The sequence below is a fragment of the Panthera tigris genome, chromosome E1, assembly GCF_018350195.1.
Source record: "Panthera tigris isolate Pti1 chromosome E1, P.tigris_Pti1_mat1.1, whole genome shotgun sequence".
In the NCBI taxonomy this organism is placed as follows: Eukaryota; Metazoa; Chordata; class Mammalia; order Carnivora; family Felidae; genus Panthera; species Panthera tigris.
This window is the reverse complement of record NC_056673.1, coordinates 8,778,178-8,849,684: the sequence shown is the minus strand read 5'-3', so window position 1 is coordinate 8,849,684 and position 71,507 is coordinate 8,778,178. Positions and strand designations below refer to the sequence as shown.

Sequence of the window (71,507 nt, the reverse complement as noted above, 5' to 3'; positions counted from 1 at the left end):
GAGGAGAGGGGCAGAGGGAGAGAGAGCGCGCGTGCGCGCGAGAATCTCAAGACAGAATCTCACACTTAGTGTGGAGCCTGACGTGGGCCTTGATCCCATGACCCTGGGATCATGACCCGAGCCGAAATCAAGAGTCGGATGCTCAACCAACTGAGCCACCCCGGTGCCCTTGGAACCACGGATGATCTTAACATAAGTTAAAATATGTTTAGCATAGTATTTTCAACATAGGTTTAAAAAAAAGGCCCACGCTTTCATGGCGTTTCAGCTTTCTAGGTGCTATGACCAGGAACTGCGATATTCAAATGTATTGCCTCCCAGCTAGAGAATTTTGACCAACGAGACACCCTGATGACACCCAAGGACCCTCATTAGTCAACGATATCTTGCGCAAGCTTCTTCACCAACAAAATGGCGATATTAACGGGGCTCGTTGTGAGGAACCCATGAACTCCCGCACAAAAGGCACCTATCCTGGTGCCCGGTCGGAGTAGTATCTGCAGACGATTTGTTCCGGCACCGTTACCCACCGAGCTCTATCGGCAGAACCCCTCCCAGCAGGGATCCAAGGGAGCACCCCAAGAAACCAGGGCCCTTCCTTGAGCTCTCTGTGCTATCACTTCCTAGATGTTCTGATGATATCAAACAACGAAAACGCAAACTCTGGTTGCTTGTGGTCCTTTCACATTCCTCATTCTCAGCTGCTGTCTGCCCATACATTTCAGAGTTACAATTGTTTTCCCCCCCTGCCCCGGGGATGCGTGACGGTATTATTAACTCTAGTCCCCTGGCACTGCCCGCAGTGACAGATTTTTTTCCTCCCCCAGACATTTTCGTGGGCAAATCCAACCTGCAAAAGGAAGTGTCTTGCTCTCCCAGAAAACGGAATTGTGATGGGGATGAGCCCTCACCGGACGGCAGTTCTCCAGCTACACGATCCCGTCCGTAAGGCAGGTGTGTTATTTAGGAGTTATCTAGAGATTACGCAGCCGTGTTCGACACAGTGAATCATACCTTCTGGCTCTGGGTCACACGGACGTTGCCACATGCTGTGTAAACATTAGCCTCCATCCAGTTTCCTAGTCTGCCAGCGGGAAGAATATTAAGCTTCGTAACAAGAAAATTATATGTTAAAATCCAGTGGAAATAAGTTATGGCCAAAGTGAAAGGGCCGTAGTCGCAGAAACATCCAGGACTCACAAGTATGTGGATTAATTATCCTAATGTGAATACTCCCAGTGTTTTCAGGGTTTCATTCAGTTTTTTTCCTCGTCGGATGGAAAACTTGGTGGCATTGTTTCTACTTCTTTGAGGATGGAAGCCCAGGATGGGGGTCCTTCCTGTTGTGGGGGGAATCTAGTTTTTCCACTTCTCCCCAAAGAAGGTGGGTCAGGGGGGCAAAGGGTAAGAAAGACCAGCTAACGTTAACCGAGCACTTATCACATGTTAGACACTGTTCTGAGTCTGAGAACTTTAATACGTTTTATTTATTTAAAAAAAAAATTTTTTTTTTAACGTTTATTTATTTTTGAGACAGAGAGAGACAGAGCATGAACGGGGGAGGGTCAGAGAGAGGGAGACACAGAATCTGAAACAGGCTCCAGGCTCTGAGCTGTCAGCCCAGAGCCCGACGCGGGGCTCGAACTCCCGGACCGCGAGATCGTGACCTGAGCCGAAGTCGGCCGCTTAACCGACTGAGCCACCCAGGCGCCCCTGAGAACTTTAATACGTTTTAACTTGTTTGTGGTACATGCTTTTATTAGTCTGATGTCACAGATGGCAAGGGTAAGGTATAAAGGAGAATTTGCACACACGAGAGAGTCTGTGGCGGGGCCAGAATTTAAACATATGTGATCTGACTCTAAAACCTGGCTCTCAACCTGTATGATTTGTTCTGCCCCTTCAGTTGCACCCCTACCATTTTAAGCTATAATCTGCCCATCATGACTTGTGGATTCCCTGTTGGTGAATTCATCTACTCGCCAGTACTCATCGCTGTCCTGGTCCTTCTCAGACACGTGCATGCGCAACAGGGGTGCCTGGGTGGCTCAGTCGGCTGTCCAGCTTTGGCTCAGGTCATGATCTCACGGTTTGTGGGTTCGAACCCCGCGTCGGGCTCCGTGCTGACGGCTCAGAGCCTGGAGCCTGCTTCACGTTCTGTGTCTCCCTCTCTCTCTCTCTGCCCCTCCCCCGCTCGTGCTCGGTCTCAAAATAAATAAATGTTAAAAAAACTAAAAAAAAAAAAGAAAACCCCGCAAAGTGGCAAAAACATGTGAGGTGTCCGAAGCGAGCACAGGGTCACCTCCGCCTTCCTGCTCTGGATCGCCATGAGGCAAGCAAGCGTCCTTTCCCTGGTATATTTAGTGCCATATTTTTCACATGTTTGCGTTTTTTAATTAAAAAAAATTTTTTTATTGGTGATTTTGTTGCTGGAAGTGGCTTCCAGAGGGAGTGCTGAAATGCCGTTTGGTGTTCCCAAGTGCGAGAAGGCTGTGTGTGATGTGCCTTATGGAGAAAAATACGTGAGCAGGGAGGCCCTGCGGAGCACGAGTTATGGCGCTGTCGGCTGTGAATTCAGCGTTAGTGAATCAACAGTAGATATCCAATAGACTGGCTTTAAACAGAAGCACGCATAAGATGGGGCTATCTATTGATTGGTTGATGAAAATATTGTGGTCAAAGACTCACGGGAACCCGGCCTCGTATTTCCCGCACGAGCCACGGTTCAGTATTTACTGATTCAGCGTCCTTGGTGACTTTATGGACTACGACTGCTAGGAAAAATGAGAACCAACTGTATTTACATCGGTGATTTCTACACCTATCAAAACAACTAAGCTTCCATGGTGTTAAAATGTGTCATTAGAGCGAAGTCTCTCCAGCAATGGGAAAATGATTGCTCCACTGGAACCGTCCTGCTCCCTTGAAGAGTTGAGTGCCGTGTGAGGCTACCGTAAGCCCTTGGGACACAGTGACCAGTGAAGGAGAGCGTTCTGAGTCAGTTCAGGTAGGTTGGGACAGACCAGCAAAGTGGCTCCCAGTGTAGGCATTAAACCCACACCCTGCTCCCACCCTTCCACTAATAACAAGTCCAAACTTCATAAAAATTAAATTATATGCCCAAGTCCAATGGGAATGACTCACTGGAGGAGAAACACTGAAAACATGTCCTGCACCAGGCACGAAGGTGAATCTGCCACCTACGTAGGGCCCAAGTGTGTCTTATGATGATTATTTTGCAAAAGACTTTCTCCTACTGCTTTAGGGTTGACCGCTCAGAGTTGGTTCGCTTCAGTTGAAATTGCCGCCTATCATTCAAAGATTGGGATTTGCTGGTTTTTGTGGTGGCCGGCTGGCGACTGACCTTGGGACAAACCGGGGTTAATTTTCACAAAGAAATAAAGCTGCAGAACTGTGTCTTTTGAGGGCGAGGAGAAAAACTCAGACGTGAATGAGTTTCCTGCCCATATTTATGCAGATGAAGGAATTCGGGTCCTGTCTCCCACCCGGCCCCATCAGCTGGTGAAAGAGACAGCCTCAGGTCTAGACCCCATGACTCCCATTCAGAATTCTTGTCAGCACACTTTCTCCCTAGAGCGGACGGAACAAGTCCCATCTTCTTGGCAAAAAGGAAAGCTAGGGGTCCCAGCTAGGGCGGACACTAAAACATTAAGCTGTCTTCCAGCCGTCTCTCCACTCTGCCCAGTGGTGGTCAGCTTTTAAGACACCTGAGCTCAGTTAATGCCTGAGTGGTCAAAAAGTGCACCATTCATCCGGCCAGCCACCTTCTCAACGCATACGATTAGTCCCAAATGAGGCTAAAAATTTGTGCATCAGCGCAAGTCCTGCCAAGCCGGAAGGATCTTTCAAAGCATATCTCACTGATCCTGGATAGGTACTTACGCTACGGCCCTTGACATGATTACAGTAGGTCCATTTACTGATCACTAAGTGCCGGGTACTCTCCTAAGTACGCCACATTTCCCATCATTCAGTGCTACTGAAGGCCTATGATGGAGGCACGGTCAGCGTGCCCGATGTAAAGTTGAGGAGAGCAAAGCACAGAGCTGTGTTCATCTTGTGGCTTATGGGCGAATAAAGAGGGAAGAATGGGAGACAGGTTACCTACTGGTGTGCCAATATTTCCCTCCAGCGGCACGGTCTTCTGTGTGGTAGATGTGGGAATCTACCCAGGGAATGCAGGCCAACAGATGTGGATTAAAATTTCAGCCCCTCCAATTAACCTTCATCCAGATTCTTAACCTCCTGGATCTTTGGTTTCCCCGCTTCTAACTCGGCAATAGTAATACCTACCTAGTGAGCAAAACTGTACCATGAATGTCTCTAATTAGAAGGCTTACCTAGAGGGAAATCAAAATGGCCACTTATTTCTACGTGTGGATGAGGGAACTGGGGGCTGGCGCGGGGTTGAGCGAAGCGGGGGGGGGGGGGGGGGGAAAGGTGTCTTTGGATGGCTGGGTCTACACGCGCTTCACAAAATAACCCACCCGGCTTTCTAGAGATCGAGTGCTTACGAAGTCCTTCATCCTGGAGTCAACTCTTCTGAAAGTGGCACCCTTTCTTGAGAGGCTGTTTGCTTTCCTTTGATAGACCACGGTCCGCGAATTCCTGGAATAGTTTCGCCGTAAAAGCCAAGATCCGGGACATCTACGATCCGCTCTCTGGACTGTGCCTGTGTTCACTCCCACTGGCTGGAATTTTTTCCGGGAGTTCGGACAAAGGCCATTTTGTGGCTACTCCCTCTGCCCCCTGCCCAGAACTGGCTCTCCTGGAATGTCCTAATTGCTGCTGAACAAAAGGACGCCTATGTCCCTCGCTACTCCATGGCTGTGCATTGATTCTTTATGGTGTTGGCAGCAAAACAGCCAGTGTTTCTACTCTGTGGTCATTTTGCAGCGGCCGAACACAGCACCTTGGTCTCCTAGGGAAGTGCGTGCGAGGCTGTGGTATGCAAGAAACGACAGGCTCCCTTTACGTAGCAGCCTGTGGAGGAAAACACCTTCGGCTGGTCGCAAGAGTCTATTCCAATCTATTAGAACCATTCAAACATATGAAATCCACCAGCTGGGTGTGGGCCTCAGAAGAAACGTGGTCCTACCCAGAATGGTTTTTTAAAAGCACAGGGGAACCTGGGTGGCTCAGTCGGTTGAGTGTCCGACTCTCGATTTCGGCTCAGCTCGCGATCCCAGGGTCGTGGGATCGAGCCCCGCGTCTGGCTCCCCGTTGAGCGTGGAGTCTGCGTAAGATGCTCTCTCTCCTTCCCTCTGCCCCTCTCCCCCACTTGCGTGCTCTCTCTCTCCAATAAGAAAGAAAATAAAAGAAAAAATTAAAACAAGAACAAAATGGAGGGCACGACGAAGGGGGCGGACAGAACTCCTGTGGGAAAGTTTCTTGAAGTCAGAAATCCATTAAGAGCTCGAAAAGATAAGATTGCATTCCTGTAGACAATAAGGATGAGTGAGGGTGGTTCTTGAATACGGAGGGCAACGCAGAACAGCAGGCAAGCCGCCCAGAGGACGTCGTTTTGAAAGGCTGAGATGCAGATATAGTGACGGGAGGGAGACCCATGCGTGGTCTTCAGCTAAAAACACAGGCACAGCTAGGACTCCAGGACTTTCTTTGGGGGCAGTAACGAGGGCTGCATTCGGAAGGCCAGGCAACTGCTTCCCCCAGCTCCTACTTCCAGAAGCAATGGTTTTGCCTGATGGCTCCGGTAGCGAAAGTGAGCTCTTGGCACTGAGAGAGAAGGAAGCGCCCCCAGAGGCTACTGAACCCCAAGAAGGATGGAGACCCGTCCACAGCCAGAAAACCCCACCTTGCAATCACTAAGAGCAAAGCGCAGTGAAAACACACCCCATCCACAGCCAGACAGGGAGGGAATTCTCAATACAAAAGGAAGCGTAAGAGTGACCATTCCAGAAGAACAGACACCAGAGAGAGAACCACCGAGCATAACAGGGTGTGTTTGTGGGGGAAAATCATCCTCCAAGGAAATAATAAAAACAGAAAAATACTGTAAAATAAAGGTAGTTAATATCTTATAATGGGTTCATTGGATAATCACCATGAGATAAGAATAGCTGATGTGAAAAAAAGAGCCAAGTAGAAATCCTATGAGCTGGGGTGCCCTGGGTGGCCCAGTCGGTTGAGCGTCTGACTTCGGCTCAGGTCACGATCTCACGGTTTGTGAGTTCGAACCCTGCGTCGGGCTCTGTGCTGACAGCTCGGAGCCTGGAGCCTGCTTCCGATTCTGTGTCTCCCTCTCTATCTGCCCCTCCCCTGCTCACGCTCTGTCTCTCTCTCAAAAATAAATAAAGATTAAAAAAAAATTTTAAACTGAAACTCTGTCCTTGTTCAACGTCAACTTCCCCTTTCCCCTTCCCTCCAGCCCCTAGAAGCCACTATTCTGTTTTCCATCTGTATGAAGTTGACTCCTTTGGGGACTTCGTACAAGTGGACTCATACAGTATTTGTCCTTTTGTGACTGGCTTTTTTTCCCCCTTAGATAATGTCTCCATGGTTCATCCATGTTGTAGCCCGTGTCAAAATTTCCTTCTCAGGAAAGGCTGAATAATACTCCATTGTATGTATATAGCACATACGCCCTTCCACCGATGAACCCTTGGGTTGTGTCCACTTTTTGTCTATTGTGAATAACATGCCATGTTCTGGATTTTTATACAAACGATCAGAAGAAAGAATAAGACAAAAGGTAAGAGATCTGGAGACCCAGAGCTCCAAACACCAAATTCTGAGAAGGTTTGAGAAGAAGTAGAAAACCCAAAGAAACCAATAAGCATAGAAAGATCGAAAAGGCTATGAAAAATCTAGCCTTTAAAAGGATACAAGGCCCAGGTACTTTTCTGGACAAATTCTCCCAAGAAATATAGTAACGCTCCCAGAACACAGAAAAATATATAGACCTTCCCAATGCGTGCGATGATCTGAACGTTGAAACTGGAAAAGAACAGAAGGAAAAAAAAAAGAGCTGGTGAAAGGTGGCAAACTAAATGTACGTGTATGTCTTTTCTCTCTCCCATCTTTCCATCCAAGACCACTCTGAAATAACATTATAGGAGGGAAAACAATGTACATGTTCATAAGGCTAAAGAGGGAAGGCAGAAGCCACCCACGGACAAGAGAGTTAAACACAGTTCTGGCAGATGGAAAACAGATGGGAGGGAGGAGCTGACTTAGGAAAGAAGAAACTTTTCGGGTGATATAAGCAGGGAATACTGAAGGAAAAAGAAAACTATTTAATTCCGTAAAGTCCCCTGAAGACCCTAGACTCAGAGGCATTAGGTACCTTGGAAAGTTGGAGGCAGGCTGGGGGCTGCAAATAGGCAAGAGGGCCATCACCTTCCTTCAGAGCAGCTGGCCTACGTCGCCTCCCTTGCTCCACACAAAAAGCTGAGCGTTTATATTCTGGAAAGATAAGACAGAAGGAGCCCTGGTCTTGGACATTTAAGGCATGAAGCTCTGCTCACACAGTGTCAGCAGCTTCATAAGGGTCGGGGTTTGGGGACTCTTCCCCAGAGAAAACAGGTGCACCCGGTGAAATCTGGAGGTGTCCAGGTACGGAGGCCACCGGCTCATGGGACTTGTTCACATAGAGCTCCCGGTCGCCATCTTGGCACCTTGCTCTGAAACATAAATGGACAGTCAAGGATCACCAGTGACACAAGTGCTCAAAGCCAACACAAGAAAAGAGGAAAGAGGGGAGCCTGGGTGGCTCGGTCAGTTGAGCATCCGACTCTTGATTTTGGCTCAGGTCGTGATCTCGCAGTTGGTGAGATTGAGCCCCGGGTCGGGCTCAGCACTGACAGCATGAAGCCTGCTTGGGATTCTCTCTCTCTCTGCCCCCCTCTTTGCCCCTCCCCCCTCAAAATAAATAATAAAAATAACCTTTGAAAAAAGAAGAAGAGGAAGGATATTATGCTGGGAAGAGAAGGCAACTGAAAATACTGCACAGTTAATGTTTCCAAAGAGGTGGGAGATGACCACTGCATCCACACAAGAACACCTTTCTCATAAAAAAAGAAAAGAAAAGAAAAACTGGATCGCAACGAAAGGCTCTTAGAGATGAAAAGTATCACTAAAATAAATGTGGCAGGAAACCTGGGGATAGGGTCGAGGAGGTCTTCCGACAGCGGAGAAACTAAACGGCAAAGTCATGGCAAGCAGGAGAGATACGATAAGAACGTTAGAGGCTCGATTCAGGAGAAGCAAAATCCACCTTATACCGGTTCCGGAGGAAACAGAAAGGAGAAAATTGTCCAAGAAATAGCGTAGGAAGATTTTCTGGAACTGATGGACATGACAGCCTACATCGTGAGGGCCAGCCACGTGCCCAGCATTACGGCAGATCAAACAAGCGAACGCCGACTGCCTAAGAAATCTATCTTCATAAAATTCCAGAACAGTAGGGATGAAGAAGAGGGAAGAAGAGGGAAAACGAAAGGATGAAGAATCACAGTGGTATCACGCAAACCGGGAAGGCAGATGACAAAATCCTGAAGGAAAATTTTTTTTCAACCTGAACTTTATTACTGAGCCAACCTGTGAATGAAGAGTGAGGGGAGGATGATGCCATTTTCAGATAGACAAGGAACCGCACATTTTACTGACCGTGAACTTTCGCATAGGAAGCGATCTTTATTCCACCGAAGTGAAAGAGAAAACTAGAAATGAAAAAAAAAAAAAAAAAAAGCCAGGGAGCCAGGAAAGAGAATATTTAATAGAGAGAGGGAGAGGGGAAAAAAAAAGAAGGCACCTGCAAGTCTCAAGATGTCAGCTCTGTGAAGTGAAACTCACATGTGATCTGAGAAAAACATTCTATTGAGTAGGGAAATGTTCCCTGGGGTCAGGGTGCCTCAGTTTTTGGTCCAGATTCTGGCAACAGTGTGACTTTGGGCCACTCACTGAAACTCCCCGGGCTTCACCTGGGTTTCTTTGTTTGCAAAGAAATGAGACGAAACTGTATAAATTTTTAGTGTCCTTAGATTTCTAATATTCTTTGCAGAGCAAGAGGAAGAGGTCAGTGATTAACTTTTTCCAGAAGGAGAGTGCAGGTATATCTACTTTTCACTTCCTGTGGAACGAAGTGTTGGTACCAGAAAAAGATGGAAAGAAAAACAAAGCCGCTTGACGTTCCTTCTAGTTCTAAAAGCCGACTACTCCTTCGTTTGCGTGACCATCAGAGTTCAATTTGGGGTGGTCTGTGTGCGTGCAGCTATTGTGAAACTGAACTAAGCCAAGTAAAAATGCACTCAGTGTCATCTTTCTTGAGGTCTTGTGTTGGCCCGAGCCCCTTCTGATGGACCTAGTCGAGGCTGAGGCATCTCAACCAAACATACACACTATTTGTTAAATATTAGCCCAGGTTTAGATCCAAGAACGTGTTCTTAAATCTTACGGTTATTTTTAACCAAACAAACATCTGAGCGGAAACACAGGTAACCCCTCCCCCCCCCCCCCACTTTGACCCAACATCCTCAAGCTCTGGGTCGTGTGATATTTTATAACACACCCTAGTCCCTGTTGACTGGTGTCACCACTTGAAATCCCATGTAAGAAGGAGTCACAGAATAATCAACGCTGTCTTCTCTGGGTTCCAGACAAGGGGATGATGGCGTGCTTTCTCCTGCCATGCCCGATGGCATGCCTGATGGAATCCACCAAGATTTAAGAGCCAAGCATCCCCAGACACTGAGTAAAAATCAAGTTTTTTTTTCTGGGGCGTCAGGGTGGCTCAGTCAGTTGGGTGGCCGACTCTCGATTTCGACTCCGGTCCAATCTCATGGTTCGTGAGTTCGAGCCCCACATCAGGCTCCACGTTGACCGTGCGAAGCCTGCTTGTGATTCCCTCTCTCTGCCCCTTCCATGCACTCTCTCAAAATAAATAAACAAACACCACCGCCCCCCCAAAAACCCCCATAAAATCAAGTTTCTTCTGAGAAAGCAAACAATGATAAATGTCAAAGATGTAGATTTAAATTCTAGCACCGTGACACAGTGGACTAATTGAGTTCTCTAAAATCTTGTTTTTTTTCTCCTGTAAAATGGGGCTAATAACACTACCCCTTTGTACAGGGGTTTTGAATTTCAGTGACATAATACATGTGAAGCACACTGTCCTATCTGGGACACATGGAGCGCTCAACATACACTTGCTATTTTGTAGCACTTGTCGTAAGCAAATTCAAGTTTCTTAAGGTACTCGGTAAAATTTTATAGATGTGGAAATCTTGGCAATCACTGTGCAAACAATGTAGTTCTTTCATCCAGTGCCAAATCCAAGGCCGTGAAGATTTTCTACTGTGCTTTCTTCTAAGAGGCTATGGTTTCAGCTCTTTTAGGTCGTTGGACCATTTTGGTTAATTTTTGTCATATGGCATGAGGGAGGTGTCCAACCTCATTCTTTTGCCGGTAGATACCCAGTTGCCCGAGGACAGTTTGTGGAAGAGACTGTTCTTTTCCCATCGGATGGTCTTGGCACCCTTGTTGAAAATCAATTGACCGGAGATCTCCGGGATTATTTCCGGACTCACAGTTCTATTTCATTGAGTGTGCCTACTCTTCCGCCAATAGCACGCTGTCTTGATTGCTGTTGCTGTGCAGTAAGTTTTGAAATCGAGAAGTGTGAGTCTTGCAGCTTTCAACTGCATTCTCCATTTGTTTTGGCTCTTCAGGGCTCCTTAGAATTCCATAAGAATTTGAGGACCAGCTTTTCCATTTCTGCAAAAAAGGACATTGGAATTTTGAAGGGGATTGCATGGACTCTGTGGATCACTTTGGGTAGTGCTGCCATCTTAACAATAACCAATCCATGAACATGGTTGCTTTCTCTTTATTTAGGTCTTGTTTAATTTCTTTCAGCAATGTGTTGCCGTTTTCAACTCGCAAGTATTTCACCTCCTTGGTTCAGTTTATTCCCATGTGTTTTATGTTTGGGGATCATATTATCAATGGAATTGTTTTCCTAATTAGCTTTTCAGATTGTTCATTGCTGCTGTATAAAATCACGACTGCCTTTTGTGCATTGGTCTTGTATCCTGCAACTCTGCTGACTTCATTTGTTGCTCTAGAAGGTTTCCTTCGGAGTCTTGGGGATTTTCTGTATATAACGTCATGTCATTTGTGAACAGAGACAGTTTTACTTCTTCCTTTCCCATCTGGATGCATTGTATCGCCTGCTTGCTCTGGTTAGAGCTTCTGGTACAATGCTGAGTAGCAGGAGTGAAAATGGGCATCCTGTCTTGTTCTTGATATTAGGAAGAAAATGTGTGTTCTGTCACCACTGAGTGTGATACTAGCTATGGGTTTTTCATAAATGCCCTTTATCGCATTGAGAAAGTTACCTTCTAGTACCAGTTTTCTCAGTGTTTTTTTTTTTTTTCTATCAGTACAGGGTGTTAGATTTTGTTAAATATTTTTATGCACCAACCGAGAGGATCATGTGTTTCTTCCCCTTTGTTCCCTGAATGCAGCGTATTACCTCGACTGCTTCTTACGTGTTGAATCACCCTTGAATTTCAGGAATGAATCGTTCTTGACCGTGCTGTACAATCCTTGGAATATACTGCTGGACTTGGTTTGCTGGCATTGCGTTGAGGAGTTTTGCATCTGTATTTCTAAGGGATATTGGTCTGTAGTTTTCTTTCCTTGTGCTGTGCACGTCCATTTTACGCTATGCGGGTTTGCGCGCGTGCACACACACATTTATGATTCACCAAAAATCCAAGCTGCTCCAAACACCCGAGACAACGTGTTTGCCCAAATAAGTATATTATTATGCAATACGCCAGGAAGGATAACAACCAAGAAGATGTAGTTGTTGTTTCTCGGTGGAGGTTCTCGAGAAAGATACAGGTCTCTGCAACTTACACCAAGCGGCCAACCCTCATCTACTGAACTATGTGCCATGTTGTCCAGTGCTTTGCACACTTCTGTGTACATACCCCTCAACGTGCCGTAAAACGTCGGATTCTGCAGTTCTGCCATAAAGGCAGGATCTCAGGTTCTGCATTGCTTATAAGCTCCCCGGGGACACTGTTGCTGCTGGTCTATGGACCACACTTGGCGAGGCAAGTTCACGGCCGTGGGTTAGGTGGGGCTGGGCCCATTCTTGCTTTGACTACTCATTACTTTGGCAACAAAACTCTCCGATCGTGAGGGCAGCCACGTTCAAACAAGAATGCTTCCGGAGGTGCTCAAGGAACACGAATGTGTGTGTATGCCCGTGCAGGAAGAGCCAAGACTTTGTTAACGTGGTCAACTTGTGACATGCACAGGATCTAAGCCATCTGTGTGTACAATTCGACTTGCTTCTTCTACCCCGTTGAAAGCAAACAAAGCCAGGCCCTGGCAACACCGTGCAACTGATGAGCTTTTCCTACAGCGTGTCCAGCTTCTGCTTTTGGTGGCCTATTTTGGAAAAATAAGGCCCCTCCCCGACGTCACGGGGCTCAGTGTCTCCTGCGGCTACTTCCTGCTCATTGCTCAACACCGGGATTGAATCTGTTACCAGTCAGTTGCATTCACTCCGATACCCACTTTTTGGTGGGAGATAACAGGCTTGACTCACGGCAATGCTGCTAAAGGGCAGGTTCGTCTGCAGGTGCTGGGGACCCTGAGCATGCGTGGGGGAGGAATACGTTGATTGGCCTTGTGGTTAGCATCTGTCCTGGCATGTCCCCTCCACATCCTTTCTCTGGTCTTTCCCCTCTGGTTCCTGCCAAATCACGAGTGGGAGCTGCCTTGCTGTTCCCCTCTCCCAAGGTCATCTTTTCTCCCATCCCAGATGTAGTTCGTGTGTCCCAGGAACTGCACGTACTGTAGCTAGCTCTGGATAACACTTTTGTCGCTCCGTTTATGCCCTGAAAAGAGTACCATAAACTTTCATATGATTTGTACCTTTTGTGGAAAGATATGATGAAAAGATATTTAACGTTTATTTTCAAAAGGAAACACTAAAAAAATTCACAATATGGGGCTTAGGTAAATTTAAAATTTGTTTTTGAAAAATTTTGTACTCTCACACCCTTCTTAAAGTTGATGTCTTAAAAAAGAAGTATATGTTTAAGAAGTTTTGAAGGACTAATTTTTATGTACTGTCAATATTGATACTTAAAAGTGAACTTGTCATATCGTTCTTTGTAACATATCCAGTTACATGCCGTAATGAATAATACCCACATCACCCATGAAAAACTTTTTTTTAATGTTTATTTATTTTTGAGAGAGACAGAGACAGAGTCCAAGGGGGGAGGGGCAGAGAGAGAGGGAGACACAGAATCTGAAGCAGGCTCCAGGCTCTGAGCCATCAGCACAGAGCCCGATGCGGGCAGGGCTTGAACTCACAACCTGTGAGATCATGACCTGAGCTGAAGTCGGATGCTTAACTGATTGAGCCACCCAGGCACCCCGCACCATTACCCATTTAAAAATAAATGAACAAGCTTATTTAAATGGTCAGAAATTATACCTCAGTTCTTTGAGCTCATTCCCATTCCAATTCCCTCCCTAGAGAAATGCATTTTATTTGTTTATTTTTTACAAGTTTATTTACCTATTCTGACAGAGAGAGAGAATCCCAAGCAAGCTCTGTGCCATCAGTACAGAGCATGATGTGGGGCTCAGTCCCACGAACCATGAGATCATGACCTGAGCCGAGATCAAGAGTCAGACACTCAACTTACTGAGCCACCCAGGCACCCCTGAAAAAACATTTTAATGTGATGTGCAGTTAGGCTTGAAAATCTCCCACTGATGACCCTCTTGTACTTCTCTGCCAAAATTTATATAGAAATCGAACAAAAATAAAACATAAACAAAGTAAAAATGTGTATATAAATGAAATTTAACAATTTGTAAATTCTTTGTAACTCCATCGCATAAGACTCCGAGCATAAAAATGTCAAACATAAATTTACTTTATTTTATTTTATTTTGTTTTATTTTATTTTAGTATTAAACTCCTAAAGCAACACTTTATTGGCAATGCACCTCTCGGTGAGATGGGTGGGAGATGATTTACTTATTTTACTATTAGTACACAGATCACTGTTAAACTGAGCTGAGTTTCAGTGTTATTTCTGTGCCAATGTCTCCTTTTTATTGATGCTGGTGTTGAGAAACTTTGTTCATACAAATTAGATAGGACGGGAAGGAGAATCCTTATATCAATGCTACTCAACTTATTTTATTTTATTTTTTAAGTTTTTAAAGTTTTATTTACTTATTTCAAGAGCGACAGAGAGTGAGCAGGGGAGGGGCAGAGAGAGAGAGAGAGAGAGAGAGAGAGAGAGAGGCTCTGGCAGTGCGGAGCCTGATGCTGGGCTTGAACTCACGACCCACGAGATCATGACTTGAGCAGAAACCAAGAGTTGGTCACTTAATCGACTGAGCCATGCAGGCGCCCATATTTTTTAATTTTTTTGATGTTTATTTATTTAAAAACAATTTTTTAACGTTTTTTTAAACTTATTTTTGAGACAAGGAGAGACAGAGCATGAACAGCGGAGGGTCAGAGAGAGGGAGACACAGAATCTGAAACAGGCTCCAGGCTCTGAGCCGTCAGCACAGAGCCTGACGCGGGGCTCGAGCTCACTGACCGCGAGATCATGACCTGAACCGAAGTCGGCCGCTTAACCGACTGAGCCACCCAGGTGCCCCTTTTTTCTTTTTTTAAAAAAATTTTTTTTTTGATGTTTATTTATTTTGAGAGAGAGCAGGGGAGGGGCAGAGAGGGAGGGAGGGAGAGAGAATTCCAAGCAGGTTTCATGCTGTCAGCGTAGAGCCTGACACCGATCTCAAACCCACAAATCATGAGAACATGACCTGAGCTGAAATCAGGAGTCCGACGCTTAACCGACTGAACCACCCAGGCCCCCCTCAGGGTTACTCAATTTAAAATGTAACTCCTTCTGAGTGATATGCCCCCCCAAACCCAAGATCATCTATCATCAAAACCTGTTTGATGAATGGACACCTGTGTAGGTCTTCCTTCAATTTTGGAGGAAACGAACTAAAAAACCGCGAGGTTGGCAAAATAACTCATTGCCTAATTATTGGAGTGATTCACTTTCTGGACCATCGCCAAGTCTTTGGGCTGTCCCTCTGTGTGGCTCCCCAGAATGTTTTACACTTGAGGCCAACACACTGTTGAGAATAGGAAGGGTCTTGGTGGAAGGGTGAGGGGATCAGGAGGACCCCTTGAACTTGCTCCCCTAAAGGCAGATCCCTTGTAGGAATGAATACATACTGACGCAAAGACGGGAGAGTGATGCTGTGAAACCATCTGAGGGCCGACACGCCCCTTGGAAAATGTTCCAGTGCCTCCAGTAGGCTTGCCTAACAGTCCAGAAGTCTCCACCGGGTTGCACAGAGTTTCTGTGCTGTACCCAGCAGACACTTCGGTGCTTCCTGAGAACCACTCTCAGAGCCATGGTAGACTCACAGCGCCCCTGTCCCCTGCCATCCACCTGCTGGCTCTCTTAGACACCCCCTTCCACCCCCCCCCAAAAAAAAACAGTGCAGCACCCAATAAATTATTTAAACCTCCAGGATGTGTGTCTCAGAAACCAACGAATCTAATTTTTTTCCCCTTAAGTCTAGTTATTTAAAAATAGTTGTCACCTTTCCAGAAGCCTTGGCCGTTTTCTGTAAGCACTGATGACCTCATCCAATGTTGTGGCTGACTCGCAGCCACATATAATTAAGTTCTGTCTTGCCGTGTTTCTGCTGCAAGATGATGCGAGGCTTCCCTTCCTGCTACGCTGCCGTGGGAGGAGGACGCCGGGAGAAGATACCGCCGTGTGTGGCTCACAAACCTTCCACCGTCACCCCGTCTTGTTCTGTAAGAAGGGCCATGCGCTCTTCTGCGGGGCAAGGGGGGGGCTGTCCCTTCCCCTGTGCTCCTACTCAATTTGCCTAACAACCTGTAAAGGCAGTAGCATCATCCCCCCTTCATGGATAAGGAAATCGAGTCTCAGAGAGGTTATGATTCGGTCATTGTCTTGCACCGGTGGAGGGCAAACCCAAGACTACCGGCTCGGTCTGTCTTGTTACTGAGGCTGTGTGTCCTCACCCACGCGCCCGGGGCCACCTTAGACAGAAAACACCTCCTTAGCTGCGGAGGGTACCCCGGGTGGGGGTGCGGGAAGCTGTACTGGCAGATGACTGTGGTCTTCAGAAACGCCTAGCAGATGTGTGCCTAGAGCAGCGCTCCCCAAGGCCGGACGCGAAAGGCCCAAGGCCGTCCCAGCCGCTGAAGTTCAGCAGCGCGCTTGCGCCCCAGGTCGAGCGAGGGGAGTGGGCGGTGGGACCCACAGCGCCCATCACACTGTTCCTGGAGGAACAGCCGCTGCGGCGGTGGGGCGTCTGCAGAATTGCAGCGATGACAGACTGAGTGTCCTCGGAACACCGGGGACTTTGAAAGGTAGGGGGACGAGGGGGAGAGGACCCTGTTTTGTGGGCAGCTATGAGTAAGACCTCTTGTCCCTGGGGGTGGGGAGGTGGCCTGAGGTTGCCTGCAGGTGATAACACAGGTCATTGTCTTTTCTCTTTGTCTTTTAATTGACAATCCACAGGTTGTTCTGAATGAAGTAGGAAGTAATACAGTGTGGAGTTTATGGTTTTCACTTTGGACTCAAATGATTTCTAAGGAAGGAGAGACTATATAGGTTTACGTGTATATATATATACACCTATATATATATATATATATATATACACACACACACACATACATACACACCTGTATATGTATATATATATAGGTGTGTATGTATGTGTGTGTATATATATGTATATATATGTATATGTATATATATACATAGGTGCGTATGTACATATATGCACATATATGTGTATATGTATATAGGTGTATACATATACATATACATACATACAGGTATATACATATAGGTGTATATGTATATATATGTGCATATATATATACACACATACGTATGTGTACTTATACACACAGAGACAGAGACAGAGAGAGATAGAGAGACAAGGGAGAACATATAGGCATATATTCCCAGCAGATACGTATAAGCAGGCTCCAGGTATTTATGTAAACGAGAAGACATTAGAATATCTTGGGGCATGGTGAAATTTGCTTTTTTTTTTTAATGTTTATTTATTTTTGAGAAAGAGAGAGAGAGAGAGAGAGAGAGAGAGACAGCATGTATGTGGGGGAGGGGCAGAGAGAGAGGGAGACACAGAATCCGAAGCAGGCTCTGGGCTCCGAGCCATCAGCCCAGAGCCCGACGCGGGGCTCGAACTCACGGACCGCGAGATCGTGACCTGAGCTGAAGTCGGACGCTTAACCGACTGAACCAGCCAGGCGCCTCTGCTTTTGTGTTTTTGTTTTGAATCTCGAAGACTCTTCCGCAGGGAAACTTGGAGCTGTGCTGGGTTCACCCAGAAGTACTGTGTGTGGAAGCAGAAATGAAGCTCCGAGGTGAATGCTCACAGGCCTCCGGGGTGTGGGGGAGTCATCGAAGGATGCTGGCGATGTGTCTCCCAGGCCCGGGGAGGGAGATACAAGAGAGATACAAAAATTCCTCCTCCGATCCTTAAAAACAACGACAACGACAACAACAACACGAAGTTAATTTAAATTCGAAATATAAGTAACTATTTTAAAAATCTCACTCACAGGCAGGAGAAAGGACAACTTGTTTATAATGTCGATTATGTCAGTTTAGAAATACCCATCGCAAGCAAAAGAAATCAGGAGGCAGAGTATCTCCTTTGCCTGTAGACGCCCCCTGATTGTATTTTACACCTGAAACTAACATAACCCTGTATGTTCATTATACGTCAATAAAAAAAAAATCCCTAAGATTAAAGTAAGGTATTACTGCCCAGATCCAAGTAGACTCCTTTGCAATAAAGTTTGTAGGGATTCCCAGGCCCCACCCTAGACTTACTGAATCCGATCCCCTTGGGATGAGAGCCTGAAGTCTGCATTTTAAAAGCTCTCTGGGCAATTCTGATGTGTCATGCTCTGTACTTGGGAATGTTCTAGCAGAGCAAAGATGGCTGTGCATTGTGACTCAGATGAGCTAATTATTGGCCTATGAAGAGCACTTGGTATTTTTATGAGCATTCTAGAGAAGTGTGGGGTGGGGGGGGGGATGATGTTGATTCCCGGCAAGCTTGAATTCTGTTTGCATTTGCTCGTGTCTGTAACATTCTGGCTTTCCATTTCAACATCTCCACACCCTACCTGGCCTGATCCCTCAAAGATCATTCAACGTCCACTTGTGAACAAAGATGTCTGCTCTGTGCTCCTGTCTCTTTTTTGGGGTCCTGGTGAGCCAGGCTAGGTCAGAAGGCCCTTTTTAATCTAGTCATAGAGCAAACATGGAGCAAGTCCCAGACGGCGTGCCTCAGTTTCCATTCTAGTCTGGTCCTGTCATCGCTGAAGGCATCCAAAGGCATCCAAAGCCCCCAGAGTCACCTCTAAGCCAAAAGGGCTCCACATTTATGGTTTATATATAGTTCCCTCCACCCTCCTGGTTGGTAGACTTTCCACTCTCTGTCTCCTCCTTAGTTTGGGAGTCTCATCTTGGTTGCTGCAAGTGACAGAACTTGCTGCAGTGACAGCCACTTCCATAGCAAGTGGCTATGGAAGTCGGAAGACGATTCAGATGCTTTTTCTACCCAAACACGGACACTAGTCGGCCTCCTTTCAGCTTTTCAATATCTCAAACAGATTGCCTCCCATCTCCGTTAGTCAACTTATTTGGACACTGATTTGGCTTCCAGTCGCTCCTATTGAAAATCATCATGGCCTTCTGGATAATTCTCAGGAAACTCTCCCTGAAGGATTTGGCAATGAGTGGCCAGAACATCGGGGCCACCGACGAGGTGGTTCCCAGCTTGGGTTGTAGGCTCTTTGGGAAACAGAGATAGCTAACTACCTTGAATGCTGAGGGCGGCAGGAAGGAGAGGCAGGTAGAAATAAGAAATCTCACGGAAATGGGAAAATGTTTGCAAACTGGAGAGTCGCTGAGGATACGGTAGCGCCTCAATGACAGGACTGTGTTGTTCCTCCCTGGCAGTCCACATGTATGAACGTCAGCCAGAATTTCGCAACATCAAACATGCCGACTCAAATACTCTCTGCGTGACTCAAAACCAAACTTTCCAAGAGAGAGGCTCTGCCTTGATTGGGTCTGGTGCTAGGCTACCTCAGTCTTCTGGCCAGACTACAGATGGGCTACCTTTGAGCTAGGTGCCCACTTGTGGTCCAATCAGCTGTGGCCAGGGAGAGTGCTGGATGGGAGTAGAGAGCCCATCATAGGAACCATGGCCACTGTCATAGGTTGGGTTCCGTAGAAGCCGACCCTGAGGATTAGTGTGAAAGTGACTTATTCAGAAAGTGTTCCCCTGGAAAAACTAGTAGAGAAATGAGGAAGTGAGATCTAGACATCTAGACGGGAAGTCAGGAGAGGAGGGGTACAATATCTAGCCAAGTCCCCAGGAAGGTGGGTTCGGTTCAGTGCCTCAGGGGGAGCTCTGGAGATAGGGTAGGTCCCACCTCAGAGTCATCCCAGTCAGGACAAGGCAACTGGGACATTCATCCCCGTGAACTCAGTCTTGGGTAATGGTTGGCCTGAGGCACAAACTCCTAGACATTTCTAGCGTTTCTTCTGCAGGCAAGGTAGCTGCTGGCAGCCAGAAGGCAGTCCTTCTTCAGGGAGATGTAAAGCCCAGTGTTGCGAGTGACAGCGCTCTGACAGGCTGTGCTCACGAAACGGTCAAAGCATCTGACGGACTGCGGACTGTAGCACTGACATCATCTGCTACAGCCAGCTGAAGAATGTGCTAGAGAGGCTCTCTTCACCAGAGCGCTGCGGTCGTGGCTGACGCCATAAGCTGACTGAAGTCTTCCCCACATTGCCTGACTGTGACGACGACCCAACGAGCCGGGAGCTTAGGTTCGGGTCGTAAAACGTGCAGTCATGTGTCTAGGGCCTGTGTCTACAGTATGGCACCTGCAGAAATGGCCAACCGAGGCCAACATACATCAAAGGCCGACGCACAGCAGATAAGGTCACGTTCACCAGACTCTGGCTCTTTTCAGTGTAGGAAGAAAGGAGGAACTCTTTTCAACCATGTCAGCAAAGAGAAATTAACTTCCTTATTAATCACTGAGAAATACCACTTCAAATACCTGATACAAACACAGCACGTCTGTCTATAGAGCCGGCTCCATTTTTATTTCCTCAAACTCTCCTCAGTTTGAGGAGCGGCAGTATTCTGTATCACCTAGAAGCTAAGCTTTCGGGAGTCCCTGGCTGACTGTGCTTTCCCTCTTTTGGGGACTCTCCCCACACTGGAGCCTGCACCATCCGGGCTTTCCCGTGTCCCATCGGATGGTAATCTCTTTAGAGGTACGAACAGGGACCCACTCACGGGGATACAAATATTCAACCGTTGGCTCTCGGGGTAAAGTGTATTCCTATACACACATACACACAAATTTATTATATACTTGAATGATATAAAGGATGTATAGCTCACAATTTACAAATGATAACGATATACGATACTCTGTGTTGTAAGTTCCATAGAGCCAACTGATTTTCACAGAGTGCTTTCCACTGATTTTTCGCTAAACTCTTCTGTCTCTGGGCAGCCTACGGCTGCGGTTGATGAACGAGGAAGCTCCAACCTGAATGTCGGTCGGCATCTTCATTTATGTGAACAGGTAAGACAAGCACGGGGATGTGTGTTGGAACTTCACTCAACGACAAGAGTGACGTCAAAAATGGTTCTGGGGACCACGGCTGGAAGAACATCAGCCCCGTCCCCAAAGGGCTCACAGTCTCACGGGAGAGACGATATGTAAAAGCATGTGACAAGGTGACAATGACTCTGATGGAAACACAAGGAAAGAGAGCCCTGTGGGAGCCTGTCCCACTGGATCAGGAGGCCACCCCAAAATGGGACACTCGGTGAGGCACGTAGCTTCTAGAATCACAGCTCGTCACCTGCTACACAAGGGAGTAGAAGATGGTGTTTAAACTTGGTAGGGTCTATGTGTCTTTGGCTCTCCCCAGGTACTCCACTCCCCACAGGGCGTGCCCTGCAAATTCCAGGCTATGACAAAGTCTATTCGGTTGAAAAAGCTTAGACGATACACACCCCTACCTACAAATAGCTTAGTAACGTAAGCAAAACACAACAGCGGCGGCTGATCTCGCCTTCCTGCGGTTGTAAACGATAAAATTCTCAACGAATGCGTCCCGCACTCACATGGCCCAACCAGTGCCTTGTGAAGCCCTTTTCTGTAAGTGTGAGTGCTGTGTTCTGCGCCTCGAGTCAACGTGGATCTCCTATCCAGTTCACAGGTTGACGGTGCATCTTCCACAAGCACCCATAGTCAGCTCAAGGAAAATAAAGGCAAGCCATTGATAGGGGCGGTGCGAGTTTGAAAAAAATGTTGCAAATCTGTGTCTCCGTCCTTCCTGAGAACGAATGGCGGGGGACGCAGGTCAAGATTTACACTACTCTGTAATTTTAGACCGCACTTCAGGACTTACGTTGTCCTAGGACTTCGGCTCTCACGTTTTTTACAACGCGATGCTTCCGATTTCCCCACCTAAATAGCCATTAGATGGACTAACGGAATGAAAAGAATTTAGAAAGAGCGGGCGGGTTAAAGAGACAGCCGGATATAAAGGCAACATGCTCTCTTTTATTTTCCTGAGTGCAAATGTTTTTTGTTTTTACGTTTTTAACATTTAAATTCAGGTTAGTTAACATACCGCGTAGGATGGGTTTCAGGAGTAGAACCCAGGGATTCATCACTCACGTGTAACACCCAGTGCTCATCCCAACAGGTGCCCGCCTAATGCCCATCCCCCATTTAGCCCCTCCCCCACCCAACACCCGTCCAGCGGCCCTCAGTTTGTTCTCCGTACTTAAGAGTCTCTTCCGGTTTGCCTCCTTCTGTGTTTCGATTTTTCCTTCCCTTCCCCTACGTTCATCTGTTTTGTTTCTTAAATTCCACAAATGAGTGGAATCATATATTTGTCTGTTTAATTTTCCTAAATATTCTCACTCCCACACACTCACACCCCCATACACCTCTTTCACTTCCTTACTCTCTCTCTCCCTCTCTGTGGGTCCTTCTAACATCTTTTTTCCCATGTGCCACCCTTTGGCTTCTCCTCCCCCCCCAACCCCCTCCCCCACCCCTGCACTCCTAGACAGTATACTCAGATGGGGAACTGCCTTCAAGCCTCAACTGACTTAGAACCTTTCACTGGATACACAGATAAACCAGGTATTTTTCAACTGCTTTGGAGAAGGTCTGCAATTAGCTAGACATGCACATGGATTTTTCTTTCTCTCACCGGAGCGTATTTTGGGGACACATTTAATGTTAAGCCAGTGTTGCCCAAACTGTGTTCCGTGGAACAGTTAGTGTTCTTGGAGATGGTAACAAGCGTTCTGAGTTGACCAATCGCCTCTTTAATGGTCCGGGGAACACGCTTTGGGAAACGCCCATCGCATGCAGTAAGACTTTTCTTTTTTCCGTGCTAAAGGGCTGAGGAAAGGAGCCCTCAGATTCCATCCCAGCCTCCCAGGGCTGCCCCTCTGGGGACGGAAGCGGCGGTCTGTGATGGGGGTCCCTGCTTACTTTCTCACTCCCGCTCATGTTTGACAAGCTTCCCACCCCGTCTCCTGCTCTGCCCTCCAGGATGAACAGAAGCTTGTCCGCGACCCCCTCGTGATCTTCGACTTTGAAAGGATCTCACAAAGCAGCCGTGGCCCGGCACTAGCTTTCTAAGCCCGTTCTCTTGTGGTTCCATTGGCCTTTGTGCTGACAAGCAAGCATCTTCTGCAAAGACTCTGATCCCAGAACCTTGAGGAGGTTGTGTTTAAGCTCTCTTGGACCAGCCATTGAATCCTGATCTGTGGGCCACTCGCCCTCCCTTCTAGATGGTGTCAAGGTTATTCAGACTGCCTTATTAAAGGTGTTATCCTATAAAAGATGGCTTTAAAGCCTCCGAACAGGGGACCTTCGCCCCTGTGCCTGCCTTACCTGTTGTTACAGAAAGCGACTCCCCAGGTCTTCAGCAGGTATTGATGTGTGCTGGGCTGCAGTACCTTCCTCACAGGGGTGTGTTGATGAGTTGAAGGTCAATGTAGCATCTACCGAGTCTATGGCCCGCAGGCCAGAATTCTGAGAATTAATACAAAATGCACACTATTCGTGAGACAAGGTAGTTTCAAAAAAAGGTAGCTCGGGGTAAAATGTGTGTTAGGCAAGAAATAGAAAGAGTCGCTGGTAAGGAACATAGGAGGACAGGAGAGGGTTGGGGGAGCCCTGGTGCCCTGGTGGGGTCTGGGGGCCCAGACTCGTCCTGTCTAGTTCTGTGGCTGGGCTGATGAGCAGCTTTTGATCATTGGATGCCGTCTGTGGTTTTCCTACTCCGGGATAATATTCTGGGTTTGTATCCATGGTCAGACCTGCTGTGTTGCTTTAGTGGAGACACTGGCGGAGGAACAGATTTTCTAGTTCAGTTCACGTGAGTTGGCCTCTAATCAACCTGGAAAACAGACAGACTCACGTCTCTGAAGGGGCAGAGCTGAGGTCCCTAACCTTTAGTCACCTCACTAAGGTCTGCCGAGGGCCAGCCTGATGATGCCTTACCCTGGCAGCAAGTCCCCTGGTGTCACCCTTTGGTGGGATGTCACGCGGGGATTCCCAGACCAACCAAGAATGTTTAACCGGGGGCTTTTTTTTTTTTTTCCTTTAGCGTTAACAGTAACTCCCTGGCCTCACTGTTCACCCATTAAGACGGTTGCCTTATAGAAAAGAGCTCCTTAAAGTCTGACAGATCTGAGTTTTAGTGGGACTTCTGCCACTTACTGTTTGGGGGGCCTTGCCTATGTCAGATAACTTCTCCAGGCCTGAAGTTTTTGTGTGTGTGTAAAACGTAAATTCCTACCGCATGGTTGGAAGGAAGTTGCACGGGTGAATAGTGATATATGGAAGACAGGTGACCCAGTGCCTGGGTGAAATAGGGCAGGCTACTGTTTACGGAAATATTTGCGAGAGGGAGAGAGAGAGAGAGAGAGCCCAAATCTTTTCCTTAGAGTGAGGAAGGAGGGGAGGATCACTAGATAATGCCACCAAGGGAGAAGGCTCTGCTAGACAGAGGACAGGTGCGAATGTGGAGTCCTGCCCGTATCCTGCACGTAGAACGGGCCACCAAGTCCCCTGCAGCTGAAGAGTTCCGATTCAGGTGCCGCAGGAAAGGCGGGGGAATCACCTTGGCCTCTCCGTTGAGTGGCGCTTCACCCGGTCACCCCCGGGACCCAGCAGGTCTCCCAGGGAGCCGTGGTTACTAGGCGCGAGAGCGTCCATGGCAACCGCCAGCCACAGGGTTCCTCCCGCGCCCGCCGCCCGCCCCTCCTCCTACGGGCCAATCAGCTCCCGGAGAGCCGGCAGGGGCGGCCGTTGAGTGGTCCGCGGGCGCTGACGTCACAGGTGGGCAAGGCGGGGCCAGGGCCGGACCGGTAGGGGTCCCAGCCCTCAAAGGCGGGACTGCGCGCCGACAGGTGAGTGGTCTCACCGGCTCCTGCGTGCCGCTGGGACGACCCCTCCAGGGTCCCCTTCCCCAGTGAGGCCCCAACGTCTGACCTCAGAATTGGGGGTGAAGTGGAAACCCTGGAATTCCTCTCCCCCACCTGCACCTCCCTGCTCCCACCCCTCAAAATAGAAACCGTCCAAACCCACTGGTACCCACTACCCAACCCCTACCCGGTGCCTTTGCAACTTACCTTTCCCATGCTCTGCAAGGATTGAGGAGTTATTTCTAAATAAGGAACCAGCAAAGGGGCGTCCGACCCCCCCCCCCTCCCCGCCCCTGTGCTCCCTCGTGTGATTTCTCAGTGCTGTGCGGTTCCACTGTCGCGCTGTGTCCTGCTTCATTAGCCGGGTTTCTAAGTGCCACCAAGGGGAGGGCCCTACAAACACCTGGCCGCTCAGAGAGGGTTCCTGAGGTTCCCATCGAGGCAGGTGTTCTCCCGCGGCCTGTGGCCATTTGTGTTCCTGCTCTGACCATGAAGCTCTTGTGTTTTGACCGTTTAGACCAAGTCCCTTTATGTTTCCCCCCTGGATGCTTATAATGATGCAGGTAAGCATTTTAGAAATGGGTTAAAATTAGTTGTCTGGTCACTGTGAAAAAAGGCAAGCAAATTGTTTCACTACTAGGCAAAGTGTTTTGGGGTTTCTGATAAAAATATTCTGCTGTTTCCTTTTTCTTTTTCTTTATTTATGTTTAAATGTTTATTTGGAGAAAGAGAGAGCATGAGCAGGGGAGGGGCAGAGAGAGAGAGACGGAGAGAGAGAGAGAATCCCAAGCAGGCTCTGTGCTGTCACTGCAGAGCCCGATGTGGGGCTCGATCCCAAGAACGGTGAAATCATGACCTGAGCCGAAAGCAAGAGTCGGACTCTTAACCGACCCAGCCACTCAGGCGCCCCAACTCTTTTCTTTTTAAAATGAAATATTTTCCGCGGTAAGTAGAACATTCAAGCATCCATGCATCCATCATGAGGCCTCCCTCCTATGTACCCCCTTGGGAATCGCGTCCCCTCTTTTCCTTTCCTGTCTGGTTTCCACCGCTCCCAAATGCTGAGGTCAGAGGTTGGGGCCTCACTGGGGAAGGGGACCCTGGAGGGGTCGTCCCAGCAGACGTACCTACCAGAATTTAGTGTTTGCTTATGCTCTGTGTATTTTTATACCTTTACTACTTATGTATTTGTCCAAAAATGAACGTATGGTGTTATTTTTCAAGTTTATATAATGGTGTCATGCTTTACATGCTCTAGGTCATGCATTTTAACTGCCCTGTGATAATGCTTTATGAACTTCCTACTGATGATGTGTGCATACTCCTGTTGATAGACTTTTCGACCGTTTGCTTTTAAAAATTGTTAGAAACATATTCTTGTACATTCTAATTGTGTACACACTCAACTTTCTCTAGGTATATATCAAAAAGTTGAATTGCTGAATCATAGGGAAGGTGCCTTTTCTTTTCTTTTTCTTTTTCTTAAAGTATATTTTTATTTATGTTGAGAGAGAGAGAGAGAGAGACAGGGAGTGAGTGGGGGAAGGGCAGAGAGAGAGAGAGGGAGACAGAATCCCAAGCAGGCTCCACAGTGCAGAGCCTGATATGCGGCTTGAACTCACCAACTGTGAGATCATGACCTGAGCTGAAATCAAGAGTTGGACCCTTTAACTGGCTGAGCCACCCAGGCCCCAGGGGAAAGCGCTTTTTCAACTTTACTAGAGACTGCCCCATAGCTCTCCAGTGTATCCTCACGTATATTTCCACTCTTGGTGACGGGAGTGCCTTATTCAACATTTTTTTTTTTTTTTGGAAGAAAGATTATTTCGCTTTTCCTGCCTTCTTTAACATCTGCTTAAAAAGAAACTGCTTTAATGCTGAAATCTGATACAATTTGTTTAAAATTCTGCTGCTCATTAATGTATTGGGGGCAGTGTTTTCTTTCTGTTCCAGTTTGAAACTGGCAGTCATGAGATGGCTATGACCAAGGGGGCTAAGGGGGACTGTATGTGCTTATTTCAAGCCTATCTTGGTCACTGATCTGAGGCAGAGTGTGAAGCAAGTCATGTACTCCCACTCTACTTGTCATATCTTCTGCAGAAGATGATCTACAGGTTTTTATACCTTAAAATATTTATGAGTTTAAAGTCTTCCCTAAATATGCTAATAAAATATGTTTATCCAACCGAAGGTCATCTTTTGGATTGTCAGTGGAGCCTCCCAGTACTTAACAATCTTTGTGTGATTGATTGTATTTTTGGCATGTTAATATTTATAGAAGACAATTATAGCATTTTTTTCCCCCAGTAGGTAAATAACTATTGCCTCCACATTAAATAAATATAGTCAAACACTGTATTTGACTTCATTTCTTAAAATGTTTTTCGGTCATGCCTAAAAGTATAATAAAAAAAAAAAAAAACAATCGCATAATTTAGGGTCTGAATTTTTCCACAGCTATTTTCGGTCATTTTTCCAAAGAATTTGCTCGGTTTACTTGCAAATAGGAGACATTTATAGCATCAGCTGATTATCTTAGTATGTGCTGCACGAGCTCTGTTAAGATGTGCCTGAGTTAGAATTTAGAGATTTAAATGTTGTCAAAGGCACATCATCAAAGTAAGCTATAGGCTTTTTAAAAACTGAGGTATTATTCCCTCCTTAAAAGTTTGGTAGAATTCATCAACAAATCCATCTAGGTATGAGGTTTCCTTTGAGGAAAGATTTTAAACTATAGATGGAGTTCCTTTAACTACCAGAGGGCTATTCAGGTGATCAGTTTCCTCTTTAGTCAGTTTTGGTTGTTTGTATGTTTAAAGAATTTTGTTCATTTCATCTCTGTTGCCAAATTCCTTGGCATAAAGTTGTCAGTAACATTGCTTTATTAATGGTCTAATGTGGGCAGGGTGTATGGCAATACCTCTTTTTCATTCTTGATGTTGGTAATTTTTCATCCCTTTTTATCCTGATCAGTCTGGTGAGAGGTTTATCCATTTTATTGTTAGAATTTCACTGCTTTTGTTTTTCTGTTTGTCTGGTTTCTAGTTCATTGATTGTTCTCTTCTTATTATTTCTTTCCTTCTACTTTGGCTTTACTTTGCTTCCATCCTCCCCACCCCACTATTAAGAATAAAGTGGAGAGGACTGATTTTAGCTAATTCTTATTTTCTAGAATAATCACTGAAAAATCACTAAACACTGTTTAAGCTGAATCTCACAATTTTGACGTGCTCTGTTTTTATTCTCATTCAGTTCAAAATATTTTCTAGTTCCCCATGTGATTTCTTCAGTGACCTAGAGGATAAGTAGAAGTGTGTTAATTTCCTACGATTTGAGAAATTTCCAAATATCTTTCTATTATGGATTTCTAATTTAGTTTGATATGGTCAGAGAACATATTCTGTATCATCTCAGTATTTTATGTTTATTGAGAACTTGTTCAATGGTCAGTATATGGTCTACCTTGGTGAATATTCTGTGCAGTTGGAAATAGTATGTAATCTGCTGTTTAAAGATATTTTTTCTTTCAGTTTTATTGAGCCAAATTGAAATAAATATAGCACTATATAAGTTTAAGGTATACAGCATAATGTCTTAACTTACATGTGTTGTGAAATGATTACCACAATATTTGGTTAATATCTATCATCTCATATAGATACAAAGAATCTGCTGCTTTGAATGGTGTGTTCTATAGAGGCAAATTATGTCCAGTTAGTTATACGGTCCAAATAACTTATTTATCAACCAATTTTCTATTTTTTTTTAACAATTACTAACAGTTGAGTGTTGAAATATCTGACCATAGCTGTGGATCTATTTCTCATTTTAGTTCTGCCAGTTTTTGCTTTATGTGTTTAAAATTTTATTGATGGTTACATAGACATTGAGGATCGTTACATCTCTTTGATTAATCCTTGTCTCCTTATTTCTCTCTTTATTTGTGATAATATCTACTGTTCTGAAGTCTGCTTGGTTTGTTATTAATATAGCCACTTCAGAATTCTTTTGATTTGTGTTTACATTGCATCTTTTTCTATACTTTTATTTTTAACTTATCTGTGTTTTATATTTAAAGTGGTTTTTTTTTGAGAAAGCATATAGTTCAATATTGCTCGATAAAAACCAGCTTAAGAATCTGTGCCTTTTAATTTGATTGTTTAAACTATTTATTGTGAATATAATTATCAGTGTGGTGGGGTTTTTTGCTTACTATCTTGCTATTTGTTTTCTCTTTGTCTTATTTTTGTCTCTTTTCTCTTGGATTAATTATGCATCTTTTTAAGTCTTCCATTTCCCCCCTATCCTATTAGCTGATTAGTTTTAACTCTGTTCTATTTCTTTCTTAGAGAGTGTTCCAGGTCAGGACCCCTTTATACTCAAATAACCTTATGGTGAGGACCTCAAAGAGCTTTAGTTTATGTGGATCGCACCTATTTATATTTACTATATTAGAAATTAAATTGAAAAGTTAAAAATATGATTTTTAAAAAACATAAGTATACAACTCATTATAGAGTAACGTAAATAATATGTTTTATTAAAAAGCTATGTTTCTGGAACAAAGATCATCTGGTGAGAAGAGTAGCATTGTTTTACATTTTTGGCAAAGTTCTTTGATCTCTGTCTTAGAAGCTGGGTTCTCCTGTCTACTGTATTCAGTCTGTTTTGATATCACATATCACATCACTTCTGGAAAACTCCATTGTAAATCTTGTGAGAGAATGAGAGTGAAAAAAGAAAACAGCACCTGAGTATTTACTATGAAAACAATTTTGACCTTGTCATCCCTGAGAAAGTTTCAAGCAAGTCTGTGGGTTCTTGGGTCATATCTTGGGAACTGATGCTCTAAATTTTACAATCTGTATCTTAAACTTATTGAAGTACATGTTTAAATAACATTATTCCATTTTAGCTATGACCCTTGCAGTAAGACATTTCCATTTCAGCTCTGCATCATTTGTGCTATTATGACCATATAATTTACTTCTATTTTTGCTACAAACCCCACAGTAATTTTTTGTTATTTCACTTTACACAACCGTCTTTTAAAGAAATTTAAAAGTTACGAAAGGATATCTTTTATATTAGCACACATACTTACCATTTCCGATACTTAATTTCTTTGTGTAGATCCAAGTCTCTATCTGGTATCATTTCCTTTTGCCTGAGGAATTTCTTTTAACAGTTCTTTCAGTGCAGTTCTGCTGATGATCAATGCCCTTGGCTTTTGTTTTCATGAAAAAATTTTACCCCACCTTCATCTTTGAAGGATGCTTCCACTGGATATACAGTTGTAGGCCTACACTTTCTCCCAGCCACTTAAAGATGTTGTTCGATCGTCTTCTGGCTTGCATAGTTTTTGACAAGAATTTTGCACTAATTCTTACCTTTGTTCATGTCTTTGTGGTGTGTCTTTTTGCTCTGATTCAAGTTTTTCTCTTTATCATTGATTTTCAGCAATTTGATTATGATGATCTTTGAGGTGAGGGTGGGTGTGGTGATGATGATGGTAGTGTTGTGTGTGCATCTGTGTGCATGTGTATAGGGTGTGTTTACCCTCTTGGAGTGTTTAGAGCTTCTTGGACCTGGGAATTTATAGTTTTCATCAAATTTGGAAAATATACAGCCATTATTTCTTCAAATATTTTTCTGTCTCCCCTTTCTATATGACATTCCCAAGTACATGGTTTAGTCTAACACTTGATGATATGCCTAGGTTCCCGAAGATTCTCTCTTTCTCTCTCTCTTTTAAGTTAAAAAAGCCTGTACTTTGGTTTGATTAGATTTGAACTCACTAACTAGACTATGTCTAATTTGCTGTTAATCCCATCTAGTGGAATTGTTCAAGTATATACTGTATAAGAACATATTTTATGTTTTATTCCTAAAGTTACATTTGGTTCTTTTAAAAATCCTCCACGTCTCTCTTCATTACGTTCTTGTTTTCCTTTAACTACTTCCATGTTGTTTCCTTGTTCTACCACATCTTTCCTGTTGACTGATTTTTTTTTTCCTAATCATATGTCACATTTTTCTGCTACTTGGCATGTTTGGTAATTTTGATTCAATGCTGGACATTGTTAGGTTACATACATGAATGTCTTGATGTCATCAGGCCATCAAATTACTTGCAGATTAATTTGATCCCTTTGAGGCCTCTTTTTAAGCTTTGCTAGAATGACTCTTCAGTACTTTCATTCCAGAGATGGGTCAGCCTCGTCTCTAACGTGTGACTCCTCTGGGTCTCCATGGAATGCTCCAGATTATCATCAACAACTCTCCACGCTGATTGGTCTGAGTTCAAAATGTCTCCCCACCCTCTGTGATCTCTAGAAATTGTTCAGTAACAACCCTGGCATCCTTCTTTGCCAAAGTTGGTGGAGCGTCCCTTGATGTATGTACAGCCTGGTGCTCAGCAAAAACTCAAGCGGATGCCTACATAGACTTAGGGAGCTTGACTTATTCTGGAATCCTGCTTCACACCTTCCAGCTGTGTCAGCTTCTCAAAGTTCTGATCTCCTCCTCGACTCACACATGTTGACAGGCTCTGATCCGTTTTCATCTGTTTTTCCCATAATCTGGAAGTGGCCTCCAGGCAGAATGCCAGGACAATCAGAAGGCTTGCCTTATTTGTTTCTCTTCTCTCAGGAATCAGAGTCTCGTGCTGCTTATTGTCCAGTGTCTGAAAACAGGTGTTTCATATATTTGGTCTAGTTTTTTAGATGTAAGAGCCTAAGTCTAGTCTTTATTACTCTATCATGGTTGGAGGCGAAAGTCTATTTTGAATTTTTAAATATCGCTTAGGCCATGACACTCTCAGTTTCTTTGACCAATAATGACTCGAAATAGAAGATGTTGCCATGCTGTTGTCTTTTGGTTGGTCCTCCTGAATGACTTTTGAGATGGCTGACTGGAGCTAGAACTTCTGTTGTGTGACTGTATAGAACATTGTGTATCATGTAGAATATTGTGTCTCCGTGTGAAACTTACTGCCACCCACGAGGAGCTCTACATCTGTGAACATTAAACAACTGAGCTTTATGCATCAGATTCCAGATTTTTAAATTACGTCCCATCCCTAATTTAAAAATATAGCACTGGAAACTTTTGTAAACTGTATTGAATTTCTTCATCCGTACGTCTCCTCTGGGTTATGAACCTCAGCATTTCAAAAATCACCACTCAGAGTAGATGACTCATGGTTTGACAAACATGGGTTTAGATGCCTCAGGACCTCAACATAATAGGTGCTGGGCAAACATATGTGGTAATTCTACTCTTGGAATTCCTCGGTTGAAGGACCAAGGGAGTCGCTAGCTTTTATTGTCAAGAATTAAGAAAATCCAAGTAAGAGGGGTCCAGTGCCTGCTTGAAGCTTCTTGCTGAAGGAAAGATGACAAGATTATTTCTAGATTTGACTGGAGAAGAGTTTAGAACTGAAAGTAGCCATGGGGACTCGAAGGGCTCGAGTTGCTCTGAATTTGCTCTTCCGAAAAACAGCGTTTAGCTTTCAAACGGAGGTGAAGAGATGTGACTGATTATTAAGGTTTCTTTTTCACCGTCATGCTTCCTGGCTTGGCCAGTACCAGGTGTTTGGGCACTGAGGGAGGGAAGAATTGGGAAAAAGTCAGGAAGGTAGGGTTGTGTGGGCCACCACCACTGGCAGTGGGCAGCTGTTTCACCACATGTGGAACGAGTGCATTTTGATTTGACCACAATTCTACAAATAGATAATTTTGTGGTTTGGGGGCCAAAGGCCTCAAGACATAGCTATTGAAATAATCATCGAATATTTTTTTTTTTTTTCCCAAGACGGGTATGGAATTGGATCTGATTTATTTTTCCTTTTCAGTAAATGGGTCCATAGACACTGACCCCCAAGTAGAATGACATTTAGATGCTGGAAAGTATGTCACAGACTACGGCATCTTGCCTTTCTGGACTAATAACGATCAAAAGTTCCAAACAATAGACTACTTTTCAAGGGGTAGGCAGGAGGAAGTGGAGCTCTATGTTCTAAGAGGGAGAGAAGTCAGAAACATATATTTTTAAAAATGTGTGCTCTAAATGATACATAAAATGATTAAGGTAATTCAATATTTGTATTTAAAAAGCTCTGTTCAGCATCGGGCTCTGGGCTGACGGCTCAGAGCCTGGAGCCTGCTTCCGATTCTGTGTCTCCCTCTCTCTCTGCCCCTCCCCCGTTCATGCTCTGTCTCTCTCGGTCTCAAAAATAAATAAATGTTAAAAAAAATTAAAAAAAAAAGGGGCGGCTGGGTGGCTCAGTCGGTTGAGCGTCCGACTTCGGCTCAGGTCACTATCTCATGGTCCGTGAGTTCGAGCCCCGCGTCGGGCTCTGGGCTGATGGCTCAGAGCCTGGAGCCTGCTTCGGATTCTGTGTCTCCCTCTTTCTCTGCCCCTCCCCTGTTCATGCTCTGTCTCTCTCTGTCTCAAAAATAAATAAACGTTAAAAAAAAATTTAAAAAGCTCTGTTCGTATGTGCAAATGGGATATAAGTAGATGCAGGTTTAAAGTAGCTTTAAAAACGATGCAGATGGTGGGGCGCCTGGGTGGCTTGGTCAGTTAAGCATCCGACTTCGGCTCAGGTCATGATCTCACCAGCTGTGAGTTCGAGCCCCGCGTCGGGCTCCGTGCTGACAGCTCGGAGCCTGGAGCCTGCTTCTGATTCTCTGTTTCCTTCTCTGTCTCTGCCCCTCCCCTGCTCACGCGCTCTCTCTCTCTCAAAAATAAACATTAAAAAAAATGATACATATGTTGGCATATGAATAGGAAAAATCTGGAAAGAAACAACTATTAATGAACCATTCAATGTCTACTTGGGGGGATGGATGGATGGATATTTATCTTTTACTTTATATACTCTTTTGTATTGGTAGTTGAAAAAGCTAACATTTATCGAACATTGAATTTGTGCCCAGAACTGTGCTAAGCAATCCAAATACTTACCATTGTCTTGCTTGGGCTTCACAATTGCCCTAGAATGTCTATACTGGAGGTGCCTTGAGGTGGCAAGTTGCCAGGAAAAGGGAGCTAAGCACCTGCCTTGAGCTGTGTTTGCAAACCAAGCACACGGTTGTTACCCAAACCGTGTGCTCATTTAGGATCGCTTGGTGTGAGGGGTTCTGCCAGGCAACCCGTTTTTATTAACACCTCTCCTAACAGTCCAGAGAATTAAGCGCTATTTTTATTGCCAATTTAGAGATGAGGAAATTGAGGCACAGAGAGTTTAAGTAACTTGCCCAGTGCCTCACAGCTAGTAAATAGCAGAGCCAAGATTTGAATCCCTGTCTGTTAAAATGCGTATTTCAGGCTCTTCATGTAGATTTGTTACAAGATAATAAATTTAAATCATAATTAAAAAAAAATTCAGGGGGCGCCTGGGTGGCGCAGTCGGTTAAGCGTCCGACTTCAGCCAGGTCACGATCTCGCGGTCCGTGAGTTCGAGCCCCGCGTCAGGCTCTGGGCTGATGGCTCGGAGCCTGGAGCCTGTTTCCGATTCTGTGTCTCCCTCTCTCTCTGCCCCTCCCCCGTTCATGCTCTGTCTCTCTCTGTCCCAAAAATAAATAAAAAACGTTGAAAAAAAAATATTAAAAAAAAAAATTCAGCAACTCAGATGGCTCATCTAAAAACTGTGATTTTAGTGTATTCTAGAAACAGAGATGGGAAAAAATCCTTTTGGAGCATATTATCGCCGGTAAAGGTGGCTGTCGAATTAGAACAGACACCTAATATGTTAGGGAGCACTGCTACTAAAACTAAGTCAAATGTGGCTTTTCATTTTTAAATTTTCACCAAAGATGAATTTATGTGACTGTCTATTTTTATGTTACCCCCCCCCCTTTAAACAGAGAGATTTACGAACAGTGTCTGAGCATCATGGAGCCTCTAGGTTCCACGTTAACGGCAACTTACGCCCATCCCAAACCAACACCGACCAATTTTCTACCAGCCGTCAGTACTCTGGCATCCAGCTACAGGGACCGCTTCCCCCACAACAATGTAACCCATCCCTTGAGCCTTCCTTGGAGACCAAGCACGTACTACAAAGTAGCCTCCAACTCACCAACCTTGGGCCCGTACTGCACCAGATCTCAGAAGGTGTGCGACAATACCATGCTCCCCTTTGTTTCCAACCGAACCACTCTCTTCACAAGGTATACTCCTGATGACTGGTATAGGTCCAATCTAACCAACTATCTCGAATCCGACACTTCCCGACATAATTCCGAGAGGCTAAGGGTAGATACGTCTCGCCTGATTCAAGACAAGTATCAACACACAAGAAAAACTCAGGCAGACTCGACGCAAAATTTGGGAGAACGAGTCAATGACATAGGATTTTGGAAATCTGAGATCACTCATGAGTTGGATGCAATGATTGGAGAGACAAATGCACTCACTGATGTTAAGAAAAAATTGGAGAGGGCCTTGATGGAGACAGAAGCCCCTCTTCAGGTAAATATAAGACCTTTTGATGAAAAAACACTACGCATTTGTATGATTGTAACCCACTGGTTGAATTACTGAGGTTATTGCCTATTGAATTATGTTTCTCTTCACCTGTAGAAGCCAACCTCCTATCAATGCATCTGTAATTAATTTCACCATTGGTAAAACCGTTACGAGTTTCATACAGAACAACTATTTAAATAGAAAGAATTCTGAATGCAAAGCAAAGAAGGCTAATTAGAGACATATTCTTTTTTTTTTTTTTAATTTTTGAGGGATAGAGAGTGAACATGAGCAGGGGAGGGGCAGACAGAGGGAGACAGAGAATCCCAAGCAGGCTCTATACCATCAGTGCAGAGCCTTACTCAAGACTCAAACTCACGAACCACGAGATCATGACCTGAGCCGAAATCAAGAGTCGGCGCGTAACCGACTGAGCCACCCAGGTGCCCTGAGGGACATTCTTAAGACACACAACGTTTTATGGTGAGAATGCCATCTTCCCATCTATTAAATAGGCTGCTTGGTCATTGTTGTCCCATTATTTGAGGAAAAAAAGTATCGTTCTTTTAATCTGTCTCGTGAAAGGCCTCCCGTGCGTATGCTGATTCCTTTTGAGGGCACAGTGAAACGTTCAAGACCATCGTAGGAGATAGAATGAGTTTGACTGAATAGAGAAATGGGCCTGAGGTCAAGCCAGTTCTGGTGATCGTGGGGGCAGCATTTTAATTTGTTGCTGGCCTCTGGTTACCTCTCACCCCCGAATGTGTGATGGGGGGGGCCCCCCTCCAAGCTCATTCTATGCCCCCCCCCAACCATTGAAAGAAGACATTCTGTATTTGAAGATGCGTAAGTTACAGAAATTATTTCTGGAGGTGTATATATACTGATGAAGCTAACACCATTTTTCTTCACGCTTGTATGACTCATTTCCCACGTGATGAGCATTTGCAGGAGGTCTTTGTTATGACATCTGTGGCAGAAGGGTTTAGAGAATTAAGGAGCCAGAAGTCTAGTGGGTTGAAGAATTTGTTGGAGACCTCTGCACATTGTTACTTCTTATCTTGCCCCCCTCCTGGTACCCCCACCAAACACAAGTACGCACAAACACGCACAACCACCAGAAATCCCAAGAAAGAGTGACGGTGCACGAACGATGTCCTTTTAAATTCACTTGTCATGAAATGTTTTTTGAAGATCGGAAGCCCTTCCATACTTTCTTCATGCTCTGGCTCATTTTGAGGATTCCTGGTCTGTTCTGCATCCCACCTGACCTTCAGAGTATCCTTGAAGTGACAGCCACTTACGCTCTGAATTTCCAGAGCACATTCAGTTTCTTCCTTTCAGTAGTAATCCTTTCAGTGAGATGGGCCTAATTTGAATATTTTTTTTTATACAATTTTTGTCCGGATGTTCCTGTGTGCTAGAACGTTTACTATCAGCACAGTGTGAGAAGGTCTTGATTAAGATTAGTGTTTGCTGAGCGTCCGACTTGGGCTCACGTCATGATCTCACAGTTCATGGGTTTGAGCCCCATGTCGGGCTCTGTGCTGACAGCTCAGAGCCTGGAGCCTGCCTCAGATTCTGTGTCTCCCTGTCTCTCTGCCCCTCCCCTGCTCGTGCTCTCTGTCCCTCTCTCAAAAATAAAAAAACATTAAGAAAAATGTAAGATTAGAGTTAGTCACATGAACAGGTACATCTCAGAAGGGAAAACACAGATGATCAACTAATATGAGCAAAAAAGTTGGGGCGCCTGGGTGGCTCAGTTGGTTGAGCATCCGACTTCGGCTCAGGTCATGATCTCACAGTCCGTGAGTTCGAGCCCCGCGTCAGGCTCTGTGCTGACAGCTCAGAGCCTGGAGCCTGCTTCTCATTCTGTGTCTCCCTCTCTCTCTGCCCCTCCCCTGCTCATGCTGTCTCTCTCTTTGTCTCAAAAATAAATAAAACATTAAAAAAAAAAAAGTTAAAATTCAGGGATAAAAATGAAAATTAAATCAATGATGTATCCATCTTTGGCCTATCATATCTGCAACAATGAAAACTGATGACATCTAGAGTTGGCCAAAGTATGGGAGATCGATACCTTTCTATGTGGCTGGTAAGATTAGTAGAGTCCTAATAGACTGTGGGTTAGTAGAAACTTACGAAAAGCAGGTTAGTGATACACATTAGAGTAATCAGCGTTCCTCTCAACCCCTTAATCCATCTTCTAGTAAATGTGACTTTTCCTATTAAAAAATATGCATTCACTGAAAGATTTTGTTCAGTGACACTATGTCCAGATTACAGTATACATGCTATTATATTTTATGCTTAAAAGATTAAGATTATACAGTTGTTCCATGTCAAGAAATAGTCTTTGGAAAAGAGTATTTTAACTTTTACATAATGTTCTTTCATACATAATTTATTGTTAGCAATCCAAGCTGTTTTCTACTGGAGTCATTAACCTACTTTGTCTCGAAGAATATTTTATGACCGGAGCCTACCATTTAATGTCAATCCTAAAAAGCATACTCTAAAATTGTAAGGGCATTATAACCTTCTTTAAAAAATTGTTTTTAAACTTTTATTCAGTTTTCAGAGACGGAGAGAGACAGACTGTGAACGGGGGAGGGGCAGAAAGAGAGGGAGACAGAATCCGAAGCAGGCTCCAGGCTCCGAGCTGTCAGCTCAGAGCCCGATGCGGGGCTCGAACTCACAAATGATGAGATTGTGACCTGAGCCGAAGTCGGACGCTTAACCGACAGAGCCACCCGGGTGCTCCATAACCTTTCTTTTTTTAAATTAAAAACAACAAACAAAACAGGGATAGGAATATAGCTAGATCATTTTCTACTTTTCTATATTTTTTCTCTTTAATGGACAAGGCACGTTATTTTCGTAATTAGGAAACAATAAATGGAACTTGAAAAATAATCATTAAGATTTTTGGCTACACAAATATTTTGGCGTCTTTAAAGGTAATAATTTGTTTCTTCCTCACCCTCAGTCGAAAATATGTGGAAATAATATCTTGAAAACTATGTTTCAGGTTGTCGAACTATTTCTGTAGAAGAATTAATGCTAAGTAGTTTTCTCAGATGCTAATTTGTGGGAATCACGTAAATGTCATGTGCTTTATTTTGTCAACTTTCCAAATTAGAGTTTTTTTTCACACTGATGTGAAGAGCTAACTCTATCTCTTAACTAGCAGTAGGGAGTTTCTTAGTTGTCACGGTGGGTCTCATACTAGATTCCCAAGAAAATGGCTTGAAAAATTGGTATTGGGCGTGTCCATTGACTTGTTTTAGAAATAGGTCCTTAGAGCTGCTGGTCACTGATTTTAGTCAGTTTGGATTAGTGCTTTCTGTTCTTTGTGTATCTGTAGGTAGCCCGAGAATGTCTATTTCATCGAGAGAAGAGAATGGGAATTGATCTAGTTCATGACGATGTGGAAATCCAACTACTGACGGTAAATATGGGGGAAATGCACCAGTAAGGAGAAATGTAGTTGTAAACATGTCCTTAATGTATAGAAACAAACAAAAAATGATATTACATGAAGCCATTTATAAGTAAGAAGTTATAGTATCCAAATGTACATAGCATTTACAAAAGACACCTTTTTTTTTGGTTATACATGTAATAGATGTTTATTATATGTTCATTATATGTTCAATAGATGTAAGAGAGTTTGAAAGATACAGTATAGGATAAAGAAAGATAAAAAATCATCTGAAGTTCAGCTGGACAGAAATCACCTTTAATTTTGGAGAATTTCAGTTCATCCAGAGAATTTCAGAGAATTTCTTTTTGTTAGTCGTACTTAGGCACCACCCAACTTAAAGACACACAAACAGGTCTTCAAGATTCGAATGATACTGTGTACACAATTTGAATTGTGGTGGGTTGTTTTTCTGGATAAATGCTCAATGATGTTTATTCTTAGATATGGTTGTAGGGAAGGCACCACCGTTCTTTTTAAAGACTTAATTTTTTAAGAACAGTTTGAGGTTCACAGCAAAATTGAGGGCAAGGCATAGAGATATCTCAATTAGCTCCTGTCCCCATCCGGGCACAGCCTCCGCCCATTACTAGCACCCCCCCCCCCCCCCCCAGAGTGGTACCTTTGTTACAACTGAAAAACTTACACTGGTCCATCATTAACATCCAAAGTCCAGTTTTACCCTTAGGGTTCACTCTTGGTGGTGTAGATTCCATGGGTTTGGACAAAGGTATCATAACATCCATCATTGATGTATATGGTATTTTCACTTCCCTAAGACTCCTGTGTGCTCTGCCTAGTTATCCTTCCCTTCCCAAAGTGCTTTATTTAATTAAGAATTCTATTGGGGTCATTTTCCCATAGCATTAGATATACATGAAGGTGTGATTTTAAGGGTTGCATTGGGTTCCACAATGTCAAGGTGCTGTCATTAAAAAAAAAAAAAATGAGTCCTCTCTTTTTCAATAGTGAAGCTGTCACCCTTTCTCACTCCCCCCCCCTTTTTTTGCTATTTTAATAACACTGCAGTGTACAAAAATATTATTATTGATAACTGTACTTTTTCTGATTATTTCCTTAGAACACATTTCAAGAGACGTAATTGATGTGATAAAAGGCATATGCATTTGGGAAGTTTTGATATATAGCCAAATTGCCATCTAGAAGCTGAGATATATATATATGAATATATATATATATACATATATATATTCCAAACCTTATATATATATTTCAATATATATATTCATATATATAATATATATATTCTAAACCTTATATATATTTCAATATATATATAATATATATATATTCCAAACCTTCCACCAATTAAATGTGATTTAGTTCTGAGTTCTTCGGCCTTCACTTCCCAGACTTACCCCCAGAAGATCTCTGCCATTCCTTTAGATGTCAGCCACAATGTGCCTCGAGCCCTCCCTCATCTTTTTTTTTTTTGGCCAGATTCTCTATTATGCCTTAGTCCTGTGTCCCTAAGTCCCAGAAATGTATTTCTGTTGGGGTTATAACCCTGTCACCCCTCCCCCACCTCTTTTTTTGGTTCCTATTTATGAAGCTTAAAAGTGTACTTTTCTTCTACCCTGATGCCTCCAGCCTTTCCCTTCCTAGTTTCGGCACCACAGTTCTCCAGGCACGGTGCCATCGCTTGACCGTCTTCACCCTTTGTAGTCAGTCTGTAGCTCCTGTAAATTATTCCTCTGATTTGATTCCCAGCCCTCTCCTTCCCATTCCATTCTCCCTACTGGTCCTCCTTCCTAGCTGGCTTATGCAGAATCCCCAAATATCTTCCCTTTGCTCGGATCCATACTACTCGTGATCACCAGAGGTTCTGTCCGCTAAAAATCTCTTCCCGGACTCCCGAATCTCTAGGACCTTCCATTGTCTGGCTCTTACACCTTCTCCCTCTCATTTCCTACTCTGACCTGCTGAATTTCTGCCTCAGCCTATCGGTTCACTATCCCCGAACCAGCTTGGCTGGGTCCCACCGGTTGGCCTTTCCGTGACTGGTCCTTGGTAAAAGATGAATCCTTGGTAAGAAGGGCAATTGGACTAGCTAACAGCCTGGCCATCAGTAATTGTATCCTCGCAAGTTATCAGGGTTCCTTTTAACATTGTATTAAATTATTTTTAGTGATCTCTTGCTGTGAAGGGTCATAAGCAGAAGACTGTCCCTGGCTCTTCTGCTTTTCTTCACTGCCTGATTCTCTGAAAGAAATATGAGTGGAAATAAGAAACTCAGGGAAATTTGGCCACTACAGAGAGGCCACACAATCTACTTTGTAAAAGCCACAGACCCCAACTGCTGCACACGAGTGATCAGGAATAGAGTATCCTGAATATATAGTAGAGTTACAAGTCCCTTCCCAGTTCGAGAACGATAATGTTGTCTAGACCAGTAGCAGAGGCTGCTTTATATCCAGATAACGAAATCTGCAGCTAGAACAATGGTTCATCAGTTGAGGGGTACCTTGGTCATTGCCATTCGAGTAACGAGGGCACCCATATCTTACTCCAAGTGGTAATATTAGCATATCTTCTCTTTTTACCAGCACGACTCTACCTTTTTAGAATAATTAAATAAGCACCGGCAAAGACAAGAAATAGTCTTAAAAGGCCTGCTTTTCGCGAAGGCGGGTGCCTCGGCATATTTTCTCGTGAACTCTGTTGACTCTGACTCACATTCAATCAGTGACAGCCATCAGATTCTTCCAGAATGGCTTCTCTTGGGGAACCGATCAGGGTACCGTCTTTTTGGTCCTCCCAGGCCAGGCTAACTCCTTGACCTAGTTAAAGCCAAATGAACCTTTGAGTACCTATTAATATATAAACTAACACTGGGGACAGTTCCAAAGGTCTTTGGTTTTAGGCATTCTCTATTCCATGAACCCTTCTCCACCCCCCCACCCTGCTGGCCACCCTCTCTCTTTCTCCTTATGCCCCCTCCCCTGCTTGTGTGCTGTCTTCTCTGTCTAAGGGAAAAAAAATGGCCGCCCAGGTGGCTCAGTCGGCTGAATGTCTGACTTTGGCTCAGGTCACGATCTCACGGTTTGTGAGTTCGAACCCCACGTCGGGCTCTGTGCTGACAGCTTGGAGCCTGGAGCCTGGAGCCTGCTTCGGATTGTGGCTCTCCCTCTCTCTCTGCCCTTCCCCTACTTGCCCTCTCTCTCCCTCTCTCTCTCTTTCGGTCAAAAATAAATAAACATTAAAAAAAGAATGAGAAGACTATATAGTTGAGTAGTAACTGATACTGGAGTGAAGAAGGCCTTTATAGTCAAATTAATGAAGGCAGATACCAAAAGGGGATATTTAATAGATTTGACATTATAGAAATCACGACTGTCTATGTGTCGAAACCACTACGCGAAAATACAAAGGCAAGGGACAAACTAGTTAAAAATATACATATATTTTAATACTATATGTATTTATGTATACAGTTATGACTTCTGTGATGGGAAAGGATTGCATTTTAAATATATAAATTAATAAGAAAAAAAGCCCCAGAAAAAGTGGAGACACAGGTGGTTCACAAAAGAAGAAAGCCGAACGATGAGCAAACATGAGTCAAACTATTAATTTCATCACGTTTGCTGTTTGGGGGAGGGGTCCTGTCGCCCCGGGAACAATGGAGAAGATCTGGTGGTGACCACGTAACAGGTGAAGTAATGAGGTATACCCTCACTTGTGGTTATACAGGGGCACGGCTTCTGTGAAGGGCAGTTGGGCTGTATTTGTCAAAACCTCGACAAAAGGCATACCCTTTGGTGGTGTCCAAATATTGACTGAGGGTGTTCATCACGGTATTGTTTAATGTCATGGGGAAACATTCAAGGTTCAAATGAAAAGGCAGGCCACAAATAAGTGTGTCTAGTGTGATCACTCTGTGCTTGAAGTAGTGGCAGCAATGACCATGGGCGCTTTTGAAATGTCTTCTCTCTCTCTTCTTTTTTTTTTAATGTTTTTTTTTTTAAATTTATTTCTGAGACAGAGAGAGACAGAGCCTGAGTGGGGGAGGGGCAGAGAGAGAGAGAGAGAGAGAGAGACTCAGAATCCGAAGCAGGCTCCGGCTCTGAGCCATCAGCACAGAGCTTGATCTCACAAACCGCGAGATCATGACCTGAGCCGAAGTTGGGTGCTTAACAGACTGAGCCACCCAGGCGCCCCTGAAATGTCTTCTTGCTGCTGTCTTGGGTTTCTGGGTTTTCTTATGTGAACACGATCTTCAGAGGGAAGCGAGAAATGTTTATTTAAAACATCTGTGATACAACACATGCTATGTAATAGTGCATGTATCCTGGCGGCATCTGAATGCCATGCGCGTGGACAAGGAGAGAGGCTACAAAGGTGTTTGTAGGAGTGTGAGAGCTGAACTGCAAGGGCACAGGCAGGGCCGAGGGAGGGCTGGCCTCCTGGTGTGGAGGTCAAGTTTCCATTTGGACCAAAGAGCTGGGTCTGTTGGAGGTTACATGCCCCGCCAGAGGGAAGTCCCTTATTGTCTGTTCCTCTGTCTCCTCAGTTTATCGTCTCTGAAGAATAGTTATAAAAGAAGCCTGCGTTAAATTCACCAGAATGTCTGTATTTACGTACCGTTTGATTGTTTTGATTAAGGACCAGAGATAAAAATAAAGAAAAATGCGACAGTTTGATCCCCGTCCCGACTAGTTCCTTCATGTAATTTTCCGGTAGCCCCAGAAAAGGGAAACTCTCATTCTCATGTTTACATTGCAGCATCATGAGGGGATGTCGGTAATTAAGTGGATGTAAAAACTGTTCTCTTGTTTTTATTTGACGCTTTCTTTTTTTTTCCCCCCAGGAACCAAGTTGCCCTTTATTGATGTGTTGTCACGTTGTTGGATGTTGTACCTGATGATGAAAAACGTTAATGTGTTTTGTTTTTTAATCGCATAGGAGGTTGACATTATTCTGTGCTGTGAAGAAAGGATGAAGCTTCATTTGGATAAGGCCATCGCTCAACTTGCGTAAGTTGTAACTCTATATACAACGTAAAATCACGTCTCCAAACTGTGCTATTGTGCCTCCTGTTTAAATTTCTCTTAGCGTCTTATGTAAGGATTTGTTGTAGATGGATACACATACACACACGTGCATGCGCATCTATACATTTTAATTTTATTTATTTTATTTTTAAAAAGTTTTATTTTTTTTACATTTTTTAAAAATTTTTTTAATTTAATTTTTTTAAATTTCCATTCAAGTTAGTTAGCATCTAGTGCAGCAATGATTTCAGTAGATTCCTTAGTGCCCCTGACCCATCTAGCCTCTCCCCCCTCCTACACCCCCTCCTGTAACCCTCTGTTCTCCATATTTATGAGTCTCTTCTGTTTTGTCTCCCTCCTTGTTTTTATATTCTTTTTGTTTTCCTTCCCTTATATTCATCTGTTTTGTCTCTTAAAGTCCTCATATGAGTGAAGTCATGTGAGTTTTGTCTTTCTCTGACTGACTAATTTCACTTAGCATAATACCCTTCAGTTCCATCCACGTAGTTGCAAATGGCAAGATTTCATTCTTTTTGATTGCCGAGTAATACTCCATTGTGTATATATACCAACCACATTCTTTATACATTCACCCATCCATGGACGTGTGGGCTCTTTCCATACTTTGCCTGTTGTTGATAGTGCTGCTGTAAACATGGGGGTGCATGTGTCCCTTCGAAACAGCACATCTGTGTCCCTTGGATAAACACCTAGCAGTGCAATTGCTGGGTTGTAGGGTAGTTCTATTTTTAGTTTTTTGAGGAAACTTTATACTGTTTTCCAGAGTGGCTGCACCAGCTTACATTCCCATATACATTTTTATTTGGAGGTTGAAATGAGGTTTTTTAAATTTCTATTTATTTTTGAGAGAAAGAGAGAGAGAGAGAGAGAGAGAGAGAGAGAGAGAATGTGCACACCAGTGGGGGAAGGGCTTCAGACTTGGAATTGTCAGTGCAGAGCCCTAGTCAGGGCTTGAACTCAAACTGTGAGATCATGACCTGGGCCGGAACTGACTGAGCCACCCACGTGCCCTGGAGTGCTTGCTTTAAGTTCATAGTTAAAGAAATCATTTTAAGATGCTAAAGAAAGGATTTCTGCCCTAATTTGGAGACATGGCTAAGATTTCTTTCAACTCAGGCTTTCATTCTTTGATGAGAGAGTGACTGGTATATATTCAGCCCAACAGTTGGAGAAGTAATGAATTGTGGTTCACTTTAATGGTGATTTCCACAAATCCTTAAAGACTCAGACTTCCCTGATCTCCCACGGTCCCTGGCACATGCTCCCCAGTGCTCTGGTCGTGCTGTTACAGCACTGACTGCTTCCTATTGCATTATAATTGTTCGCCCATCCTACTCTCTACCAGAATACAAATTCCTCTTTTCTTGGCAATAGCAGATAGGAGGTATTTACTACTTATGGTAGGGGTTGGGACAAGGGAGAATAATAATCAAAGGAAGGTCTTAAGCAATGATAAACAGCTGTCAGCATAGAAAACACATTGGTTGAGCCTCTTCCCTAACATGACTAGAAAAATTAATGTTCATCTGGTTATGGGTCATGGAAAGCAGCGTCGAATATGTCATCCAAAGGAGAGGCTGCTTCTGCTTATATTAATGTTATCAAGGATAATGTGGGATAGCCTACAGGGTATACCTAAGTGTCATAGAGGTATCCATAGTGTCTGTATTGTTTGCTCACTGTGCCCATCAGGATTGATGCTCTGAAGTTTGGCGAGATTTAGATGGCTGAGATCTCTCTCTCTCTCTCTCTCTCTCTGTCTGATTGGAAAGGCTCTTTAGTACAGAAATGCTGAGGAGAGGTAGAAGATTAGTTAAGGATGACTGACTGTACATGGTTTGGTTGACCATATACAGTTTTCCTGAGCTGTAACCACAAGGCAGTGCAGTTCTGATATTACTTCTTGGCTTCTGTTCCCTGGGAATCACAGAACCACAGTTTAGCATGGTTCACAGAATCATGTCTGTTCTCTCTTCTCCAGGTCCAGTTCCCAATCCTGTTTTCTTTATAACCTAAAACCTTGCAGCTCATCTTCCATGTTTTTCAAGCTTCTTGCCCAGATTGTTCTACTGTGGAACAGCCACATCTTCCTATCAGTCTCATTTATAAATTGTCTCATTCCCAGCCATTCCTGGCCCTGTTCAGGCCTTTGCAGAAAGTTGTGTCTCCACACGTGCACTCGTTTGGAACCTTTGTTAGCGATGCTTTAAAGACCGTGGCTTTCATTTCATACGCAGTGGGCAGAATGTCTACCTCATTTCCTGGGTGGGTTTCTCCAGGATTTGTGGGGTTGCCTACATGGTCTTTGGGCTTGGTCCAGGAAAGGCGATGTGAGGAGAGTTTCGTAACTTTATTTGCTTTGGAACACACAACAAAGGCCTCAGTTTGGATCTCAGTTGAAAATGGAATGTCATTAGGCAGCAATATGGCAGCCAGGATTTTTCCCATCTTGGGTTATAAGATAGGTTGATGGGATGCTGCTTCTAACACCTTCCTAAGGGAGTTTCTGAGGTCAGGTCAGAGGAAGTCCAGGGCATGTCAGCCCAAGAGAGGAAGGCTATGGGGCATCTTGGTCCCAGACCACAAGTCAGAAAGGCCTTAATCTTAGAGTTTCAACAGAAGAACCCGAAGCAGGAGACTGAATGCAGAAATAGCAAGGGGAGGCAACTCTCCCATCTTTCAACTTTTGCATGTGTTTTAGAGTTCCCAAGATTGTTTTAGGATTCACAAAATGCAGACTACTGGCATGTTGCTACCCTCATTTCCATTTTACGGAAAAGGAATCGGCTCTGATAGGTCAGTTGACTTACCTAAAGGTACAGGCAGCTGGGATTAGTCTAGTCAGTTCAACACAGGCTCTACCAAATGGCTTCCATATGCCAAGACCGTTCTGTGTGCCAGGAATACCGAAATGATGAAGACCATCCAGTTGTCCTGCGTTTTCAAATACTATCTAGACGCCAATGATCCCCCAATTTTTATTTCCATCCCGGACCTCTCTCCCAAGTTCCAACAAGCTCCTTGGTAGCTCCACTTGGATGTCTAATGGACGCTTGAGCTCAATGTATTGGCTGAACTTCCGTTTTCTCCCCAGCCTACTCACCCACAGCCTCACCCATCTCTGTTGATGGAATTCTGCTATTCCAATTACTCAATGTCACCTCCTTATTCTCCATTGATGTTTAAGCTTCTAGGGGAGATTGGCTCTCTCTTTAAAACACTCAGAATCCGAACGCTTGTCACCTCCTTTACCACTACCCCGTTGGTCAAAGCCACTACTATCCTTCTCCTGCGTAACTTAACTGTACCCATCTGCTAATGGGTCTACCTGTCCCCTGCTGTCTGTTCTCAACCCAGCACCAAATGATCCTTTAAAATTGTACATCAGCGGTCTCTCCCTTCACTCGGAACAAAACTTGACTCCTTCCAACACCCAGCAAGGTCCTGCCTGATCTATTTCTTCCTCCTGCAAGTCTTTGCTCAAACACTGCCTCCTTAAGGAGTCTTACTCTGACCATCTTATTTAAATAATCACTCACACTCTTGTTTCCCTTTCCCTGCTTTGTTTTCTGCCTTGTTCTGCTAACCAACCACACGATTTCCTTATTCCTTAGGGGTATTGCCTGTCTCCTCCTGCTAGAATGTCAGCTTCTTTAGAGAAGAGATGTTTGCCTTGTCCATGGATGCATTCGGGCTTGGAGAACAGTGCCTGACATGTAGTGGACATTCAGGCATTTGTTGAATCGACTGCTGCCTGAGTAAAGATGTGGCTCACCCGTCACCCATGCCCACCCCACGGGCCCATCTCTCTCGTGGTGAACTGCTGGGTCTCTTCTCTGTTTGGCAGAGCAGGAAGCACCATGCATCTGAGAGTCTCTTCCTTCCCAGAAGGGTGGCTGCTGGAGCATATGAGCCTGGGGGCCACCAATTCCTGATCTGCTTTCAAGCACTCTCTCCCCTGCCCCAGAGCTGAATTTTGACTCTTGGTTTCTATCTCCTGGCAAACTTCTTCAGCCTCCCGTGAGCACAAACTGAAGTCACTTTTAGATGGAGGGAAGCTGGCTTTAAATGTCTCAAAACTTCTCACAGAGTGGGACTCAAAGAATGGGGGGATTAGGATATAGAAGAGGGAAAAGAAGAAGGAAAGAGAGGCACAGGTGTGGACAGATTACTTTAAACCAGTATCCTTCCTGGAACAGGGCTTGTGTGAGGAAGATGGGCCCCAGCCTCAGGGCTTCAAACCTTCTGTTTGTCTGCACCTCTTCTCTCCCAAGCCCCACCACACACCATGGGAGGGGCAGTGTGGGCAGGGTTCTAATTACTCGCATGTATGGACACCTTCGGGGAGGGTGCCTGTTAATTGGGAAGCTGGACATTGTGGGCGAGAGGAGAGACCCAGACCGCAGTGGTGGATGGGTCCCTGCACAGAAGGGTATTTACTCTTCCTCATATCAAATTGTTGCCTAAACCTGAAGTTCCGTTTCCCCCACTCGGTGTTAACAGAGCTAACAGAGCTTCCCAGCACGAGCTGGAGAAGGACCTGAGTGACAAACAGGCAGCTTACCGAATCGACGATAAATGCCACCATCTGCGCAACACGTCGGATGGTGTCAGCTACTTTCGCGGAGTGGAGAGGGTCGATGCGACGTAAGTTGGGCACGAAGCACTTCTAGGATTTTGACGTCATTTGATTCGTTCTCTCTCCCTTCAAAATGATGCAGGTTAGAAGTGGAAAACATGGGAAGAGAAAAGATCCTCCCTGCTTTGGACGGATCTTCAGTAAGCGTGCATATTTCTCCGTCAGGCCTTGACTCTTGCATCCTGTATTATTTTGTAAAAGAATATTTGTTGTTTACACTTATTGTGGTGAGCACTGAGTAATGTATAGAATCATCAAATCACTGTGTTGTACACCTGAAACTATTAGGATGTTGTAATCCACTGTACTTCAAGAATACATATTTTTAAAAGCTCAAAAAAAGAATATTTGTTTATAGTTCTACCTGTGAAAATAACAGCTACTTGAAGCAGAAACTGTGGGATAAAAAAACAGCTTCCTGTTTTATCATCACTGCTTGTTGCTTAAAAAAAATTTTTTTTTAACGTTTACTTATTTTGAGAGACAGAGACAGAGTGCAAGTGGGGGAAGGGTAGAGAGAGCGGGAGACACAGAATCTGAAGCAGGCTCCAGGCTCCGAGCTGTCAGCCCAGAGCCCAACTTGGGGCTTGAACCCACAAACTGTGAGGTCACGACCGGAGCCGAAGTCGGACGCTTACCCAACTGAGCCACCCAGGCGCCCCATCACTGCTTGTTGCTTTAAATGTTGAACATTAAACTTGTTCCATCAGTGGTTTCCATGCCAGGCCCCTGGATGCAGTCTTGGGTTCATGGTCTTTTTCCAATCCTTCCCTTAAAAAAAAAAAAAAAACCCAACTTGATTGAAGTGAAATTCACCTACACTGAAATACATTTGGTGTACATTTGGGTGGGTTTTGACCAATTTCTATGCCTGTATCACCATGACCACAGTTGAAATGAAGCATATTTTCCTTGCCTTGGGGCACCTGGCTGGCTCAATTGGGTAAGCATCTGACTCTTGATTTCGATTCAGGTCATGATCTCACAGTTCGTGAGCTTGAGCCCGCATCGGGGAATCTTGCTGGGGATTCTCTGTCTGTCCCTCTCTCTCTGCCCCTCCCCCCATGAATAAATAAACATTAAAACACGTTTAAAACATGCTCACCACAACATTATCATTCTCTTCACTCTTTGCTATTCCAGTAAAGGGTTATTACTATATTACTGTTTTCATTAGTACTTCCTTGATTACTCCTGAAGTTGGATGTTTCTTCATATGTTTAGTGGGCCAGTGAGACACATTTCTTATGACTCAACACGCTGATACCCTTCATCAATCCCCCCAGGCCTCCCGACTGGACTTAGTGTATGCTTTGGATTTACAGAAATATTAGCAGGAAAATAAGGAACAATTAAGAAAAGTGTCAACAAGCTTTGCTCTGATGTTTATATTTTAGGCAATAAAACCAGGATTCATTGCTATGGGGTTCTGTCTTTCACAAAATGAATGATTTCCTGCAGACCATCTAGGCCGATTCATCCTTGTCACCCACGTATGATTCTACTTTTTTTTTTTCCCTCCAGGGTCTCAGTGCCCGAGTCCTGGGCCAAATTTACGGATGACAATGTTCTCCATTCCCAAAGTACGCGAGCGGCCTCTTCCAAGCTAAGGGACGACATTCACAACCTGTTGGTTGTGACTGCCAACGAGATGTGGAATCAGTTCAACAAAGTGAACTTGTCTTTCACCAATCGTATTGCTGAGACTGCAGATGCTAAAAATAAGATTCAGATTCACTTAGCGAAGGTAAATCAAGCGCCCGTGGTACCCCTTGGCTGACCCGGATAGATGGGGCAGGGGGCTCTGAGATCACAAATCTCTCACCGCTGCCGCCGAGATGCCGTAAGACGCATGACCTCCTGGCCATCCAGACTGAGAAAAATTAAAGCCGGTACAAAGCACGCCGTTTATTTTAGCCACGTAGCCAGGTGTCAAAATGAAATCGGAATCCACTTGTGTTTGGAATACAAAGAATGCACTGTGCATGGAAAGGTTCCTAGTAGTTAATAGAAACAAAAATATTATGGTTAAAGTTTAATGGATCGCTGGATGTAACTAGGAAGCAAATGTATTATTAGAACATATGGCAGGGATGTTTTCTGTTCAATTATTTCAGGCCCTTTTTCTGGCATACAAAACCCAAACCAGGAAACGATTAGGTGGTTCAAAGTGTTTCTGATATTGAACTTCTTAAAGTGCTCTAAGCATAAACGTTTTACGATGACAATAAAATGAAGGATTTCAGCAGAAGTTGAGTGTTTCAAGATAAACAAGGAGCTCTTTCTTTCGCGTCTCTCTTGGAGCCGTTATGATTTCTGTGGATTATGCTGCGTATGGGTTTTCATTTCTTATTTTAAGAACCTGACGCATTCAGCCATGTTGCTGGAAGGTGATATTATCCCCCTGGGGGCACCAGGCTCTCCTGGATGGCAGCAGTTGAAGTCCCCTTCTCCTGGTGTCTTCTTTGGGCAGGAGATCTGTTGAGCTGGGCAGCGTGCTACAGAAGAGAGAAGTAAGATAGTCCGTCGTGTCCCCAGGAGGCTTGTATTTGTGAAGCTTCCCAGCGACACACGGGAAGCTCATGAATAATCAGTAACGATAGAAAGTTATAAACCGCGGTCGCCAGATACTAAATACAGAAAGTGTCGCCGGGGTCTGGGGAAGGAAGGGAACATTCAGGCGGAGTGACGTCTCCAGCAAAGCCTCAGGAGGTGGCCGGTCAGAGGCGGAGGTCAGGTCTGTAAACGGATGGCGTGTGTCCTGGGAAGAGAAACTTGCCAAGGCGGGCTGGAGCCACACGGTAGGACGCATCAGTGGGAAGGTGTCCACGGGGCAGTCCAAAGCTATTCCAAAGGCCTCTAGAAGGCTCGCGTGATCGGAGTCCCTTTGTTCAACGAACCTGTATTTACTTCTGCATCAGTTGGCTAAGGCTGTCGTGACAAAGCACGACAGACCGGGTGGCTTACACACCACAAATCGATTTTCTCACAATTCTGGAAGCTGCAAGTCCCAAGATTGAAGAGTCAGCAGGGTAGGGTTGGTCTCTTCTGAGGTCTCTCTCCTTGGCTTACAGATGGCCATCTTCTCCCTATATGTCCCATGCTCTTCCCTCCGTGCCTGCTCGTGTCCTAATCTCTGCTTATGAGGACACCAGTCGTACTGGACTAGGACCTACCCTCATGACCTCATTTAAAAAAAAATTTTTTTTTTAATTATTTTTGAGAGAAAGAGGAAAGGCACATGAGCGGGGAAGGGGCGGGGGGGGTGGCGTGGAGAGAGGATCCGACGTGAGGCTCAAACCCACAAACTGTGAGATGGTGACCTGAGCCGAAGTCAGATGCGTAACCGACTGAGCCCCCAGGCGCCCCCCCTCCCCCCCAATGACCTCTTTTTAACATAATTGCCTCTCTGAGAGGCACTTTCTTCAAATACAATCACATTCTGAGACACTGGGGTTAGGATTTGGACACAGGAACTTTTGGGGGGCTGTGGAAGAGAATAGCATTCAGCCCCTACCAGCTGCATCCGAAGTACTATGCTGGGCACTTTGGGGGGTAAACACACATGGGCAACACACTGGTCCTGCCATCTTGTATCTTAGAGAGACAGAGACAAGGCGCGAAAGTAGAAAAGACCAGAAAGGTGCAGAAAGAACTCCTTGGGGCCACAGATAAAACGTTAAGTCTGTTCAGCAGAAGGAACGATTGTTTTCATTGGTGAGAGATGGGGATGTCCTCGGGGCGGGGCAGGGAGCCCCTGAGGGTGGCTTCAGTGACAGGAACAGCAGAATGATCTTCGAGCAGTTGTTGAAAGCTTGGGAGAGAGGTCAGGGCTCCAGGGACAGTTTTAAGGGCTCCTGGATCCCGCAAGTGCCGAATCTGCGAGGTTACATGAGAGTTCCGCAAGGGGGAAAGGGTGGAGACGGTGGTGGTAAAGACACGAGGTTTTAAAAGAGGTTGGGTGACCCTGGGATGTGTCTCCAGGCCACAGGAAGGTGGCCGAGGAAGGGGAGAGTGGTGGACTGATGGGGAGAATTGGGAGTGCAGAGGTCAAGGTCGTGGCAGAAGGCGGAATTGTCAGGGTCTAGGAGAAGAGACCAGGGAGGGATCCAGGGTGATGCAGTTTCGGGGTGGGGGGAACCCTCTTTATGAAAAGAGAAAAGTCAGGACCCCCAAACTGCCAGTGCTCCTCTCACGCAAGTGAGACACCCAGAAACTTGAACTTGATTAAGGCAAATCGTCCACCAGCAGGAAAACGCCTCTATGAGGCTAGTAAGAAGACAAAGAGGCAGGACGTCCTGATTGAGGAGGGAAGTAAGGGCCACTCACACCTCCCGCCTTAGGCACACACGTGTGCTGCTAAATATTTAACAACAGGTGATCTAGCGGTTGTGGGTGGGAAGGAAGCTCCAATTTGCAGTCTTTGCTCATCTCTATCGTGTAAATACTCTCCCCACCTGGCAGGTGGCACCTGGCCCTGGGAAGAGATGCCCACAGTCAGCTCTCCGGAGATTCCCAAGGGATGGGGCTGGGAGGGATCAAGGAGCTCAGAGAAACCCCCTCCCCACGGGAAGGCAAGGGGCCCTCTCCTCAAATGCAAGAAGCCTCAGGCATTTGCTCCTCTCCCTACAGACCCTGCAGGAGATCTTCCAGACTGAGATGACCATAGAATCCATCAAGAAGGCCATCAAGGACAAGTCCGCCTTCCTGAAGGTGGCTCAGACCAGACTGGACGAGCGCACCAGGAGACCCAACATAGAGCTCTGCCGGGACATGGCTCAGCTACGGTGAGGCGGGAGAGCGCCCCTGGCAGGAGGGCCAGGCTGGGAGGGACGCGCCTGGGGGGCAACCCACCGGCCCGATGGTGGCTCTGTGGTCTTCATGAAGGCGCTTCCTGCTTTCACACCGGTCAGATCGCGGAGCACAGTGATGCTGATTCTGTAGGAGCCTCCTTCAAAAGTGTTCGTAATTATTCACGATGGGCACGACGTTGCAATTGAGGAGAATGAATGATAATTCTGGGGGTGGGTGGTGGTGACGGGAGGCCCCACAGTTTGAAAGTATTTAATGCCACTGAACTGTATGCTTATAAACAGTTGAGATGGGGGCGCCTGGGTGGCTCAGTGGGTTCAGCATCTGACTTCGGCTCGGGTCATGATCTCCCAGTCCGTGCGTTCGAGCCCTGCATCGGGCTCTGTGCTGATGTCTCAGAGCCCGGAGCCCGCTTCGGATTCTGTGTCTCCCTCTGTCTCTGCCTCTCCCCTGCTCATGCTATGTCTCTCTCTCTCTCTCTCTCTGTCTCTCTGTCAAAAAGAAACTTAAAAAAAATTTTATAGTAAATAAATGGTAAGTTTTTTGCGTGTACAATCCACCACAAAAAAAAAAAAAAAAGGAAATGATACCAATACTATATGCAAAAAAAAAAAATGATAATAAACATTGAGGCTCATTCATTGGGGCCAGTGGGGCGTCCGGGTTCCTCTGCACTCTCCTGGGGTCTGGGGTTTCCAGAACACCTCTCTTATAAGTACCTCTCTTGTAAGTGTTGTTTCCTGTGTGTATTTCAGCGCCTGGGACTCATCAGAAAAGGGGCGTGTGGTACCAGTTCCAATGACCCCTGTCTATTTGCTCTCACTCACTTGTTCTCATTGGCCTCTCTTGGCATTTAATATCTCTTGTCCTCATTAGGACCATCATCGTGGTCCCCTAGGACCCTTTTTGTTAGGCTCATTTCAGTGTATTCTGTTCTCAGTAGAAATCAAAAGCAGCTGGCCATCATCACGTCCTGCACATACACAGGAACAGGAAGATTCGGAGGCCGCTGAACGCTAGATGCATCTGATTAGGATGATGATTTTAACTTCAAACATCCCTTTTTGGGATGGGTTCCTGGGAAATTGGCCAAAGCTTCCCCCCACCCCACCCCACACCCTCCGCTCCGCCCCACATTCTGGCTTCACGTCCAATTTCCCAACACCTGCCAGTTTGCCTTTTCTTTCTGGATTTCATCATTGCCCTTCTCAGGTCAGGAAAGGCCCCGTGCGGAAGCAAATCGAACTTATAGCAAGTGGAGGCCAAAAGGGGCTGCGCTTGAACTTCCAGATTCCTTTCTGGTGCCGGTGGTTGGTGGCGGGGGGACGGCCGCCCGCTGGTCTTGTCTCCCGCCTGGTTCCCGGATGGGGTTCCCTCATCATCACAAAGGATTTATCCTAGGGCTAAAACAGCTTTGAGCCCCCGGCCGGAGACACAAGTGTGGATTCCTCGGAGGCCAAGGGAGATGGCTGTGAGGCCAACAATCCAACGATGGTGAAGATAAGAAAGAGGGCGACGGCCGGGATAGAGTGGCTGCTTGGCTCTCGTTCAGTGCCGGGGCCCGTCCTCAGCCCTCCAGGACCTCACTGACTACCCGCATTTTACAAACAAGGAAACTGAGGCACAAGCGGGTAGAGACGCAGAGTGAGTCCTTGCCCACCGCACCGCAGAGCCCCATTCAACCCAATCAACCATCTCTCTCCCCGCCTCTCACGGGGGTGGTGATTGTACCATTCCCCTACGGCGGGTGCGTCGGATGCTAAGAAGCGTGCTTCAGCCGATAGGCCAACGGAGCGGCTGCCTTTCTCCCGGCGGGGCGGCCGTCCGGGCCATCACAGAGCAGTGCACCCAGGCTGGCACCACGCTTCCCCAAGTGGGTTCCAGGGAGCCCCTCCCCACACGCAGCCCGGGCATTATTCGGGGTGAGCTGACCTCCGCCACCCTGGAGGCCAGGCAGGTCCCCCGACGGCCAGTCTGCAGCGCCCGTTTGCTTCCCAGGACGCCGGGAGTGAGAGCAAGGCCCATCCGGCCCCTTTAGGATTTGCTCGCAGGTTGTGGCTCTCTGAAAATATTATCCGGGGACGCTGAGCGAAGTTTCCTTCTCTGAGAGTTTCTGCAGCGGCACCAGAAGGGGAGACGGGGGTCCAAAAATTGTTCACACTGCCATCCAACCGACACACAAGGGGCTGCTTTTTAAAAGGTTTCTGAGCAGCCGTCTAAGTCGTCTAAGCAGACAAGGAGGCATTCAGGGCTGCGTGATTTTTACCTTCTTCCCCCTTCAGGGCTACGCAGAATTTACTCTCCCTTTGCTTCCTGTAGAACCCACAGTATGTCTGTGGCCCCTGCCCCTTTCCTGACCTCAGGACAAAACCGACTTTTGTTTCCGTCAAGATTTCTCGTTAAAGTGTCGTTGCCAAAAGATACGGTCCTAGAGGAACAGCCGTGGAATTTGGGATGACGACTGAGGGAGGGGATCATTTTCCTTATTCACCCTCATCCTTCGGAGAGGAACCCTTTGGCCGTGTAGATGAAGAAACGAGAAAGACCGTGGACTCAGGGGAGTGAGTGAAAAATTGCAGTTTTCGTGTCCAGACTTTTGTTTTCATTTCAAGTTTTCCGAAGGGGTTCTTTCAAAAGCAATGCTAAAACATTTTTGGCATCTTTGGTGGGAGGCCAGACCAGGCTCTGCTTCACTTAAATAATCTTGGTACGTTAAAAAAAAAAAAAAAAAAAAAAAAAAAAATGACGGTAGCTTTATTTGTATTTGAACGCAAAATGTTTTTTCAGTTCTGTAATTCCCCTCCCAAAATGAGTGGTTTCAGCAGAACAGCTCTCTGTGATCTGCGGAGAACAAGGAAGCCAGGGGTGAGATGTGGCCTTGAAAGATGAGTGAGAAGGGGCGTCTGGGGGGCTCAGTCGGTTGAGCGTCCGACTTCGGCTCAGGTCATGATCTCACGGTTCGTGGGTTTGAGCCCCGCGTGGGGCTCTGTGCTGACAGTGTGGAGCTTGCTTGGGATTCTCTCTCTCCCCCTCTCTCTCTGCCCCTCCCTCTCCCACTCATGCTTTCTATCTCAAATAAACAAACTGCAATTTTTTTTTTTTAATGGTTAAGATGGTAAATTCTATGTTGCGTGTCATCTGTTGCAATTAAAAAACTAGTATCCTGAAAAAATTGCACATTTATCCGGAATTCAAATTTAACTGGGCATCCCGTATATTACCTGGCAACCCTACATTGTGGGGATTACAAATAGGAACGAGACGGTCTTACCCAACGGGGTCCTGTATCCTGAAGCCAGCTCCCCGGGTCTCTGCTTCTGTGCTTTGCTTGCAGGGAGCGGAGAGGGCAGGGGCAGGAAATAGGACCCAGTTCCTTATTATGGCCAGCGAGGCTCCTTATTTCCTTCTTGGTTTCCTGGATAACCGTGTGAAGCTTATAAATTCATGTGGGCCGCCTGCCTGTGGAGAGGGCAGTTCATCAGTCCCCCAGCTCAATTTCCTTGCCTGCCAAACAAGGAAGCCGGGCTTGATGACCTCTCACATTTATTTTCCAGCTGCAGGGTTCTGTGAAGCTATACGGTTGCCTTGGTATAATGATTTTCTCATGGCCTGGGTGTTTTTCTATGATGGAGAAATCCCTTTCTATCTCTAGGGACACCGTATCTTTATTCTGTTCATTGTCACTGTTCTCTTTATATTATTACTGTCTATTTTATTTTATGTTTTTAGGGGCGCCCGGGTGGCTCAGTCGGTTAAGCGTCCGACTTCGGCTCAGGTCACGATCTCGCGGTTTGTGAGTTCGAGCCCCGCGTCGGGTTCTGTGCTGACAGCTCGGAGCCTGGAGCCTGCTTCGGATTCTGTGTCTCCCTCTCTCTCTGCCCCTCCCCTGCTCATGCTCTCTCAATAATAAATAAACGTTAAGAAAATTTTTTTAAAAGTAGGCTCCATGCTTAATGTGGGGCTCAAACTCATGACCCTGAGATCACGAGTCACATGCTCTACCAACTGAGCCAGTCAGGTGCCCCTATATTATTGTAGATTTTGATTAATTCCGTGCCCCTCCAGTCTGCTGACAAATGAATTCCCAAATAAAGACGACGTTAATTTTTTTTTTTTAAGAAGACCTTAATATTGAATCACTAGTTAAAATTTGGTAAATTTGAAGTTGTGTTTTCAACAGACTAGAGTCAGACAGGGGAGCAGCACGGTAATTAAAAGCAGCTGAAAGGGGCACCTGGGTGGCTCAGTCGGTTGAGCGTCCGACTTCGGCTCAGGTCATGATCTCATAGTCCGTGAGTTCGAGCCCCGCGTCGGGCTCTGTGCTGACAGCTCAGAGCCTGGAGCCTGCTTCGGATTCTGTGTCTCCCTCTCTCTCTGCCCCTTCCCCGCTCATGCTCTGTCTCTCTCTGTCTCAAAAATAAATAAAAACATTAAAAAAATAAAAAAAAAATAAAAGCAGCTGATGGCTAGTTCCATGCAAAACTAGGAGAGTTTAGGAGAGTTACCTAAATTCCTATGCCTTGGTTTTGTCATCTGTAAAATGGGGATAATCGTAGTATCTACTTTGTGGTATTGTTATGGGGATTAAATTGTCTGATCATGGAAAGTACTTAGGACTGTGTATACATATGCATATATATATATATATGTATATATATATATATACACTACATGTATAGAATGTATATAATACACATATACATGTTATATACTATATTTATATATAATAAAGTAGTTAATAAGTGTGTTGCTATCATTATTATTCTGTTTTTTTAATTAAAAAAATCGTTTTAACATTTATTTATTTTTGAGAGACAGAGAGAGACAGAGCATGAGTAGGGGAAAGGGCAGAGAGAAAGGGAGACACAGAATCCGAAACAGGCTCCAGGCTCCGAGCTGTCAGCACAGAGCCCGACGCGGGGCTCGAACTCATGAACCGTGAGATCATGACCTGAGCTGAAATCAGATGCTTAACACACTGAGCCCCCAGGCGTCCCTGGTTTTTAAATTGTATTAAGTTTATTTATTTATTTTCAGAGAGACAGAGACAGCATGAGTGGGGGGGGAGGGATGGGCAGAGAGAGGGGGAAAAAGAGAGAGAATCCCAAGCAGGCTCTGCTCTGCCAGCACAGAGCCTGACGTGGGGCTTGAACTCACGAACCGTGAGATCATGACCTGAACTGAAATCAAGAGTCAGATGCTTAACCGCCTGAGCCACCCAGGGGCCCCTATTATTGTCTTTTTATAAACTGTTTCCTATTCTTTCTCTTAAGTGACCACGTAGTCCTCTCTCCTCAGTGTAATTGGCCAAATCCGTGGGTAAAGGAGCGCCTGCTTAACTGCTCCTCAGGAAGAGAAAGACTTTCTAAATACAAACACGGTGGAAGGAATCACCGAAAGAGAGAGAGAGGGAAAGATTTGGCTTACTGTAAAAAATTGAAATCATACGTATAATAAAAACATCATAACCAAAATCAAAAAGGCAAAAAACAACTTAGGGAAAACATTTGCCAGAAGGAAGGCAGACCAAAAACAAAACAAAACAAACAAACAAAAAAAAAACAGCAAAAAAAAAAAAAAAATCAGCATGCCTAATACTGAAAGAGCTCTTTGCAAATGAATAAGATAAAAGTAATACCCCAGTAGAAAAGAGAACAAAAGAGAGCAGCGGCTCAGAGCAGACCAGGCAGTTCACCGTTGACAAGGTCAACAGACGTTTGGGGGAAGTTTCACTGATACTCAAGGAAACAATTCAAACAATATTGACCCATGTAACTTGAGGAGATGCTATAGGTTTTTCCATGGAATGAATCTTTTTTTCTCTTTTATCTTAATGAAAAACGTGTCATGTTTCTTTTTACCGTCACAAGGTAATTGGAACTACAGCCTGTTCCACAGTGTTCTGTAGCTGATTTCAAGCACGATCAGCTTCCTGTTTATTATGTTTTCCTGCCTTTACAAGTACGTTGACTCTGGGAACTTGAGGCCTTACCTGGGGACGCTGCTGGGGGGCAGGGGCATTATGATCCGAGGAATGTCCCATTAACTAACCCCTCCCACTGTCCCCCCCCCCGCCCCCAGGCTATGTTGACAGTTTGTGCTGCATTTTAGCCACTGAGTAAAGTCCCTAACGATGAAAATAATTTCCATGATGAAATAAGTATAAGAAAGTCCAGCTGAGCTTTGATCCCCCCCCATTTTTACTATTTAAAAAAATGTCACACTGTCACAGGTTTACAAGTTTTGCCTCTGTTTTAAAATATGACATTTTGGGGGCGCCTGAGTGGCTCAGTCGGTTAAGCATCTTGACTTCAGCTGGTTCATGACCTCGCGGTCCATGAGTTCGGGCCCCCATCGGGCTCTGTGCGACAGCTCGGGGCCCGGAGCCTGCTTCGGATTCTGTGTCTCCTCTCTCTGTCCCTCCCCCACTTGTGCTCTGTCTCTCTCCGTCTCTCAAACATAAATAAATGTAAAAAAAAAAAAAGAAAGAAAGAAAAAATATAAATATTTTTTTAAAAGTAGAATCCACTCCCAGCGCGGAGCCCAGCGTGGGGCTTGAACTCCCAACCAAATCCTTGCTTTTTGGATTCTGGGTGTGGTTAAGGGGAGTGGCCCCGGCCTGGTACCGCAACCACAAGGGAGCCCAAGCACTGGTTCCTTTTTTTCTGACGTCGGGGTGCCCCGTGGGGCTGCTGGGGGACTCAGCCCAGCAGCCACCGTCCAGTGGGAATCCAGTAACCATGCAGGCCCTTAATTCGGCACATAGCCGGTCTCGGGGGAGTGACTTCCGCCAACCTAACCGGGCGCTTCTCTGCCTCCGCAGCCTTGTCAATGAAGTATACGAGGTGGACGACACCATCCAGACCTTGCAGCAGCGTCTGAAGGAGGCAGAGGACACCTTGCAGTCGCTGGTCCACACCAAAGCCACCCTGGAGCACGACCTGGCCGTCAAAGCCAATTCCCTGTACATCGACCAGGAAAAGTGCATGAGCATGCGGAAGACTTTCCCCAACACCCTCCGGTTGGTGGGCTTCTGTTAGGGACCGCCCCCCCCCCCCCCCCCCCAGGAGGAGCCGGGGAAAGAGAACCAAAGCCACAGGGCTTTGGTGGCAGCACTGAAATCAGCTGCTCCTCTATTCACTTATTAAAGGATTGCGTTGATAGAAAGGTACGAGCGTCCTGTCCCGGAAAGTCTTATGTTTCCTTCCAAACCTTAATTTTCTACTATTTACTAGGCTGCTGAGCTACGGGAAGGAAATAAAGACACCCGATCTAAAGGAGAAATTTAAAAAAAAAAAAAAGAGAGAGAGAGAGAAAGGATTATTTGTATTATCCTCGTTATTCTCTGTGTAACACGAATGGGTTGCGAAGTAGAAATGTATCTCCTCTGAGGGTGGTGGGGGCCGGAATCACAGATAGGGTGGATTTTCAGCTCTGCCCCGAAGGAAACAGAAAAGGAGAAAGACCCTTGGGTACGCGGGGTACCTTGGGGGTAGTCTGAGCCAAAACACGGGCGGAAAAATACACAGTGCGTTGGGAGCCCTAGTTAAGGAGACCAGGCTGTGATTCATGATGGCGGGGCACGTGAGGTGGGGAGGCCTTCAACTGCAGCTCAAGGAGTCGGGGGAGGTCCGAGCGGGGAAATGGCCCGATGAAATCACGACTGAGCAATGAACTCAGAGAGGTGGCCGTAGAGGCAAAGACGGGAAAAATGCAAAGCATATTCTAACCCATCGACGGGACCTGGGCAACTCTTTTCAAGGGAACTGAGCGTCAAGGGGTGTGGAATGACAGAGGCGTTGACCCTGGATGAGCTGCAAAATGGGGCATTGCTTGCATTCCAGGAGGTCCTGTGGTATCTCAGGAGTTGTTTTGCTTAAGTAACTTTTTCTTTACTGTAAATGAAAAACATTTGCATGCTGTATTTTGGAAACTAGGGAACACAGGCACACACAGACTCCTAAAACACACCCCTTATCATAACACCCAGCAGTGATCACGGAGGTTTGTCAACATCTTACTGCCTGTGCTTTTTTTAAATTTTTTTTTAATGTTTATTTATTTTTGACAGAGAGAGAGAGAGAGAGAGAGAGACAGGGCACGAGCGGGGGAGGGGCAGAGAGAGAGGGAGACACAGAATCCGAAGCAGGCTCCGGGCTCCGAGCTGTCAGCACAGAGCCCGACGCGGGGCTCGAACTCACAGAGTACGAGATCGTGACCTGAGCCCAAGTCGGACGCTCAACCGACTGAGCCACCCAGGCACCCCTTACTGCCTCCTGAACTTGCATTTAACCATCTGGAATTCAACCTCACAGGATGTCGACAGCGTTTGAATCCTTTGATGCAGAAGCCCCGACACGGAAGGTGGGGTTACCGGAGGGAACGTTTTTCTCTCTGGGTCTCCTGCTTCTCGCTTAGGGTAGCCCCGTGTCTCCCATTAGCTAGCTAGCATCTCTGTGTGTTCTCTCTGCTCTCATCCAACCGCTGATTAACCCCAAACCCCATCTCTCTCTGTTTCCTAAAACTTTCTCAGACCTGGATCAGTCAACTTCACGAAACGTCTCAAAAGGCTAGTAGAGTTGACGTAAACACGATAAGCTCGGACCAGGGTTCTTTTTGTGGTCTCAGTATATCATTTTAGAAATCAGACTGTAGGCTTTGCACCCTCTCCCTTCGCCTCTAATGGAAACAAAGATGTCTAAGTGCCACTCGAACACTTAGGCAATTCGAGTGATGAGGTGTGGATGGTCATCAGTTTTAGACGATAGTGACCATAAATTCCGCATGTCTTTTATTTGTTACATGCTTCGGGGAAAATCTTGCTGACATTTTCCATGAATTGCTCCCTTTTTTAAGGAATATATGCTTGCGGAGTTTTTCTCTTTTTTCTAACTTAAACATAATGTTCCCGGAATTGCAAGAATGTGATGGGAAGACGACGTAGTTCCGACACAGAAAAAGGCTGGTTTTCTTGTTAATTTTGGTAAACCGTGGGCAAGGCTAAATTCTACAAATAAACATTCGGTTTCTCGTCTTAAATGTCGCGGCCACTTCGCGAGGGTAAATATTCGAACGCTGAAATCCACGAACAGCCAAGAATCGCCAAGTGTGATCCTGTTGAAGAATCACCAGCCTGCAAATATCGACCCGTGATGCAGCTTTATATATTCGGGCCCCGAAGTGTCTTTCATAGTATGTGGCTTTAAGAAGGGCTTCTGGAATGCCACAGGCTTCCACCTCCCCAGGCATCGTTCAGATTTAGAAATGCGCGTAACTCCCCCTAAATAGCAATTTCCATTTGTGTCCCGGGGAAGTGTTGTCATAAACGCCTCACCTGGCACTTTTTGGAGTCTTGAGTTCAGGCTGTAAATAGCCGAGGTGGGGTCTAGTTGGGGGTTATAATTTTTGTTTCGCTCCAAAAGCAAGGACGGAGCCCTTCCCTTCGTAGGCAGGGCTGACCCAAGGCACCCGGGAGGAGGCAGAGTGGCCACTCAAGGTCGCCTCCCCAGGCTCCCCCTCAGTCTCCACTCTGCTGGCCCTGACTCCTCCACTGTTCCCAGCAGCACTGGGTTCATGGTTGGCATCATGGCCAAGGCCCGCCTTCTACGCAGAGCGCGCTTGCTGATGGTCTTTCTGGAACCCTGTATATTCATGCATCCGTGGGGAAGAGAGACAATACTTAATCTCCTCACCAGAGATGGACAATCTGTTTCACCTTGCAGACCAGCTCTAGATCAGAGTAGTGTGCACTTATGGAGTGTTAAGAAGGATTCTGAGGCCCCGTGGGAGCCTGGACAGGTAAGCGTCTAGAGGTGCCATAGGCCAGTGTCATCGGCAAGACTTATCTGCACACTGTCAGCCCTGCTCTCAACGATCTGAATTCTCAGCTCAAATCTTTCTCTGTTGGCATCACAAAGGTTCCGTCTCGTGATCTCTGGCTCATTCCCTCTGCAACCTGCTGTTTGCTAATTTTGCTAGGGGCTCATAGGAGACCCTTTCTGTGGCCAACTTCTTCCCTTTAGCCAAAGGACCTTCTAAAAGAGCTGGCCGAGTCTGAAAATCAACTCCGGTGGCCTCATGGCACAGGGAAGAGGGAGCTTGTTGGGGACCCGGAGGCTTCGAGTACGGCTCTAAACGGTGCCTCATTGTGTACGGAAGGATAGGGCCTTGGAAACCGCACAAATTACGGGTATTTCTCCATTACTATGTTTTCGTCCCCTCCCTGTAAGGTGAGTTGATCTCTTTGGACGAAGTTTCAAGACTCTAGTCTTGGGTATGTCAGCCCCGCAGTCACTCAGACATAAGGACGCTTTTCCTATCCCCCAGCCCCCCACCCAATGGTGCTCTGCTTGCCTGAGATCCTGCTCTTTCTGGACACCCATGTGTTTACTGATAGCGAAACTCATTTTATACATTGGGAGGGGGTGAGGGAGTATCTGTTTATTTGCAACAAGCTGGTCGGTTTCACCTTTCAACCCCAGGCCCTTTGATGTATGTAACATCTCTTTGAGAGAGACGAGGCCAGGCAACCTGAGAGGAAAAAAATAAGCCAGAGCCACAGCCAAGAATTAAGAGCACCACCCATACCACAGTATGAGAGACTGAAGCATTGATGCTTTATTTATTTATCTATTTATTTATTTATGAGAACAGAGGAGAGAGGAAGAGGGAGAGAGAGAATCTTTAGTTTTTTAAAAAGTTACATTTATTTATTTTTTGAGAGAGTGAAACAGGGCGCGAGCAGGGTAGGGGCAGAGAAAGAGGGAGACGCAGAATCCAAAGCAGGCTCCAAGCTCTGAGCTGTCGGTACAGAGCCCGACGCGGGGCTCGAACCCGCGAACTGTGAGATCATGACATGAGCCGAAGTCGGACGCTTAACCAACTGAGCCACCCAGGCGCCCCTCGGGAGAGAGACAATCTTATGCAGGCTCCCCACTCGGCACACAGAGGCTTGATCTCAAGGCTGTGAGATCATGACCTGAGCAGAAATCGAGAGTCAGACGCTGAAGTGACTTAGCCACGGAGGCTATAGTTATAGTTACTATGTGACTATATACATAGATAGATATGGTTATATCTGTAGTTATAAGCATGGTTATATATAGTTTTAATATCAATATATATTGTTACATATAGTTTAAATGTTAAAAATAAACAGCTGCCTTGGGGCGCCTGGGTGGCTCAGTCGGTTGAGCGTCCGACTTCGGCTCAGGTCACGATCTCACAGTCCGTGAGTTCGAGCCCCGCGTCGGGCTCTGTGCCGACAGCTCGGAGCCTGAAGCCCGCTTCAGGTTCTGTGCCTCCCTCTCTCTCAGCCCCTCCCTCGCTCATGCTCTGTCTCTCTCTGTCTCAAAAAGAAATAAAAACGTTAAAAAAATTTTTTTAAAAAATGAAAAAAATAAACAGCCGCCCGGATTACATCAGTCACATAAGTGACTTTATCTAGCTTTCGTCACTGGATTGATTTTGTCGACCAGTTTCATTTCTATAGTCATGCAAGAATATTTGCCACCGGGTCCTTCAAAATGACCAGTTTGGAACTTGTACAAAGTCCTTCAACTACGTGCAACCCACACGAACCTCTCCCTCTAGTTTCCCCGTTGCCATCTCAAACTTAACATTAGAGAATGCCAAGCTCCTTTTAGTTTTCATAAATGGAGTTAAACTATGTTATCGTGCTGTTTGTGCAGCATATTTGTGTATTGTACTCTGAGTTAGGTCATCTCTCTTGATTGGTAGCTATGTATTTTTAAAGTTATTTTCTGGGTCTTAGCTCCCCTAAATGGTCTTCAATCCAAGCTCCTATTTTTCTTCTCTCTCTTTTTTTTAAAGTTTATTTATTTATTGTGAGAGAGGGAGAGAGAGAAAGAGAGAACGAGCAGGGGAGGGGCAGAGGGAGGCGAGAGAGAGAATCCCAAGCAGAATCCACGCTGTCGGCACAGAGCCCGATGTGGGGCTCGAACCCACGAACCGTGAGATCATGACCTGAACCAAAGAGTCAGACGCTTAACCCACTGAGCCACCCAGGTGCCCCTAAATGCATTTTTCTGACGGTATCTTCCACCTACGATGCCCTTATCGGGATGCAACCTCAACGTAAGTCAGGGAAGATCTGTATCCCTTTCTGTCTAATGTAGTTAGAAGAGATTGTTCTCTCAGGAAACCACCCCATACAGTCATTATCTCACCCCTGATGGGTCTTTCTGTCTCATCCCTGAACCTCTGAGCCTTCTCCACCTCAAGAGGTAAATAAACATCGTCCTTCTCTTCTTGAAGGATGAACAGTAAACACAGCTCAAAACTATGAAGGTGTTCACTCATCGACTCTTTCTCTCTATATTTCGTAATTAGACCCCTTCCTACATTCCCTATCGGAGTCACAACACAATGCTTAGTGTTCGTTTTGTGAAGGTGTCCCGGTGTCTCCTGAGCTCCCCATGAGCAAAGAAATATGTTGTGGACTAAGGGTCTCAAAATCCACAAGATGAGATAGAGAGAATCCAAATCGCGGTAACCACGGGAGAGACCGAGTTCTGAATTCTCTTTTCCCTCCAGAGGAAGTCAGGGAGCTATTTTTGTGGCTATAACTCCAGCTCAGACAACAACACAAAATGCACACATGCGGGAAAGAACCTATTTTAGTGGACTAGCACCAAAATGCTGGTGTATGTGGTCGGTGAACACAATCATTTCCTATCTGGGACTGAAGGCTTTTTGGGAAAAATATGCTTCCAAAGACCCAGGGGCTATATACAGGTGTTGTTTATGGCCAGGACTGGCTTCGCGGGCATGAGACCTGTCAGCCACTCAGGGCCCTGGGCTCAGAAAGGCTCGTACCTAGTGAATGCTCTCCTGTCACAGTCTTGAAATTCTTAACGATGTTTGAACAGGGAGCCCTGAAGTTTCATTGTTTACCGTGTCCCCTAAAGTCTGTAGCCAGTCCCGACTGTGGGAGTTTGAGCTTGATTTCACTTGCGATATGCAGGCACGGGAAGGTCTTAAGCAAGGAGGGACATACCTCAGTTTCTGGAAGACCACTCTGGTTTTGATGTGAAGAATGGAACTGGACGCTGATTGTCCTTTAGGAACTTAGAGTACGGCTAGCAAAACCAAATATGGCCGAAGGGTATTACCAACATAATCCGTTATAGGGGCACCCGGGTGGCTCAGTTGGTTGAGTGTCCGACTCTTGGTTTCGGCTCAGGTCATGATCTCATGGTTCAAGCCCCACTGCAGGGAGGTGGAATTCTCTGTCTCCTTCTTTCTCTGCCCCTCCCTCACTTGTGCGCGCGCGCTCTCTCTCTCTCAAATAAATAAGTGCTAAAAAATAAAAGCAATACATTATAAAAATATACTGAAAAGGATCCTGGACAATTGAGGGAGGGTCATCTAAAACAGTCTCATGGTTGGGAAAAGCTGTAACCTCCTCCATGGCTCCCCCCCCCCCCAACAAACTTCTCTTCTCTGAGCTAAATCCCACCCAGCACTTTTTCCCCTCTGCAACTCAATCTCAGTTTCTTAAGTCAATGAAGAAGCTCAAAGGCCTGAAAATCGCCATTTCCCACTTGGAGCTTCACAATATCTTTTGGGATTGCCTCATTTCTTCAGCTTAATGCTAGAGGCTTCTATATAAGATGGGGCTACTTTCCTCCCTTCTTCCTTATCGTTCGGTGAGTCCAGATAACTCCCAGAGGATTATGATGAGGTCTCTCGGTTGTTTATCTGAATCTCCGCTAATCTAATTCCTCAGATACACAGGCAGCACATCCCAGAGTCACTCGGCTCTCTCCTTCACTTAATACAGCTGCGCTTCTGTTGCCGGTGAAGCTCCCATTCCGGACATTTCCGATAAGTACTATTTTATGACATTATTGCCAGCCACGCTATCCTTGTGATGTGTTATCTATCAGCCCGGTCCAACAGCACTTTCTGCAGTGATAGAAATGTTCCATAGCTTCTCAATCCAACATGGTAGCAACCAACCACGCGTGGCTTTTGAACGCTGACCAGAGTTCCACGTGAAAATGTAGGGCACCGAAGCTCAGGAGTGCTAGTTTGGTTGTTCCATGTCATGGAGCCAGCGTAGGGCAACTCCAGAAATCAGCCTGGGCCTTCTGACTCTGGGTGATCTTTTCCCTAGACCGTGATGGGTGGTCTCAACAAGCATTTATTTGCAAAGGTTTATAGAGTGTCTATTAGGCGCCCTAGGTATTTTGGGGATGCCAAGAAATAAGATAGCTTCATTGGGTCGAAAAGGGGTTAGCAAAAAGGGCAGAGGATCACTCTGTTGACCTCTAAAAGCAAAGAAGAAGAAGGACAGTCGCTGTGTTCACCTTCAAGAGTTCAGAGGTGTTACTATGGCTGTTGCCCAAGACGGATCGAGTCTTGCCTCTGTGTTCAGCAGACAAGTCTCTTTGATCCCTGGAGGTTCTTTGGGGCTTGACACACACAAGCTACATGCAGTCAGTCTCCTCTGCTGTGACACTCCAAGGTCTTTGGGTTTGGTGACAGTGAGGCTAAGTAACTCGTCCAAGCCCACACAGCTACCAAGAGTCTGAGTCTGAAATGAAATCCAGATCCTTTGGACCCCAGTATTAATTAGGGTAGCGGTGGGTACCGATGCCATAAACATAGTCTGTGCACGGTGGTCTTGAGTGCCAGGCTAAGAAATTTGGATTCGATCCATTGGCAACAGTCAGCCAGAGAAGCTTTTAATGAACTTCTCAGTGGAAGCTACAGAAGAAGCGGGAGGTAAGAAGAAGGGGTCAGTAGTGGTGTTGGAATGGAGAGATAGGAGGGCTTCAACGAGAACCACGTATCAAGGTTTTGTGACCTAGGGGGGCCTTTCTCTCATACCCAGAAGATGTCTTAGAGGCACTGGGGACAGTGGTGGCATTGGCACGTCAAAGCCAAGCTCTGTTCTAGGAGTCCGCCAGAAAGTCAGCAGCTCATTTTTAGGTCCGGAGGACCTTAACGGGCTGTGGACCAAGCTGCACAAAGTTCCCGCTGGCGCCTGATGAACACAGAGCAAACCACGCCAGCCATGTTCTTTGGAATCAAGGGAGAGTCAAAGTTAAGTAACCCGTTCAAGGCCACCAGCCAGCCAGTCTTGGAAGAGAAGTGTGTACAGAAAGTACAGGAAGAACGAAGAGGCAGGGAGGTTGCCCTCAAAAACGTCAGCGGGGTTCCAGAACCAGGCGGAGGCGAGAGAGAAGCGAGGTGAGTCCGGGCGGTGTAGTGACTGCTGTGACATTGTGCAAGGGGTCGCGGGAGGTTGAAGATCAGAAATAGATGTGAAGGACATAAGGGAGGTGGCTGATAACTTTTAATAGTTCTCTTTGGGGAGCACAGCGTGGCCAGATAACACAGGAATTTAAGGGAAAGAGGACTATGCTCCATGGGTCGCGGGGGCAGATGGGCAGTGAAAGGAAGGGCAGAGAAGCAATAACCAGAAAAACACAAGGAGGCCAGCACAAGTCTCTTCAAGACAGAAAAAAACATGTTCACATTTGTAAGCAAAGGGACAGAAGCCAGAGGACAGAGTGAGAAATTTCACAGACTAGAGGAAGCACACTCCACAGTCTTTAAAATAAAAAAAAAAACAACAAAAAAACCCACTCTCTCTCAGGGCACCTGGGTGGTTCGGTCGGTTAAGCGTCTGACTTCCGCTCAGGTCATGATCTCGAGGTTCATGAGTTCGAGCCCCGCGTCGGGCTCTGTGCTGACGGCTGGGAGCCTGGAGCCCGCCTCGGATTCTGTGTCTCCCTCTCTCTCTGCCCCTCCCCTGCTCGCACGTGCTTGCTCTCTCACTCAAAAATAAACATTCAAAAAAATTAAAAACAATACTCATTCAACCCTTCTTACTTGTTTATTATTCCTGAAGCAGTATTTTTAAGCTGTAGTAATTGAAAGTGGGATAGGCAGACAGATCAATGAATCAGGAAGCCCAAAAACAGTCCCACAAATACATGTGGATCTGATAAAATGAATGCATCATAACAGCGGGAGAAAAAAATGGATTATTCAGTAACTGGCTATTTGCAAAAAAATTAGGTTATAATTTCATGTGATACACTAACATAAATTGTAGCTGGTTACAGAGGTTTTTTTTTTTTTTAATGTTCATTTATTTTTGAGAGACAGAGACAGAGAGAGAGGGAGACAGAGGATCCCAAGCAGGCTCTGTGCTGTCAGCACAGAGCCTGACGTGGGGCTCAAACCCACAAACCGCGAGATCATGACCTGAGTGGAAGTCAGACACTTAACCGACTGAGCCACCCAGGTGCCCCACGGAGTCTTAAAAACCGTGAAAGTACTCAAAGAAAACGTAGGTAAATTTAATATTAATCTAAGCATATCAAAAGCATAAAACTTTTTTAAGTTTATTTATTTTGAGATGGAGAGAGAGAGCGGGGGAGGGGCAGAGAGAGAGAGAGAGAGAGAGAGAGAGAGAGAGAATCTCAAGCAGGCTCCGACTGTCAGTGCACAACCTGACGCGTGGTTCGAACTCACAAACGGTGAGATCGTGACCTCAGCCAAAATCAAGAGTCAGATGTTTAATTGAGCTACCTAGGAATCCCTCAAAAGCATAAAATTCTAACTCACAACTATAGGCCAACGAAACTAGAAGCAAATTCTAGGTGGTTCTGTTAGAAAACATTTGATGTAGAACTAATGGAGAAAATAATCAAATATTGAGGAGTCAAATGGTTTGCAATTGAGTTATTTGCATCGAGCGTCCAACTCTTTAAGAATCCTCATTGGGACGCCTGGGTGGCTCAGTTGGTTAAGCAGCCGACTTCGGCTCAGGTCATGATCTCGCGGTCCGTGAGTTCGAGCCCCGTGTCGGGCTCTGTGCTGACAGCTCAGAGCCTAGAGCCTGTTTCAGATTCTGTGTCTCCCTCTCTCTGACGCTCCCTCGTTCATCCTCTGTCTCTCTCTGTCTCAAAAATAAATAAACGTTAAAAAAAAAAAAAAGAATCCTCATAAATTGCCAAGTATACAGGTAAGGTATGCCACTGGCCACATGGACAAGTCATTTGACATCACTGAAGGAATTGATCAATTAAGGAATTGATTGATATTAGAAAGGCCATGAACTAATTCTTTAAAACACACACAAACACACACACACACACACACACACACACACACATACACACGCACAGAGCTCACTTGTAATTTCAAATACTCGTTTGAGTGCCTTTATTCCAATACAGTCTATGTAGAAAATCAAGTCTTTGTTTTTCAATGTTTATTCATGTTTGGAGAGAGAAAGCGTGAGTGGGGGAGGGGCGGAGAGAGAGGGGGACAGAGGATCCGAAGCGGGCCCTGTGCGGACAGCGGAGATCCCGACTCAGGGCTCGAACTCACGAACCGTGAGATCATGGCCTGAGTTGAAGTCGGGCTGAGCCCTCCAGGCGCCCCCGAAATAAAGTCTTGTATTTCCTGCCAATATTGTCACACCACGTACTGAAGAAACATTTCAAATGGGCCCCGCTGGATTTTAATTTCCAGTTTGAGTGCATTTCCTGTGTTATTGCGGGGTGTTCAGTGAGCGTAATACGGAGAAGACTGCCCTTTCAGAGCAACTTCTTTTATTTTTAGGGCAACTCCCTTCCTCGATGCCTCCTTCGCTAGCGTTCCGTGTACCTGACCCCAACACGCATTTTCCAGTCCCCACCATGACTCACAAAATAATTGTCGACTAAAATAAACACGTCTTCTCCGGCACCGTAGTTTCCAACAGAATGGCGTCACCAGCCTCTTCTTCCTTGACTACATGTCTCTTATCTTCCAAGAGTGAGTTCAAACGTTGGCGCATCGGTGGTTGAACGCAACCACAAGCCAAAAACAAACACGAGCCTTGCTGCCACCCCCCCGTGACGTTGTGTTTCCATGTCGTGTGCTGCTATTACTCTGCTTCATTCAACTTCTGGCCACTGATTAAAGAATTCCATGACTACGTATTGCTCAAGACGGGCTAAGTTACGCTGCGGTAACAAAGGATCCCCACATCTCATCGGGCGAATTGCAGGTCTGGCTCACGTCACTTGAAGGCTGGTGGATTCAGGCTGGTGGAAGGGCCGCTCCTGGAACGTGGACGAGGTGTCACGGACGTAGGGGGAGAGAGAACATTGCGGACTGCACGCCGGCTTTTAAAGTCGTGTTCCCACTCCCCTTTCTCTGACTAACGCAGGGCCCACAGCCATGCCTCGCTTCAAAGGCAGCACAGAGATGCGTGGCTGTTGGACACACAGAGGTGAAGAATGGGAAATAGGTAGCGACCAGCACTAATGACTTCCACATGCTTATTGGACTTCCTCGCCAAGCCCGAATGTGTCAAAAGCTATGAAGCTGGTTTTCCAAACCTCGGGAAAATATTTTGAGTCGAGCCTGTTTATGCTTTGGAGACGGCTTTGAA

The 71,507-nt window shown here is 45.6% G+C and overlaps 1 protein-coding gene and 1 long non-coding RNA gene across 3 annotated transcripts; one reads left to right on the top strand and one right to left on the bottom strand.

Annotated features, from left to right (window-relative positions):
* Positions 1–17,350: 17,350 nt before the first annotated feature.
* LOC122233710 lies at positions 17,351–24,403 on the bottom strand. The gene is made up of 3 exons (XR_006211381.1): positions 24,333–24,403; positions 23,099–23,239; positions 17,351–17,608 (listed from the first exon to the last, which is right to left on the bottom strand). It is a non-coding gene; the product is annotated as an uncharacterized LOC122233710 (long non-coding RNA).
* Positions 24,404–24,532: 129 nt separating this feature from the next.
* TEKT3 (tektin 3) lies at positions 24,533–60,250 on the top strand. 2 transcript variants are annotated; one of them, XM_042967288.1, is made up of 8 exons: positions 24,533–24,621; positions 34,509–35,115; positions 38,480–38,563; positions 43,523–43,593; positions 48,136–48,279; positions 49,796–50,018; positions 52,904–53,058; positions 59,907–60,250. In XM_042967288.1, exons 2-8 carry the CDS (start codon positions 34,537–34,539, stop codon positions 60,121–60,123), a joined length of 1,473 nt encoding a protein of 490 aa, XP_042823222.1. In that variant the 5' UTR covers positions 24,533–24,621; positions 34,509–34,536; the 3' UTR covers positions 60,124–60,250. The 2 variants fall into 2 exon arrangements, with proteins under 2 accessions (XP_042823222.1, XP_007080807.2); XM_007080745.3 differs by lacking the exon at positions 24,533–24,621 and adding an exon at positions 24,944–25,199.
* Positions 60,251–71,507: the final 11,257 nt, after the last annotated feature.

Coding starts and splice junctions, on each gene's coding strand:
- TEKT3 (XM_042967288.1), top strand. CDS start 34,537: ATGGAGCCTCTAGGTTCCACGTTAACGGCAACTTACGCCCATCCCAAA. Junction 48,280..49,795: donor GTGGAGAGGGTCGATGCGAC/GTAAGTTGGGCA, acceptor TTTTCCCTCCAG/GGTCTCAGTGCCCGAGTCCT. Junction 53,059..59,906: donor CGGGACATGGCTCAGCTACG/GTGAGGCGGGAG, acceptor CTGCCTCCGCAG/CCTTGTCAATGAAGTATACG.